Source organism: Parasteatoda tepidariorum, chromosome 3 (assembly GCF_043381705.1).
Source record: "Parasteatoda tepidariorum isolate YZ-2023 chromosome 3, CAS_Ptep_4.0, whole genome shotgun sequence".
Classification (NCBI taxonomy): domain Eukaryota; kingdom Metazoa; phylum Arthropoda; class Arachnida; order Araneae; family Theridiidae; genus Parasteatoda; species Parasteatoda tepidariorum.
This window is the reverse complement of record NC_092206.1, coordinates 98789879-98861967: the sequence shown is the minus strand read 5'-3', so window position 1 is coordinate 98861967 and position 72089 is coordinate 98789879. Positions and strand designations below refer to the sequence as shown.

Genomic DNA, 72089 nt, shown 5'->3' with positions numbered 1-72089 from the left:
TTTGTAAAAAAAAAATATCTAAAGCAGAGTTTCTTAAATTGTGGGTTGTGAGCACGATTGGATTCTCTAGAGCAGGAGCTTTTGCCATTTTGATATTTCTTGAACACTAGAACAGCTGGATTTTGGACATACCTAAAACCGCCATTTAGGGTCAACTTGACCTCTCAATGGGTTTTTTTTCTAAGTAAATTATTTTCTAAGTAAATATTTTCAGAGATATAATTTTTTTTCGTTTTTTTTTAATTAACATAATGACAATTGTATTTCAGAGCATTTTTTGCTGGAGTGCAAAAAATATGAAAATAAACAAGTGACATGAATATAAATAATATGAATTAGAACACAGCATGTTTTAAAAGGCTGAGTTTCATCACTAGTTTGGCATTAGAGTAAGCATATACAGTATACCTGCGTGACGTGAAAGTGACAACAAAACATCGACAATTTATTCCCTAGCATATCTTTTAGCCTTCATTCGTTTCATTCTGTCAATTACGATGTTAAAAGGTCTGTGTCTTATATTTCAGGTACTGAATTTTATCTATTAGATGCAATATGATGCGCAAAGAATTAATTATTAGCTCTTCAACAAACACGAGAATGACTTCTCAATAAGTAATTGGGGTGGCAAAGGATTCAAACATTAAGGACAGAAATATCTCAAACTTTATAAAGAAATGACGCCTGAAGTTTCACCTATTGTAAGTGAAACTTCAGGTGTTAGTATATTGTATTCATTCGAATCTAGCCTGCTAAAAGTCCATGTCACATTTCGTACTATGTAGTTAGTGAGATTGCTTGGCTTCTACTCTGTACTATCGTTTGCAAACACGTTCGCATGGATACTGATTAGAATTATAGTATTATTTTTCTCTTGTCCCTATATAGAAAGTATTTAGTTTTCATTTTGCAATGCAAAAGATGAATGACATGACGAAAAACGGACTTTGAAATTAGGAAGACATTTTCTTTTATTTAAACTTAGTATCTCTGTAATGTAGGATTTATTTGCAAAAGAAAATCGTCCGGAACTTTTAAGGAGGCAAAAGGCACCAGGTGTGGTACCATAATTAGGGCACTATAATTTTCCCAGGTCGCAATTCATTCTAACGTTTTTCAACTTACATAAATAAAAATAAGTCATTCAAAAAAATTCTTTATTGGACATTTTATCAGTTGAAATCATAGTTATGCTACTCGAACGTCATGCAATGAATTTTAATTATTATTTCAATGACAATAACTGTTTCCCATCAAATTTATCGTGTCTAGGATTATAATAAATATTACCGCTTATAATCAGCGTGCACGTGTTTCCTTTTAGACGCAATAACGAAATTATCATTCAATAGGAACGAAGCAGCTTAGTGAACTAATCGAATCTAAGATACAATAAAATTTCAGGAAAACTGTTGCGCGTGGTATTTCTTAACACGGTGGACCCTTATTTCTGTTCTTCACCACAAAATGTTTGCAGCCCTGCAAAATCAAAAACAGGCATAAAACTTCAAAAATGAAAGTTTTTCTTAAAATGAGTCAAAATGACCCCTTTCGGCTGTATCTGGTATTTCCATAATTATTTATTACCAGCACTGGTGGACGAGTGGTTAACCTGCCAAACTGTGAAGCCAATGGCTGTGGTTTCGAATCTCGCTCAGGACATGGATGTTTCTCTGTGTGTTGTCCTCTGTTGTGTGAAGTGTAAAGGTGGCCCACCCTATGAACGGATATCTGTGGCAGTGTGACGTGGGTAATGTTGCTCGCCTCCGTGACTTTGGTTCACAGGTGCCAGCCGGGTAATAATAAATAATCAACACTTCTGCCATCTACTAAGGCGAAGAACGGAAGTTCAGTATCTGACGTTATTAAAAAAATATTTTACTAATCAACAGAAATGCATGAATATTCGCTATAGCATACTTAGAAACAGTTTGGGAAACTTAAAAAAAAAGTAAGCTTTGAAACTCACGTGTGTCTTCAAAAATAATGTAAGAAATGGCAAAAAACGATCAAAATGGTCCCAACTGCGCTGCTAATGTAAACTTATCATAACCAATTTTTTTACAATGTATCTGAAAATAGATTTAAAAAAATATCTGTCGCAAGAAGGGAATAATTAAGTGAAAATAATGAAATATATCATTAAAAAGATGAGTTGTTAAAAGTGATAAATGAAACTTGGGAAATATTTTCCTTCCAAATTTAGTACCTGAGAACAAATATGGATTGTGAAACCATTCAGAATTAATGTGGAAATTATTACTTATTTGCCATTACAATCATAAAAAGCATGGGAGTTGATATCTGAAGATTGATACAAATTCGATTTTACTTCTACATGGCAATCATAAATAAATTTCTACGTGGTTGATTTTTTAGGTTGCTTCGATTAGCTTCTATTTTTTAGGTTACTTCAGATTATCAATCCCATTTTATTTTTTTCCATTTATTTTAAAATAATTATTGTATTTAGTAAAAAAGAAAAGTTCTTAATATAGCTTTCATTTGTACAATAGTTTCAAATGTTAAATTAAGAAGATGTTTTTTTTTTTTTTTTTTTTTTTTTTTTTTTTTTTTTTTTTTTTTTTTTTTTNTTTTTTTTTTTTTTTTTTTTTTTTTTTTTTTATCTAAGCTTTATTTGGTACTTTTCCGTTAACCGGGAACAAGCGAAAAATCGCCAAATAATGTAGTACCCCTTTGGTATCTAATTGTAAGAAATTTTGGTTGTAAGAAATTTGGCGGAATTCTGCATTATTTGGCGAATTTTCGCTTGCACCCGGTTAACGGAAAAGTACCCTTTATTTATATAATTTTTGTAAAACAACTTAGGAATAATTCATTTTAATTTGTTTCCGAATTCTTTTCTCATATACTCTCTAAAGTATTTATATTGTTTTAATATCTGATTATATCATCAATAAATAAAAAAAACGAAACACGCTTTGTTGTTTATATATTAACTTATAGTTCAGAGATAACTAATATATAAATTAGTATTAGATACATTTTTATGAGTCCGTGGGGCATAATATTTTTCTATCTTCAATGAAAAGGTCCTGATAATAAACAACACGTAATTTCTATAAAAGAATATCTGTGATTGTGACTACCGAAAATAATGCTAAGAAACAATGGAATGTTTCACTTTATGATTTTCATCCCCTCTGTGAACTGAAATTAAGATTGATGTCTTTCGAATATTAAAGCTATCTGGTTTTTGTAATCGATGCTCAATTTTATCAGTATCCATAATCAACTGTTTCCAAAGATATGATATTTACCTACAACTACTTTACGTAAATTTTAACGTATAAAAAACACAGAGGATGAATTATTTCCATAATTTGTTTTGTTAAAGACTGATTTATTATGATTACTGACTTATTGCATTATTTCAAAATGTGAGAAGGCAATTTATTTTTCTAGAAAAACGAAGAAAAAAAGTTGGCTTTAAATGGCCAACTACCTAGTTTACTGGTTTAAAGAACCGCAAAAAAATGAAATAATTACATCTCCTTTGAATTATATTTTAAAGCAGCTCTTTAAAGAAACGAAATAATAACGTGTTTATTGCTTAAAACCCTTTAGTGATAAACACCAACTAGAAACGGTTTAGAATGCAAATGTTATAAATTGGAAGGAATGATTATGAAAATTACAAAACTCGAGTAAATTTAACTCAAAATTTTGAAATATAGTGTATGCTGAAATTGAATCTATTGTATCATGAAATATATTGTATTCTCAGGATATTGTATTTTCAAATTTAATTTCATACAAACGGATACGCTGAATAAAATTTAAGACAAAAATGACATAGTAATATATTTAAAGTGCAAAAAAAAACAGTGATACTAGAAATTGTAATATAAATTGGTGGGAATGATCATGAAAATTACAAACACTCGAGTGAGGATTACTCTAGGATCATAACATATATTGCGAAACTGAATAGATTGAATCAAGAAATATATTGTATTCTCAGGATATTGTACTTCTAAATTTAATTTTAAACTAACGGATATGCAGCGTAAAATTTAAGACAAAAAAGATATAGCCACATATATATTTAAAGTTTAAAAAACAAATGATACTAGAATTCGTTTCCAACAAGAATATAAATTGGTGGGAATGATCATGAAAATTACTACACTCGAGTAAAAATTACTCAAAATCATGAAAAATATTGTATTCTAAAATTAAATAGATTAGATTGTCGTATATATTGAAACGAAAAATATATTTTTTGGATATTGTATTCAGTGTTATATTGACGGACATGCTGCGTCAACTTTAATATTAAAAAAATAAATAATGGGAATATGAATTCAAACTTGAAAAAGTCAACAGTTGTAGAAACCGTTAAGAACACTCACTCTGGTAGGATAATCCATAAAATTACAACGCTGGAGTAAAAGTGACTCAGGGTCGTGAAATATATTGTATTCCCTAATTCAATATATGTGTAAGATATGTGTACGATCGGGAAACTGGCCCTGTGTGGCCATGTCGATTTTGTTTGAGTCTTTAGCTCATCTTATAAATGATCAATCATATGCTTTGTATTGTACTACAGACACCACAACTGTCGACAAATTTGGGGATGATCTTGTGTAAGAACTTTTGAGCCACGGTTTGTTTTAAATATAAGAGTCTGTTGACCTTATTTTAAGTTATAAAGTAATAAGGGTCTATTGACATATTTTTAACCATAAAGTCATAAGGGCCTGTTGGCCCATATACCTTTTACTTTTAATTCTATAATGGCTCAGTTTTGGCAGATGTCATTGATGTTATACCTTTTTTGTGTTGTTACTTGTGATGTTGTATTTTTTCAGTCGGGCTGTTGCCACTGACATCTGTGATTTTAAAATAATTGTAGTTGATATAATTTTTGGTGTTTTATGCATGCTTAATACATGTTTTATGTATATCTACTCTCGTATAAATAGGGCAGGTCGTGATACAAATAAACAATACTGGATCGGGAAATGTATTGTATTGCATCCCCACGTTTAATTTCACAATATTGGATACTTTGTAAAATTTATTATAAAACAAAGCTATGGCAATATACATTCAAAGTGCAAAATTCAATGATGCCAGAAACTGTTATTAACTAACGCTAATGCCAATGGGTAATAATTATCCTCATGAATACTCGAGTAAAGTTAACTCAGAATCATGAAACTCGGATTTATCGACGTAAGGTAAATCCCAAAGGAGCAAGGAACAAATCACTTTTTAAAAGCATATGTATTTTCAAAGTTATTACATTAATTTTAATTGTGTATAAATTACATATTATGGGTAACCATTTTAGTTTAAAATACAAAATAACTGATCTGTTCCAAGTATTTTTAAATATTCTACTCATTAAATCTTTTAACGTGATTATTGTATTCCCAAGAAGAGCACTTTTACTCATTACCTGAACGTTGGAAGGGATTAAGGATAATTGTTTCCGCTTTTGTCTTCCTCCAAATTTAGAAACTCCAGAATCTTTTGTGCTTAAAATAACAAAAGTATCTGAAGTGAACATCCCCCCCCCCTCGTCTACAGTAGCGGTCAATATTTTCTTTTAGTCTCTGAACTTCATTTCGCGAAGTTCAATATAACCCAGTCATTTATTGCTACAGTGTTAATTACATGCCGCTGTATCAGTTGAAAGCGAATGAAAAAGTAAATGCCAATGAAAACAGTAAGAGATTATTTAATCATGCTGTTGAAATAAATAAAATATAAAGTCAGCTTTATTTTCTTTATTTTAATGAAGGGAATGTGAAATGAACTCAAATTACTTCTTATTCTCTGTTAGAACATTTAAGTATTTAGATATCGTGTGTTTAAAATTCTTAGTTTTGGTGAGTGACATAAAACCATACAGCTTTGATTATGAATTTTATGGTGTGCTACTTATTGTTCAAAATCATATAAGAAATCTCCTTAAAATAGCAACGTGATGAGATCCATCGTTTCATCCTACTAACAATACGAAACAAGCGATCGCTTAAAACTACTTATTTAAATTTAGTTTCATTGATTTTAAAACGGAACTCTAGATTAGCGAGCTGCTCTTTAAAATAGCAACGTGCTGAAATCAATCGTTTTACCACAAAATAACGTGAACTTGAGGAGAAACAAATGATAACATTCTAAACAATGTAAAACGAACGATTATTTAAAGTTACTGATTTAATTTTATTTGCATTCGTTTTAAAACGGAACTACAGAGTTGCTTGCTGCTTATTGTTCAAAATCACATAAGAAATTAAAATCTCCTTAAAACAGCAACATACTGAAATCAATCGTTTTATTACAAAATAATAACGTGAACTTGTGATGAAAAAGGCGATAACATTATAAACAATGTGAAACAAACAATCGTTTAAAACTACTTATCTAATTTAAATTTCATTCATTTTAAAACGGCACTCCAGAGTTGCGTTCTGCTTGTTGTTCAAAATCACATAAAAAATTAAAAATCTTAAGATAATAACTTGTTGAGATCCATCGCTTCATTTAACGAACAATTCGGAATAAACAATTGTTTAAAATTACTTATTTAATTTTAGTTTCATTGATTTTAAAATGGCACACTCCTGAGCTTAAAATCTTTATTCCAGCCATTTAAAGTCAAAAATGGATCTTTCGAACGAAAGAAAAAACATTTTCTAAAATAGCTATTGATCCAACTTTTTCACTTTTTCTCCAATTCCATCGCCAAATGGCTTGATAAAACACAAATGTGTTTTCTTCTGTTATTTCGAAAAGGCTACTTTCAAAAGGATATAAACCTCTCACTTTTTATGGCTAAGGGACAGTTAAATCTATTTTTCACCGTGAGATTTTCAAAATAGTTTAAGAGTTCCTTTTTTAGGCTATTTTATTTTTTTAATAGGAAGTTTCATTTTTAGAAATATGTAAAAAAAAAATATATAACTTTCCACTTATCGAAAAGGTTTTACAGCGGGAAATCCCAAATTTTGCAATGTGTTCTGCGACACCCTTTATGTATGTATTTAAGTTCCTTGTCAAAAAATCAAAGAAGCCACTGCGTAAAAAATGCCATCAAAATCTGTCGAAACTTTCAGCTGGAAAGTGATACTCTTAACATCGAAGCCTGCTTAATTGACCGAAGAAATAGTAAAGAGTTAAAAATTGATAATCAAGTTTTAACAGGACCTGTCTTTTTTTTTAGACTTGTCTTTGTTGGTATAGTAATTTATTAGATTTTCTTCATGCTCACACAATAATTTGTGACCACTAAGAAGTATATTTTTATCGTAAGAGGGTCAATGCGAAATACCATGCATAAAGGTTTATTTAGTACTGTTATTTTGTTTTGTTCTTAATGCGTGTATAATACTTCAAGATATTTTCCCCAGACTTTTTTTCGAAAGCTCATTCTTCATATTTTTATTTATTTTTTTATTTTTATTTAAACGACTTAAAACTCCTCATGCACCACAAAGTATAGCATGAAGCTTACAGTTGTAAGTAGAAAACGAAAAGAAGAAAAATTTACAAATTTGCATTAAATTTGTAAATTTTTCTTCTTTTTGTAAATTTTTCTTCATATTTAACGACACATTTTTTAATAAATACTATACTTTTTTATACTTGTTGTGAAACCTTAGCAGTCGTTCATAGCTATTAGGCTTTGTTCAACCCTGGTCAATAACTTTCGAATAATGAAAAAAGTTCCAAAAAAGCCACAGTATACTTTTAACAAAAATAAAACTATTGTGATCTAAATTCCTTTAATAATTAAAAGGAACCTTCGACATTCATCATTACCTCTGCAAATAAAAATATGCTAAATTTTAAAATAATTTAATTGAATTTCAATTATTTTTATCTAAAGAAGAAAAATATCCAGAAAAACTTTATTATACTTTATTATATAGTTAAAATATTTATCTGTTTTTAAATCCCGAGGTATTTTTTTCATCAGAAAGATGTATACAAAGTATGTAAAAGATGTGTACAAAGTATACCGTAAATGTTCAAACAAAATTTTAGGGGTAGTTGAGCACATCATAAGAGGTAAAACAATAACATATCAACCTATGACCGGATGTGTCATCGAACACCGCCCGGGACACTTCCCTATTATGAACGTATTGTTCGTATACCTTTGAACCAGTTGGGAAGATTGGATACCTCAACTGTGTGTTTTTTTCTTCTTTTTTTGGATAAACTTTGAACATTTAACTAGTCAAGTAGTAGGACCTACCCTATTGGCAAATTGTTGTTGGTTTTATCACGGCGTCTGTATAAAGATTAGTTTGTTTCGGTAGGACAACTCAACAATGTTCTTTAGTTTCTAAACTAGCCTTGTTTATTTTTCATTATCGTTGCAGAAACTATTTTTTACGTAAAACTTATTATACATTTGCTAAAACTCTATACCCTAACAAACAATAAAGATTTAGTCCAAGTAGCACTGATCTGTTTCGTTTCTATTATCTCTGTTTTCTGTTCAAGAATGGATACGTCTTGCTATCCCCTTCAATGTCCCTATTCTGGACTCACGAAAGCTGCTGTTAACTTTTCAGTTTCCTCAAGCAAATAAGAAGCTAAGTTTAAGGCTTATCTTGCTTCTCCTTCAGGGTTCACTTGGGGTGAACCAATACCTCCTAGAAAAGAGAAGGCCTCAGCACGGGTAGGATTGGAACATTCGCCGTCCAATGAGGTGAACCAGGTTCGAATCCTAGCGATGGCTGGTGGATTCAAATTCCGTCTCTGCCTGGCACCGACCACAGAGCCGACGTAAATTATCCTCAGTGGTAGACAGATATTGAATTAGAGTCTCCTTACAGTGAGGCTAACCAGGACGGGGGTCGGACGTTTCCTCTCCATGTAACACAAATACGGGTTAGTACCATCAGAAAGTTCTCCACGAAGAAAAAATTTTCCCAGTACTTGATACAGGCGTTCCCTAGTCTTCTGAATTGGGTTCAAAATTACCAGGTTACCGAGTTGAGATATTGGTAGTCGCAAACCCAAAATTGGGTCTGCTGTTTAACGACCGTTGTAAAATAAAATAGTTTCCGATTCAATGATGGACTCAGACAAAAAATCAAGATTTCCTCGGAGACGTGTTTGAAGTTTAAAGATCTCTGTGATCCGTATGTTACAAAACTCAGTATTTCCTTAAGAAGAATTCAATTTATTTTTGCACATTTTTTTTTTAAAACGCAGGAAGATTTTTGAAAATGCTGAGAAGAAATAAAAATCAATTTTTAGAGAAACAAACGTCTGGATAGTGGAATCTCCATTTCATAAAAAGAAAAGTCAATTTAATTTTAAGATTTACGGCATACATGATACTGCTAAAAAACCTTTTACTATTCATCGCAAATCATAACTTATTCCATGTGTCTCGAATATAAGAAATGTGCGTCTTGTGAATTTTATGACGATGCACTTTATGACAACATTGGCTTTCACTAAAACAATTTATGAAAATGGACTCAGCATTCTAAAGGAAAATATATAGTATAGGATAAATATATAGTACAATGTAAACATTTTCGTCTGTGAAATATTTACTACTAAGGCATTGCCAAAATAAAGTCTGGAAAATTAGGGTGCTTATTTAAATAATGCATGCTTAATTAGGTACTTTTGGTACACTTAATAATATACTTTAAGCGTTATGCTAAAAAAAGTGCTTAACGAAACGGTAATTTGATTAAAAGTTTATAATATGATAAAATTTTATCTGGCCAAGTGAATGATTAATAATTAAGCAACGCTTTTCAAGTAATCTTGTAGAATTAGCTAATTATACATATGTGAGTCAAATTATAAAATGCAAATAATTTTTTCTAATTTCAACTTAATATTTTCAGAAAATTTTGTATTACGATATATATACGTCTCCACATATAAGTAAAAAATTAAGGTAACTTATTTCTCACCCCTTTTTTTTTAAAAATTTTTTTTTTAAATTTAAATATGGTAGAACAAATGCTTAATATTTAGGATTTGTTTTTCAGAAACAAAATAGTTCTGTCTATTATAATATACTATTGATAGAAATGTATATCGGGGGAACTGAAGTATATGAAGTAATAAGCATAATGCCATTCCAATTCTAGAATAGTGGTAGATGAGAGAAGTAAATATTCCCTTGGTTTCAACTTATATGTATCACACTGGTTCTAAGCCTATTTTGTTCCATTCTCCTTACTGTTAACAGCATATTTTCCTTTTCAAAACATAAGACATTTAGTGGTTTATACGAATCCAAAGACGTTGGCTGTCCATTGTAAATTGGCTACAAAGTAATGTTAATCTCTGTAAAATTTTTAATTCATAAATATATACTTATTTACAAATAGCTTATACGATAGTAAATTCTAATTAACTATCTCGCAGCCAAGAGTAGGATAATTAATTTTCAACTGACTAATTACAACATTTTTCAGGAGAGGGCGCTGTTGTAGTAACAGAACTGTCTAAAGCAATCACTAATTAAACTTCTCGATTAACGTAAAAAAATAACGCATGCCTTTAAATACAACTTTTACATTAGGTTTTAGTTTAACATTAACCTTAAAGCTGTTTCTCAAAAGCCGCGCATTTTAATGTGTGTGTTGATTTGATGGCGATCTGTACCATTCGTTTGTATTTCCAAAACCTTTTTTTTTCCTTCATTGTTTTCATTTATTTTATTTTTCTTTATTTTCATTAATCTTTATTTTCATTATTTCTTACTTTAATTTTTTTTATTTTCATTATTATTATTTTTTCCTTCTATAACTATACAGGATGGTCCCGAATTCATGGTACGAACTTTAAGGGAGTTTTACAGTTGTGAATTCACCAAATTTATTCCAACAATGTACATACTTTTAATTACAAATGTTATATACATAGTTAATTGTATCCTAAGGGAAATATTTGAACCTGGGATGTGGTGGCACAAGAGTTTTTTTTAGTACATATAGTTGAATAATTTCTACTGTTTTGTGCCGGAATAACAAAAATTATTGCAAGGCAATCATCGGGGTAGCTGAGCGTCAACGAACAGGTTTAGCTTCCAGTATTGTTGAGAATCGGAATAATTTGTTGGAATTGGCAATATACGATAGTATTATATAGGGGTAAATAGAGAAGGCGCTTTTGCGGAAATTGTTTCAGCTGCGGTAAGAAACGGACTTGAGATCTACGAAATAGGTCAGAGTGGACTTTCTTTGATGGTGTAGATTATTTTTTTAAAATTATATAATTTAACTGGTTTATTTTTACCTTATTTTAATTGATAATTATTTATGATTTGTGAATTGCATTAGAATGAGAAGTCAGAAATGTATCAGATTACTTTTTAACATGCAGTGTGTTAAGCATTAGTAGACTTTATATTAATCACTAACATTAGTTGCTAAGCTATTCTTTTATTCACTATCTCATTCTGTAACTTTTCAAGCTAAAGTAAATAGATGCTATAATTTATTAGTATTTTAATAGAACTTGAAAATAAGTTCTAATTTAAAATTTAAAAAAAATATTCTAAAACTTAAAAAAGAACAAAACAAAATCAACAAAAAAGTTGAGATCGCATTATTGCAGTCACTGGTTACTCATTGGTCAAATGCTTTTTCTTTCTTAATTGACTCCGTTAAACGTTTCAAATCATGAACTGTCTCAATTGATGTTTGTCGTCTAATTGATTTTCATAACCTGCCTATGTACGTGTTTCAAGACGTCACGGAATACTTTTCCTTCTTCAGTCAATTCATATTTATATTGAAATCACAGTCAAGACAGTCACTATACGTTAGTAATAAAAAGAATATAAAAATACTTTAAATTATTATTATGGAAATACATTAAGAATGACTGCTGGTGAAAATAAAAAGAAAAACAGCAGCGGTTGCCATACCGCAACACCTGTAGTGACGACGCATGCGCACTGTTTACTATTATTCTCGAACACAGTTGAAAAGTGTACGGACGTCATCCAATCAAAACCAAGACCCATTTTGCCAATGGGCAATAAAACAATATGCTTAGAAGCAAAACTAATGGAGAGATGGTAGTAGTTCGATTAAGAGAAACATAACAAATTGCCATACTATGGTTGATGCGAATAATACTTAATTCATTTTAGCAATAGGTTTTAGTTGAAACAAAAACAATGAGCCATGTACTAGAAAGCAAATTAAATGGTTAAACGGTACTATATAAGAAAAACGCAAAAAATCTTTGTGTTATTATTGAACTACTTCTAAAGCATTTAGCCTAGAACGTGAATCTGAAAAAATAAATGCTTAACTCCTTATATTTTAATTTTATTGAAAATCTAAATGTAAATATAAATGTAAATATAAATCTTAACTGAATCTTATTCTTATTGCGATATATACTGTGTTCCTCTATTCATTAGATCGATTGTTTTGTACAATAATTTTAAAAGATGAGAGCAACAGTGTGAAAATATTAATTTTATAATAAAAATGCTGTTTCTTTCCCCGTTTCATCGAGAAATAATAGCAAAAATACATAAAGCCATCTGATCCTAGTTTCAGCTGATTAACACCAAAGTTATGATAAACAGTGTTAAACTGTCTAANGAACTTGTCGCCAAGCTTTCGGCCGCTGCAGGGAAAGTTCGTGGTATGCCTGGCGTGTTTCAGAATGTTCGCCTATCTTTTCGTCGCCTTTGAACTGCTTGCATAGCCGCTGCCGGCCACTGTTTTGTACCCTTATTGTAATCACATGCCATTAAATTTGCTTTTATAACTTAACTTCATCGTTCTTTGTGTGTTTTTGCCTCATATAAGAACATAAACTTAAACGCCCTCTAGCGGTTTTGCGTTTCGTTTTCGACTATGCATTCTTTGATGAAAATTGCTTGCTTGGGTGTGTACTATCACTTCCTAAAATTTTGCCCATCTTTTTAGAATCACCCTGTATAGATAGTTAGAATTCAAAAACTGATTTATGTCCACTAATAGATCTTAATAGTATCATAATAAGGGAAATATTTGGACCTGGGATGTGGTGGCACAAGAGTTTTATATTAGTACATATATTTTTAGTTGAATGATTTCAATTGCTGTGTGCCGGAAGAACAAGAATTATTGCAAGTCAATCATCGGGGTAGCTGAGCGTCAACGAACAGGCGTAGCTTCTAGTATTGTTAAGAATCGGAATAATTTGTTGGAATTGGCAATATACGATAGTATTAAATAGAGGTAAATAGAGAAAGCACTTTTGCGGAAATTGTCGCAGCTTCGGTAAGAAACGGACTTGAGATCTACGAAATAGGTCAGAGCGAACTTACCTTGATAGGGTAGAATATTTTTAAAATTACATAATTTAACTAGTTTATTTTTACCTTAGTTGAATTGATAATCATTTATGATTTGTGAATTACATTAGAATGAGAATTCAGAAATGTATCAGATTGCTTTTTAACATGTAGGGTGTTAAGCATAGGTAGACTTTATATTAATCATTAACATTAGTTGCTAAGATATTCTTTTATTCACTATCTCATTCTGTAACTGTTCAAACTAAAGTAAATAGATGCTATAATTCATTAGTCTTTAGTAGAACTTGAAAATAAGTTCTAATTGAAAATAAAAAAAAATGTTCTAAAACTTAAAAAAGAACAAATCAAAATCAACAGAAAAGTTGAGATCGCATTATTGCAGTCACTGGTTACCCATTGGTCAAATGCTTTTTCTTTTCTGGATTGACTCCTATAAACATTTCAAATCATGAACTGTCTCAATTGATGTTTGTCGTCTAATTGATTTTCATATCCTGCCTATGTACGTGTTTCAAGACGTCACAAAATACTTTTCCTTCTTCACTATTCATATTTACATTGAAATCACCGTCAAGACAGTAATTATTCGTTAATAATAAAAAGAATATAAAAATACTTTAAATTATTATTATGGAAATGCATTAAAATGTCTGCTAGTGTAAATAAAAAGAAAAACAGCAGCGGTTGCCATACCGCAACGCATGTTATGACGACGCATGCGCACTGTTTACTATTATTCTCGAACACAGTTGAAAAGTGTACGGACGTCATCCAATCAAAACCAAGACCCATTTTGCAAATGGGCAATAAAACAATAAGCAATATGCTTAGAAGCAAAACTAATGGAGAGATGGTAGTAGTTCGATTAAGAGAAACATATCAAATTGCCATACTATGGTTGATGCGAATAATACTTAATTCATTTTAGCAATAGGTTTTAATTGAAACAAAAACAAATGAGCCATGTACTAGAAAGCAAATTAAATGATTAAACGGTACTATATAAGAAAAACGCAAAAAATCTTTGTGTTATTATTGAACTACTTCTAAAGCATTTAGCCTAGAACGTGAATCTGAAAAAATAAATGCTTAACTCCTTATATTTTAATTTTATTGAAAATCTAAATGTAAATATAAATGTAAATATAAATCTTAACTGAATCTTATTCTTATTGCGATATATACTGTGTTCCTCTATTCATTAGATCGATTGTTTTGTACAATAATTTTAAAAGATGAGAGCAACAGTGTGAAAATATTAATTTTATAATAAAAATGCTGTTTCTTTCCCCGTTTCATCGAGAAATAATAGCAAAAATACATAAAGCCATCTGATCCTAGTTTCAGCTGATTAACACCAAAGTTATGATAAACAGTGTTAAACTGTCTAACAGTTAGTAGAGAATGGATTACCGACTCTGTTGGGAATCGACAGAGGTACTGTTGACGATTAACTGCAAACTTTTATGCTCAATCCTGTTATCGCTAAACTAAGGTTTCGCTGTAGTACTTTTATTATGAAATTAAAATTTACTCACACTTGCACCTTTTAAAATTATTGCACTCTGTAATCTTTCACAATAAACTTAAGAGTATACATGCAACCGGCGATAGTAAGCAAAGGTAATCTAAGATAACATTGTATCCATGTTACCGTAAATGACCAAAATAATCAAGAGAATGTCGACTTTCAGAGGTGAATGTTGACAATCACATAGTAAACTTAAGTTAAAATATTAGAATTGTATGTGGAATGAAAGAGTTAAATAGCTTGATTAAAATTAGCGTGACAAAAAAAAAATCTTCTTTTGAAATGTGATAAGATGTCTCTTCTTCTTATAGTTTATTTTAAAATATTGCACACAATTGGAGAACTATCAGTAGTTTCACAATTATAGTACGCTTGAAACACGTATACACATATGCCCACTTATTATTATTATTATTTTTTTAACATTTGGAGTAAAAATAAATTTTATACATCACCAATAACCTTTGGTTAAATAAATTCGATTTGCAACGATTTTGACTCCATAAAAATTTAAAAAGTGCGTGCAAAACATAATTCAAGCACTGGCAAATTTTAAAAAAAAGTGATTGCTTTGATTAGTAATCAGCTATTTAAAAATTGTGGGAAGTTAGTATTCCAGGTTCTGAATCAGTGCAAATAGTATCAATTTACACCGGCAGCTTCTCTATGCATTTTAATGAATTTTGAGGAATGTACTTTATTTGCGTCGCACTAGAGCTGCACAATGGACTATCGGCGACGGTCTGGGAAACATTCTTGAGGATGATCCGATGACATGCCATCGCAATTTTAATCCCCTTTGGTAGCCCGAAGATCTGCAAGATAAGTCGAGCACTTCACAGTAGAACAGTTTAACGTGGACCTATATGGCGCACCCTCTGTCCTTACGCAGGCTGATTAAAGTGGTCACCCATCCTCTTACTGACCACAGCCAGTGGTGCTTGACTTCGGTATTCTACTGGGAACCCTTTATGATCAGTCCACTGTGGGATGAGAATTTGTTGAAAGGTCATATACTATCTATGTGAATGTGAATGGTTTTTTTAATCATGCTTAACTTTTTTATTATTTTTGTAATAAAATAAATTCGTTTTCTTTGTAAATAAGGTAGGGGGGGGGATGATAGAAAACATGAAGAAGGGGGAATATCTGAAGATGAAGAAGGGGGAAAGTTAAGTCTGAAATAAAGAAGAAGAGGGATGATGTCATTCGTTTAAGAACTGCTCTAAAAATGTTCCTGGAAAGAGGATTGTTGCATCCTTTATATTCAAAAGAAATATCACATATCTTTACGCTGTTTATGTAGATACTAGTATGAAAATTTATGTATTTTTTAGGAAAAATTGACCTAAAATATGTGAATAGTTTATAAATCCAAAATGTGTACTTTCCCTCACAGCCTTACAATACATTAAGTAGTTGAGGGATTCAAAAGAAAACTTAAGAGCTGTTACTGAAATTGTAGTTTAGAAACTATGTGAAATCCTTCAGGAAATTGAATAGTAAATATTCATAAAGTTATCATATGAAACGCTTTTACTTCTATTGCACTTTTAAATTTTCCAAGAAATATTCAAAATTCACAGAATGTTTGTATATTATTTTAAAAAATACCCCTTTGAAATGTTGCCGAATTACAAATAATATTTAGGATACCACAAAGTTCTCTGCTATTTTTTTTATTTTTTTAACTTTCAGCATGTCATTTAAAGCATGTCATTTCAGCATGTAGAAAAAAGATAATTTGTTCTACCGAAATCTATGTTTTGTTTTGTTGTTCCAGTTAATTTGCATTAATTTTCAGATGATTAAAATGGATTAACAGGTTAAGAAAAATACGAATTTTCTCCGCCCTCATGTTTTTGCTTTTATTTGAGGTACAAAGACCACAAAAGCTGCTCATGACGTTTGTGTTGAGTGAGGAACCATAGCTGAAAGAACCGCTCGTGATAGGTATTAGAATTTAAATAAGTTTTTTATTTGCCAAATTTAAAAATGATGGAAATTTTGATGTCAAAGATGCACCTTGTTCTGGCCTTATAATATAAATCGATGTCTGAAATTATCATCAAACGATAACGAAACTGGAATGGCCACACTTTAAAAAATTTTTTAAAAGTGTTGGGAACTTAGTTGCCTACTCAATACAAAGTGGCACAATAATTGCCCTTATTATTCATTTTTAGTTAAAACGAAACCTCTTGTTAAAATTAAAACATAAAATATTTGTATTTGGGAGTTACACATTAGTGTAATATAACAACACAAATTTGTGTGGTTTGATTACACTTACCATAAATGTTACTCAAAATATTATTGCATGTAAATACTAAATCATGGTCATAAGTAAATAAATAAACTTTATTTGGCTTGAAGCCAAAGACAAAAATGTTATCCAAACCTGACGAAAAAATTAAAAAGTGATCTGATTAAATATGTGACTACAAGTTGGATTACTGGATGAAACTTAGATAGAATGGTAGATTATAGCAGATAGGGTTCGACAATACAATTCGGTGATTCGACCTGTTTTGGAGATTTCTGGTAGAGTCCAGACCTGGATTCAGGGTTTGCCAGTCCATTCGGCTTGCCTAATTGTCCCCACATTAATTTATAGAGAAATTCGCAAATTAATAGTTAGAGTTATTATCCTGGAACTAACATGGATGTCGAATTGTTATTCTGAAATTAACATAGGTTTCGCGCTGTTATCCTGAAATTAACATAGATTTCGCGTTGTCTTCCTGAAAGTAACATAGGTTTCGCATTTTTTGTCCTGGAAGTAACAAGTACGCTGTCACCTAAAAAATTATTGTAGTTGTTAGTATTTATATTACCATGAATCTGGATCAATGATCCCATACCAAGGGTTACCAAAAGAATAATTCCCTTACCATAATTCTACTTCAACCACCATATATGGATGCCCAAATATTTATCAGTAGATAATGTACTATTTTATATAAATTTTGAAATTTCTTGAAAACTTTTGCAACCACTGTATAATAAAAAATATAAAGGTTGTAAAAGAGAAATGAACCATTTACACCATCTTAGAAACCTGAAAAATATCTAACTTCTCAGATCAAACTGATTTTCTACAGTAGGAGTCCAAATATTTAATTGTAGATGTTGGCTGACCATTCGATTACTGCGCCTTTTGATTCTGTGATCCAACTCGTCTCAGAGCTGCTAGATAGGTTTCAGGAGTGAGACTATTTTTTTCAATTAGCCTAATTGTCACTTGGCGTGTTTACAACTGCATTTGATGGGAATTGATAGCTGTCAAGATTTCATTTTATCAGTTGACCTGCCACTTAGATAAGTTCTCAAAAGCTGTCATACCTAGTGAATTCCGGGCAGAATTGTAATGTCCTTATGTCAACCTTCAATTCTTTTTCTTTGTGACCCTTCAATGTCGGAGAGTGTTGCAAAGTTTAACGGTTAGCGAAGAAAAGATTGTTTTACAGTGGATACCTGGGCATTGTAGAATCCATGGCAATGACATTTCCAATTCACAGGCCAAAAAGAGTGTCTTGACTCTGCAAAAGAGTGCCCTGACTCTTCCAGTATATCTTCTGAAACATTGAAGTGATTAATCTGAAATACTAAGATCGAAAAGTTAAAAAAAACTTGATCTCAGAACGATTCGAAAGTCTAGGAAAGGGAAATAACCTCTAGTCTCAAAATGGCCCTGACATAAAATTTGACAGAATTGAGACTCACCGCTGGTCATGACTGTCTCTCAAAACACTTGCTCCATTTTTGCATAATTTCAATCATATCTGCGATTACTGATGCAAAAATCGGTCCACGGATGGTGACCATCGTTTCCAGTACCGAGCTTTAACCAAACTTTCGCTTGTGGACTGCTACCAGAAAACCAGGAGCCTTTTGGATTCATAAACTATTACTAAAGCTGCTTCACTTGTTTTCTATTTTTTTTCTCTGTCTATGTTTGTTCCCTATATGGTTCTTTGTATTTATTAATGTAGTTGTCCTTTTATTTTGGCATTAGAAATAGAAAAAAAAAACTTCATTATCACTAGAAATTAATCCTTTGATGCAGAATTTTTATTTAACATATTTTTTATACTTTTTTTTAATATTTTGCACTAATTTAGGTAAAAATAAATGAAAAATATTGCATGTAGCATTTTAATAATATATTGCTGTGAAACACCGGTGTCTTTTTATGCGTAGAAGGTAAACTTTTCCAAACACGGATCACTTCCAAACAATTTTTTTTCCTTCAAATTTACACTGATTTTGAGTTATTTAAATCTAAGAAACAGTTATTCATCAACGAAATTTCTTTAATTTACTATTATTTATAACGTTAATTAATTAATTACATTAATTATTGATCAATTTTGAATATAAATGAAAAACAAATTTTGTATCAATTTTTTTAGACTTTACATTTTAGAATAAATAAAATTCTGATAATCTAACGGATTTTATAAAAACTATAAGATTGTTTTGGTAATTAAAAAAAATAGTGCGTGGAGTCCCTCCGCGAGGAAGAAGTTAAATTCCGCAACCTGCGACGTTAATTGTAGAAGAATCAGCAGTCGTAGAAGGATCACTAGTTCTTCCTGCTTCCTGCTCCGTTCGCTTCCGTGCTCTGTAATAGCAGTAGTATTGTGCATTTTTCCCTCGTGGACCTCTTGAACCAGTGCTTGTGGTTGCCTCACCGTCTCGCCCAGGCAAATGTATTTGTATTACTAATGTATGTGAATGTGTCATAATGTAATTTCAGAAGAGAAAACCTAACAATCAATTGATATTCACAAGAGACGTACCTTGACATAGCCTTAAATCCGTCGCATTGTTCGTGGGATTGTTTTCACACATTTTTTTACAATTGTTATCCACTAAATTTGAAAATAAAAAATACTACCCTATTAAATTATATGTGTATCAAAACAAACTAAAAAAATATTTATAGAAAAACAATACTTTTATTATTTTTATGCTAGTGATAACTAAAACAATATGGAAATGAATGAGGGAAAACAGGTGATTACCATCCTACCACGTGATTTCCCGGCCAATAAAAATGTAGCATTAAACGTTTAACGCAGCCTTGTTGGAAGTCGCATAAGAAGTATAACTTCAAAAATACCAAAATATAATTTTTACTCTTAATTTGACAGTCAGAAAAAAATGTATAAAGTCCCATCTCAATCAAAGGGTTAATAGGTAACTTCATCACATAATAAGTAGTGTTATTGTTTTGGAAATAATTAGCACACTGTTCACATTTGGCTGTTGTTATCGGTATTAAATTTGCCATGAATTTGGAACAAAGATCCCCAGTCAGCTGAAAGTCCCAAAAGCTGTCATTTCAAAGGTTCTGAGAGAAACATGCACGACAATAACTCTGCTTCTAATATGAATGAGTGTTTAAATACTTATGGGTGTAGTACAATGTAATAGAAGTTTTGAAACATTGCGAGAATACTACAACCACTAACCACTATATAATAACCTTTATAATAAAAAATACGATAAAAAATACAATAATTGTAAAACGCAAGTACGCTGAATTTTTTTGTTAGCTTAGAAAATAAAACAAAGATATATTTTTCAAATACTATTTTTTTTAAAAAAAAAATTCAGTATTTTAAAATTTATGTATTCGAGTGAACTAATATTTCTTTATTTTAAGTTTCTTCTGTTATACTATACGAACGACCTTAATAAGAAAAGTGATTGGATTTTTCCAGCACAAAATGGATTTCGAATTCCTTATTTAAACAGATGGGACAGTTTTCTCAGAATAGGAATCTGAATGAATTTCGTTTTTCCGATTTTCAAGACGCTTCCAGAATTGACTGAATGTGTGTTTGCTGTCACCCAGTAACAAGACTGAATGTGTTTGCAGTACCTTTATTCCTCTCTTACAGTAGGCTGAAACTTCATTTTATGAAGAAATAGTTTCTTTGATTTTTTTTTTCCTCCGTCGCCTGAGTTTAATATTCAAATCATTCAAACTCGTCGTTAAGACGCATATTTCTATTTCGCAGTTTTCTTCTATCGTTCGTAAAATCAGGGGAGATTTAAACACGTAATATATAGCTTAAAAGCTCTCATTTCAAGAGATGCTAACGGAAGAGCTGAAAATTTTGAAACAGTTGCGAAATTGAAAATTATATTCTACAAATTTGAAAATGTACTTTTGAACTTAAGACGAAAGCTACGAAATGCTCAACAAATTTATCGTCAGTGAGTTTTTCTTTTTGGACACAACTCAAAGTGCGTGTTTAAGAAAATAGACATAGCTATTCAAGAAAATAAACATAGCTATGTAAAAAAATGGACATAACTACTTGAGAAAATAGACGTAGCAATTTGAGAAACTTTTTTTTATATTTCCAATGCCCACCTGCGTTAACATCTTTCAATTTAGTTATTTACATGGCAGATTTGTTGGCCACTCTTTCAGTGGCACTATATTAGATGGGCCAACGTTGCTCCCAATGTCAGGACAGATCGTACAGACAATGAAATAATATCCATGATTTGCCCAGGATTCGAACCCAGATCCTTTCAATTGCAAGGCCAGTTCCCTGATCCCCACAAAGTCCGATCTGCCTGTTTCAGACAATAAACATAGCTATTTAAAAAATTCGACATAGTTGTTTAAAAAAATGGACATAGCTATTTTGGAAAATAGACACAGCTATTTAAGAAAATGGATATAGCTTTCAATTAAGTTTTTTTAAACTCATCTTATGCAAATTGTTATTATTATTTTTTGAAGAATAAACTATTATATATCCAAATGCATTTGCAATGTGATATCGCATTTTCATAAATCACATAGTATATTTTAAAAATTAGTCTTTATTGAAAAGATATTAAAGATAATCAGTTATTTTAACCTTTTGACAAAAACGGGACAGCAAGGTCTCTTTTATGATTTTTTTCCTGGCACTTCAATTGCAAGTAAAAAAAATATTTTGGTACTTTTTTAATTATAAAAAAACAGTCTAACTCACTGACAACAAATTTGTTGAGCATTTCGTAGCTTTCGTCTTAATTTGTAGAATATAGCTATTAAAAAATTATATTTGTGCTAAAATATAAAATTCAAATAAGTAGTTTGATATTTTTATTTATATTCAAAAATTTATCTGTAATTGATTTTGAGAAGCAAACAAATTTCAATGACGAATAACTGTTACTCTTAGACCTAAATACCTGCAAATAAGCTAAAATTAAAAAAAAAAAAAACAATATTGATTTGAGCTGAGTTGTTGTTGGAAGATTTTACCTTTAATTCAGAAAAGACACTGGTGTTTCCTGCAGTATTTCATATGCATACATTTTTAAAAGGCTAAATATAATATTTCCCCCTCATTTTGGCCAAAATGAATGCAAAATAATTTGGAAAAAAAAAACAAGTATGAAAAATATGTTTAATAAAAATTCTGAGTCAAAGGATTAATAGAGTTGTCAAAGGATCTATAAATTTTCCATAGTGGAGTTAAATTGCGTTGTACGAATTGAATCATTTTATTTCATTTTGCATTTTTATAACCGGCATTGAGCAGCCGATCCAATTCTGAGTTTACAACTATCAATGCCCAACTCCGTAACCTTATAATTTTGAACCTAACTCTAATGAAACTCCTCGATCAAGCATTGGGAGATATAAGCTTTCATGGAGGACTTTTTCAAGGAAGTAACCAGCATTTGCGTTACCTGGAGAGGGAAACCCCGAAAACTCCAAACGATTATCCCGACGGCACGATGACGCTAACCCATGATCCGTCTACCATAGAGGACATTTTACGTCAACACTGTGTTCGGTGAGAGGCTGGGGCCGAATTCGTATCAACCAGCCACCGCTGGGATTCGAGCCAGGGTCACCTCATTAGGAGGCAAACCCTATATTTTCTGAGCTACCGCCACTCAATCCTTCGAATTTAGATTTTTTTTAATACCACTTGTTTAGTGTTCAAAACACGAAGAAATGCCTGAACATATATAATATATATTACATATGTGATTTACCCAACAACGTTTAAAGATCTTTTTTGCCGTAATGATTATGCTTACTGTTAAAAAAAAGTAAATCTGAAATTCCTCGATTAGTTGCTAAAATGAGTTGCACATTGAAAATGCGCAATAATGCTGTGTCCATTATCTTGAACACACATTCCAAACTGTGTTCGTTTTCATATACACGCCTTCTGAGCTGTGTCCAGGAATAAAATGCTCCTCGACGTTATTCTTTTATATTAAATGAAGAGCTTAGAGACAAAAATTCTCCAGGAAGAATCTTATTTTAGTCCTGTTTATACATCTTTTATTTATTTTCTAAGCCATCAAATTTCTGAGGTCTCTGTGGATGAAAGTACCAAGTGCACTTTGCTGGGTATGTAAGCCAGTTATGACTGAACACTGAAATACGCTGATAAATTCATGCTGCCTTAAAGCTCTGAAAAAGAATTTAATGTATTGTACTTGGGAGTTACACTACCTGCTTGCTGCGGCAGCCACCCTCTCAAGTAGTTCCTTTCGAATTGCTTCGGAAAGCAAGTTTATAAAATTAAAATTCTGTTATATAAATAAATTTTTCTACTTTTCTTTGCAACAAATGATACATAGTCATTTCTTAAAGCAAAAACTGAGAAAAATGAGTCGAAATAGCACTAGTTAGTGCAATAACGCTCGAACAAATTCAAGCTTAAAAATTTTTTTTGTTAAGAATACCAAAAAAAGAGAGCGTTTTTTGATCATTTCAACTATATAACTGGGTTTTTTTCATCTGCAGAATGGCACGTGTTGTATTTTTTTATGACAAGGATTTTCGAACTGATTATTAAATTTTTTTTCTCATCGAACTTTCTCTGTACATGTTTCTGCACACGGACACAATTTAACGTTTTCAATTATCATAATTTCCAATACAAACTGTACAGCAATACAAATACAAACTGAGTAAAAATGAATAAAGCAATACAATGAATAAAGCAATAATAAATCAAAAATGCCCAAAATCTCTTTAAAAAAATTCTATAAAAATGGAATTTCCTGCTTCGTCTACACAAATATAGATAGAAAATTTTATTTCTATTCGTGTTAGCCATTTAAATGTATTGCTGGTTTCAAATAATTTTTAAAAAAAATAAACTGACATCCATTTTCAGTAGATCAAAAAAGCAATAGGTATTTATTGAACGCGTACACAATCGAGTTTCTGAACTTGTCAGTTATAGCCCTCAGCTATAGATATAGCATGGGACCCATGATATGGACAATACGAGTTGTATTAATAATTTCCCAGGGAAGCACTCTCTTTTTTTTTCTCAGTAGCTTTTCTCGGGAGATTCAGATATGTTTCTTCGAGAAACTGTCACAATCAGAAACATTAATAGGTTATTTATGAGTCTTCAATTTTTTTGCGACGCAAACTGGCAAAGACGTTTAGTTTTTGAAAAAGCAGATTTCTATAATCTTATACAATTATTCCAATATATTTTATTCATAATTATGAACAATGCTAATCAAATGCTTTTAATGTTTCGTGTTCACGTTCGTATGCAATTATAATTATATAGTATATCGATATGCATTATACGCATACTAGCAATAAGTGTCATAACTAAGGCCCGGATTTTGATGACATTTGCATTTTTTTGCATTTTTTGCATTTTTGGGCATTTTTTGTCTTTTAGAGCATTTTTTGAGATTTATAGGGCATTTTCTTTAAAATTTTGGGGCGTATTTTGCATTTTAAAGCATTTTTTAAATTTTTTGTTAAATTTTTCTAATTTTTATTATTTTTTATAATTTTTTATTATTACACTGGCTTCCAAACAATGAAGAAAATTTCTAGGATATTAACAGGTGAAGCAACATCTTTTCAAATTGAAGAAGAATTGTCAGTAAGTGTGACCGTCCTTTTCAAGTACGCACCAATAACATCAGTAGACGTTGAAAGAAGCTTCTCCTGGTATAAAAATTTGCTTTCAGACAAGAGACGCTCGTTTACATTTCAAAATATTAAAAAAAAAATTTAATAATCCACTGTAATTCTGATATTTAGTAATATTATGAGATGGAAGTTGTTATATTCATTTAAGTTTCTATACAAAATGAAAATGTTTTGGAGTCAATATATTTTCCTTTTTTTTTTTATTTTTGGATATAAAACATATTTGTCAAACTTTAATGAACGTAGAACAAGTATTGCATTGCTTTATATTTTTTGAAACGACTCATAATAATTTTAAAGAGTAAAACATTGTTTTAGTTCAATATTTTTACTTCTATTTAAGTCATGTCATAAGGCATTTTTAGCGCAATTTTCGCATTTTAAGGGCATTTTTTGCACTTTTAAGGGCATTTTTTGCAGTTCATAAGGGCATTTTTTGCACTTTTTAAGGGCATTAATTGAGATTTTTTAGGTCATCAAAATCCGGGCTCTAGTCATAACAAAGCTATAACTTATCATTTAACATTTTTAAGGCACAAGTCATAACAAGGTTACATCGCTTAATCATTTTGAATTCTTTCTTTTGGATTTTAAATGACTCCCAGATAGGATTTCATTGCTCTTACCAATCTAGGCGTTGTTTCAATAAAATAGTTTCTTTTTAATTGTTGTTGTTGTCGTAGGCAATGGAGGCAAAGAAAGCGATTGTTCTTGCTTTCCAGTGGCGCCATCTATTGAAAAAAATTCAACTTCTGCCACACCCATGCATAATACGGACCCATTCATACATCCATTCATTTTTCCACAAATCATACTTTTGACCTCAACGATCCATCTCAAATTCAGTACTCCCAGAGGTGTAATTTGCTGTGAGAACGTGGAGGACTTTGAAATCTGACAGATTTAACGTGCAACAGTCACCATTTACTGCACTGTGTGTCTTCGGCCTGTTGGATTCGAACTCCCGTTCTCGCGAGCGTAACGTAAGTTCAGCGCCCTGCCAACCAGGCTACCCCGGGCCATGTCTTTCTAATTCAAATAGTTATTGACACTCCCTCCACTGATTAGCCAATACGTTAATTCATGATTCGCTCATCTACTGGTTTGCTGATTCACTATTTTATTTTATTTTTTGTCATTTATTCACTCATATACATGAATTTTATTTTTTATTCTTAAAATAAGACAAGCATGGTCTTTTCACTTCCTTTTAGAAACAGTTGATCAAGCGTTTGAATGTAATATTAACCCTTTAACGCAGATGGAAACCGGTGTTCTTGTTATATATTTTTTCTGACACTCTAATTCAATCAAAAATCTATTTTGGCAATTTTTAATAATAAAAAATAGCTCATTAGTTACTTAAAAAATCTGTTAGAGAATTGAAAATCATATTCGTACTGAATCATAAAACCCCCAAAAAAGTAGTCTGTAAAAAATATTTTTAAAAAAAATTTTCATTCATAATCAAAATTTTTCCATAATTGATTTTGTAAATTAATGAAATTTCAATGATGAATTACTGTTTTTCTTAGATCCAAATAACTACAAATAAGTGCAAATTTGAAAATTTTTTGTTCGGAAGTGAATCGTATTCGGAATATTTTACCTTAAAAATAGAAAAAGGCGCCAGTGTGTCATGCTGTATTTCAAAACTAATAGATTATTGAAATGCTAAATTTAATATTTTTCTCTTATGTTTACCTAAATTAATGCGAAAAATGAAGAAAAAAAGTATGCAACTTACTTATGTTTGATAAAATTTGTGCGTCAAAGGGTTAAAGGCACGATTCAGAATAGGCTATAGAGTGCAAAGCAGCAACTAAAAGCTATGTTGTGCAAACATTCACCAAGTCAAGAAAATATGGTAAACTAAACCTGCAAAATGAATTGTAAATTTGAAATTATTGCCTCGAGATCGAGAAAATAAGTAACAATACATTTGAAATTCTGTTAATTTTAATATTATTATTAGGTGCTACAAAATTTTCTTAGAATAACTAATAACTTAATACCTAACTTATAACTTAAAAAAGATTAAAATTCAATTGCTTACAACACGAAGCAATATCTATTTTTATTTGTTGCGCTATACTTTGTTTGCATAAAAATGAAATTTTCATGCATATTTAAATTTCTCTATTTCTGTCTAAAATAGAATCATATCTTTCAAAACCCATGTTTAATAATATTTTTTTTTTCATTTTGGATGTTTCACTATAGGCATAACTGGAAATATTTCTCAAGGGTATAACACTATTTTACGATAAAAATTATTGTATATAAAATGTGGATACAATGAGTCGAAATCTTAGAACATTTTAGAAGCATATAATTTCGTTTATAAACTTCGTGAAGCAAAATTATATTTCTTTTGCGTTCTTATAAGTATGCATAATTGTTTCCCCCTCAAGAATTTTCGTCACTAATTTATTATGTAAATTGTATTTTGCTTAGTAGCAATCTTTTTTTTGAATTGCAATAGGAAATATATCTAGATACATCAAATATAACGCACTAAAAGTATTTCGAAAGGAAAAATTCTTGTTATTTGTAGTTGTAGAGAACAATAACTTTTCTATCTAATATCTGTTTATAAACGAATAAAACAGTTTCAATTAAAATGTTTCAATTTTTTTGTTGATTCGTGACATTTTATAGTTACAATTTGAAACAATGCTAAAACATTAATTTAAATTTCAGAGATGTGTGTTTTACTAAGGCATACTTTAAAATAAATTAATAATGTAAAAACAAAACGGAAAAAAGAGCTATAAGCAGACGTAAAAAAATATGCTACGTACTAAATGTCAATTAAGCGGAATGATTTGCTAGCAATGCACACAAATATATCTAATTCTTGTAAAATCATTAATGCAAAGTCATCAATAATTAATAAAAAAAGTTATATGGGACAATTTATTGATATAATTAGTCGCTAAGACAAAAATTAAAATTTTTAGTGATCATTGTCTGTATAAACCAGAGTTATTTTTGTATTAAACTATGAATTTTTATAAACATAGTTCTCAATAACAAGAAAGACAATGTACTAAGCAGTTTATGGACAAAGAACTTTGTGTACTACATGCCAATTCAAGAGAAAATTTTTAACTGAACAGAATACCGTATAGTTCAGTTTAACAAAAAGGAATAGAAAATGGTGATATCACATCCGAGAATTAAGTAAAGGAAAAGTGCCTATCAGGTGATACTCGTATTGTAGCAGAATGAGAAGGTGAACTCAACCGAAAACTACCTAAAGCACGCGTGAATGTCATGTGATTGTTAATTTTGAAAAATTTGACAGATAGCTAATGATTTATACTGGTTTCATCACTTTAGATATATAAAAAACAGTACCATTTTGAATTTATTTTAAAATGCATATCTCACATTAGGAACCCACTTTTTCATACTTAATAAATCTTTCTTTCTTAAAGAAGTAATGGTGGATTCTTGTAACATATATAAAGTAGATATGCATCTTGTCAAAAGTACGAGAAAATGGTAAAATTTATTACTTTTCGGGCTCTATGGGAGCACCAAAAACCTCGAAAGTTTCACTGAAGCGATTGGGTAACGACTTTAGCAAAATTAACAACATAATATGGTTTTTTTCAGTGGCGTACGCAGAATTTTTTCAAGGGGGGTGTTCATAATTTTCTGAAACTACTAAAAGAAATTCGAGTCTGTAATAAAGCACTATTATTTCCCTAATTTAGACAGCTAGACAATTTTGACTTTTTATTTAGACAACATTGTTTAGTTAAATTTTGATTTGATTTTTTAAGTTTAAGAACATAATGTAATATTTTCTGAAAAAAGTTTAATGTCATATGGGTGGAAAGTAACACTTTGAGGGCCACTTTCACATTCATCAGATTTTGTTATGCTAGAAACGTTTTCTTCAACGGAAGTATCACATTTCTGTACAACAGAAAAACTTACATTGGTACTAGATGCTGTCACCTCACTAATTTCAGATCGTGATTTTTTCTCAAAGTAATTAAAAATTGCTAAATTCTTGCATTAAAAAATGTTAAATCCAAAGGATCCAAGAACAGCAAATATATGTATATATTGCTACAGAAATATCCGCTATGCTACGATCTCAAAGTTTAGAGCTGGAATGAATAACTTCAACGAGCACAGTATCTCCAATGGTATTGTTACTGATTTCTTCACTAGTCGAAATACTGGCGACGACGGGTTCGGCGATTTAATGAACTTTTTGTTACGACAAAACAAAACAGATTTAGCGACAAGCTCAGAAAGACAAGCGGCGGAGATAACTCTTAGTCTGACTAACTCCACTGTACTCCGTTCCCCCCTTTATATAATTTTTCACTGCTTCTCTAAAATTCTCGAATTGTCTCAAAGACGACAGAACGTCTAGGATTCCAGAATCATCGCGTAAAGATCTCGCGAATGACAGCCAGTCTCGAACACTATGCTGGCAGGACAGAAAGGAACCAGTCCATAACTGTATCAAGTGAATTTGGTTTCAAAAGTACAACCCTATTATAGTAAATGTTTTTTCAGTATTTTGAGAAATGCCGTGAGAAAAAAAAGTAGGCATAAGGTTAATAAAAATATATAGTCTTAAAAAATAATAGCTCGCATAATTTCTACTAAAATTTTTATTTCTGCCATTTTGTCTGAGCTCAAGGGGGGGGGGTGTTTAAAGCGCTAATCCCCTCCCTTGCGTACGCCACTGGTTTTTTTAATAGTTAATTTTAAATTCATAAGGTTGATAAAATTTTTTAATTTTATCATGCCTTAGCGTATGGCATAAAAACCGTTTATTTGGCAAAATTTACTTTTCAGTTTGGTATTTTTTGCTAAATGTGTGTTAACAAGAACTATAATTTCGGAAACCAGAATTTCCGGCAAAGTTTACCATATGAACTGAAAAATTACCAAAGTTATAGTTTAAATACCGTACATTTTGGTGATAGTACCAAAATTATGGCTTTTTTTTTTAACCAGATATGTCATTGCATACAGTACGATGATTTTACCAGAATTTTTTCTCCGTATGCAATTTACTAAATCCAAACGATGATTTTTTTATTTTAATTTAAACCCAATTTTTTTTTTGTATTGTTAACACATTGTGTCACAAAATTAAAATAAAGTACTTATTATTTCCGCCGTGTTCGAAATTAGTATTCGGAAAAAAATTTAAAGCCTCCTAAAGGAAAAGTTTCAATTACTAAACCATCACACGGTTTTCTCAGTTACTAAACTAATATCTACAGAATCAATTCAAATAACTGAAAGGCCGAAGAGGCTAAAAATTGATCCCCAGGAAGGAATTGCCGCTTCAGCGAAAAACACACCTCTCAAGTTTGCCTTTTTCTTTGGATAAAATCAATATTTCCTGACTTTACATAACTAAATTAGCCAAGTCACTTAACATTTCTGAATCTTTAAAAAGTACTTCAAACTAAGTTAGTTAAAACATAGATAACTGACATTTAGCGAATCAATTTTGTAAATAGGGAGTTATTATGGTAATTATGTTGTTTTGAAATTAATTTCCTTTGACTAATTTTGCGATGGAATAGGAGAAATTTTCTGCATTTATTTATTTTACGAGGCACAAAGATATTTTGTTACAGAAAGTAATAGAGCTTTTAGATGAACTTACGTCCACAAACTATGCTAGGAAAATAATTACTACTCGCGAGATTTCTTAGAGTAAAAATGGTGTAATTCAGCAGAAGCATTTATCGCAACACACGCGCAAAATTTTATAATTAGGGAAAAGAAAAACAAAGCTGTCAGGAGTGGAAAAATTGTTGCCACTTCAGTTTTCGTCCTCTTTATAATGTTGTCAGCATGTTGAAGCTTGCCACCAAGCATTTGCACTTCCATGCTGTCGATCATTTAAAAGCATGATACTACTATATTTAACTGTTTTTTTTATTTTCTGTATAAATGTTCATTTATAATTAAATAAAAATCAGTATTGTAATTAGTTTTTGGTTGCTTAGCTGCTATTTTGTAAACGAAACTTATCCTTTCAACTTATGTAAGTGTTAAAACTCTAACGTACCCGGGATAGCCGGGTTGGTAGGGCGTTGGGTCAATGTTCAAGATGTTGTGAGTTCGATTTCCGCCGGCCGAAGATTCTTTGTAATTCGTAATTCGGCTTGTCGTAAATGGTGACTGGTGCATGATAAATTGGTCGGGTCACAGTATCAAGTCCTCCATATTCCCATGACAAATCATACCTCTTTGGGTACTGAATTGAAGATTTGTCGTTCTCTGGTTCGGGTCAAAATTAAGATCAGTGGATGAATGAATGGGTCAACCTTATAAAGGAACTGTGACGTGTGTCTGACAGAAGAAGTATTCTTGGCCGTAGATGGCAAAACTGGAAACAAAAAACTCACCTTCTGCCTTAAATTCGTATGGTTTCAACAAAAAGGCTTGCTGATATTGGCAAGTAGCATTAGAAACAAAAATAAAACTCTAGCAAAAGATGAAACTACGGTTTTTAAGCGAAATTTTGTTAAATAACTCATCATTAGAAAAAAAAGTTTTATTAAAATTCTCTTCATTTCTAGGCAATCTGAAAAAGTTTGATAAAGTGCATAGCAAGATAAAGTTTATTGTAAAGTTCATTGTATATGATAAAAAAGAATCAAAGAAAAAAAACATAAGAATTTTTTTAATTTATAAAAAGCTCTTTTAAAAAACTCATCTTACTCTTTGAGGAAAGAAACTACATTTTAATTATACCCATTTAATCGCACCATTTATTGACAGGGCTAAAAATTCCTCGTAACATTAAAACTAAACTTATTTTTATGGAAAAAAATTTTTAATCCTAAAACGAAGTTTCAATTCAAATGGAAATAATGACTAGAATAAAAACTAATTATATCCTAAAATTACAAATTTCGAGAGGCAAATATTTTAAAATAATATAAATGTTATAATTTATAAAGCATCCTTTCCACTGTTAAGATGTGAAAAGAGACTAATTTTTACAATCCCTTTAAAAAAAAATTATAAAGTAATAATATATTGTTGATAGCACTATATTTTGAAACTACACGAGTAAAAAAAGATAGGTTTCGTGGTAAAATTTCTGAAAATATTTTTTTAACTGTTTCGTGTACTATTAAATCTTAAGACAGTTTCCTCAAAGAATAACATCTTCAGTTGCAATACAAAATAGCATGGACACCTAAAAGCATAAATTTCGCTAAGCAAAATTTCGATTCTAATTATTAAATGTCCGTTCTTAAATGTCCTTTCTATCTCTAGATATTGAGTCACTTTTTCATCACTTTTTTTATCACTAAGTCACTTTTTGATTTTCTAACCTTTCTTTTGACTTCTTTTGACTTTCTTTGATTCACTAAATTAAGTCACTTTTTGACTTTCGATTGAAACTTTAGCTAAATGTAAAGCGTGTGGCCTACTTTTATAGAATCACACAAGTTGAAACTCATCGTGTGCAATTGTCTTTCTACTCAAAGTCAAGCTTTAAATCATGGTATAAAATGCGATTTTTTAGCTAGAAATGTGAAGTTAAAACTAAAGTAAACTTATAAATGTAATGAAGTATTTTTTTAAAAAAAATAGATCCGAACTTAATTATTTAAACTTAAAATGATTTTAACAAAACTTAAACATGATTGATTTTTCAGTTATTTTCAATAATGAAATAAAAACTACAAAAATTTAATTTTGAGTAATTTTCACATATTTTTTGGTTATTTTTAAAATGCATTTTTGTACATTTAGGTCATTAAACAAAATCCGCTAAACTCGAAAGATAAGGTATTTATATCACTCCTAAATGTCTTTAAAAAGATATTGGAATCGAATTTCTTACCTTTCTTTATAATTTTTCATTGTAGTTAAGAACTCCGACAAAGGGGGGGGGGGNGGGGGGGGGGGGGTAAATTCTATTATTTTTTTCATATGGAAATCGTTTCGTAAAGCATACAAATGGAAAGAAAAACATTATAATATTTTTTTTACTTGATAAAATTAAATTTAATACTGTCCATTATATTGGACGTTAGATTTCAAGGGGACATTTGCGTTATACAATTACAGGTTTAAATCTCACGAATTTCTGAAATAATTTCTGAAGATTTCATTACATTTGGAGAATTTTTTATCCATTTTTTCACCAAAAAAAAAACTGCATCATAATGTTTTTGAACAAAAAAAATGCTAATCATAAAATGTATAGCACTATTTAAAAGAATGGATTATACACTTAGCATATTCCTGTTCAAAAAATATAACTTTCTCAGTGCTCATTAGCAATATTAATTTGTGTGAAATATCCCATGTATCATAATAATATTTTCATAAAAAACTCTCATTTTCTTTTTTACTTTTTTCAGACTAAAGAACAACTCAAATGTTAAGTATTTGGCTCTATTTAAAAAAAAAATGGCACGTGCAAAACTTGTACTGCAGTAGCCACCTTAATATTGTACCGCATGTAGCCACATGCAAAAAAATATTACCACGTACTGCAGTAGAAGCATTAAAAATATAAATTTTGCAGTGTGAATGTTTGAAATGAAATTCTTAAGAATTCCTTAAAACCCAAATCATGCATAGTTTCACTACGAAAGTCATTTATTTTAAAGAATTTCACGAACAAGAACTGATGTTCTATTAAATATAAGTTTCACGTTATAAATTTCTTAAATTAATTTTTAAATTCTTTATGATTTCATTAAAATGTAAAAAACTTCTTATTTACCTAAGTAAATAAAACCCCATTTTTGATTTACATTTTCAGGCATAACTACAACTTGAATGCCTAGTCATGGGCATCATTTCAAAGAATAGCTCATTCAAGAACTATTTATATCCTAAAACAAATACCTCCATTCCATTGGTTTCCTCGGTTTCCATTGTAATATTTACAATTTATACAATGTTTACAATATTGTGCTAAATAGATTATTATTTTATTATTGAACATATGATTTTATTTATTTGTTTATTTATTTATTTTTATTTTTTGGTCATGAAGAGTCACAAAAATAGTTAAGATAATTTGACTCAGAACGTCTAGTCCTGAGAAGGAAAACTAAGCTGCAGGGGAAAATTAAAGCATTTTATTTAAAATTTATTTTACCTTTTCACAGTCGCCATATAGCTCAAAATACAAAGACTGTTTTTTCATTTTTTTCCAAAAAAAAATAAGTGAGTAAAATTATTTTTAAAAATGAAAACGGTGCACGTATTGAAGTTAGATAAGTGATAGAAAGTAATTTTCTCTTACGTTTTGACCCTGTAATCAAATATGCTAGACGAAATTATATGGTAGATGATAAATGTGACCCATTAACAACTTGTCGCATTTTGAAATAGTCCTTTAATTAAAATTTAAAAATAAATCTTTCTTATCGTCTGCTAGAAAATTTAAAAAATAAGACACTAATAAAAATCTATAAAATATATATCTCATTTTAAAGCATAAATAAATGTAACTGGTGAACTCATTTTACAATTTGTTGAATTTCTAACATTATTAAACTCTCCAAAATTGTAACTATGTTTCAAATTGGTATCAGTTTGGGCAGAACATTTTGCTAATTGCTTCAATTCATTTATTCCTTAAGCGAAGTTTTTTATTTGCCTACTTATGGTATGGAATGGTATTTATAATTTGTAATTAACTATCTAATATAAATTCTGCTTAAGATTCACAAATTGAAAACAGTGTACTCAAAATGAGCTTACTAGATGGCAGCACCACACTTGAAGTTTTATTTGTGAGTTAAAATTTAAGTTTTAAAAGTTTAAATGAGAGATTTAACTTAAAATTTTATACATGGGATTATATATATATATTATCCCATGAAAATGAATTGATCTGGAAAGGTATCAATTTAACATCTTCTTTATTAAAATCATGCTTGTAATTTTTTACGGATGAAAAGAATAATTATTAATAGTATATTTTTTTTGAGTAACGTGCCAAAATTTATACCGTATTTTTAATAATTTTTTTTCCACATTTCTTTATTTATTTATATTAATAAAATTCAACTTTATATCTTTTGTAGATATCTTTAAATGTATTGTTATCTCTGTGAGTTAAATGCATATTTCATGCATAAATTATATAACAAAATCATAAATATTGGTTTAATATTTTAATTAAGCATATATAGATGACTAAAACTTTTGGAACGTAGGGGTGAATAATTTCGATTACAGTACTTGAAATTTCTATGTAAATCTTTTTGGATTATATATTTCTTTAGGAGAAAAATATTTTTTTGCAACATCAAAATTTTTTGTCGGGTGATTAGAAAAAAAATTAATAAAAAATCTTCATAACTGTTTGCAATGCATAGTATATATATATAAAAATGAAGTCATGCAATTTTTTTTAAATTTTGATTTAAAAAAAACTTACTTATATCCATGCTTTTCCTTTTAGAATATTCTTTTGTGGGAAAATTTCTATTTTTCCATTAAAACTATCTTTTGGAAAAAAAATTAAAAAGCTGTAAAAAACATGAAAATTTCATGCTGCAAAATAACAGCATCTCAGCTTATAATTCAATTTTTTTAATGAAAAAAGAACATAAACACATCAAAGTGTTATTGCAATCTGCAATCATGATTATGTTTATGAATCTTGTCATATCTAATCCTATCCTAATTATACTTTCGTGATCCTGTCGATAGCTATTATTTTCTTTTAAAGTGTATTAAATAATGTTCGAATGTTTCAAAATGTGAAACTTTGCTGATTTTCCTTCTTTAATCACATGATTTTTGAACAATTTTTTTAAAAGTAAAATAGTAATTAATAAATTTGTTAATAACCAATTTCAAAAAATGTAAATCAGTTCGTGCATAAATTAATCTTTATTTTAAGATTTTCATAGAAACACAATTTTTACTGTTTTCCAATTTCAATGTCTGTTATAGAAATTAGTTTCAAGTATTGTTACAATCATACCCAATCATTAAGCAGACAAAAAATCATATTTTGTGTGTTTACCTCGTTCAGACGTAAGACAATTAAATTAAGTTGGCGTTTGCGATTTTTAAATAGTTTAGAGTTGTATGAAGATGGACGTCAGTGATTTCTCTTGTTTTTGTAGAATCAAAAATTTGGCATTCCCGAAACAAATCAGCTTCTTCGAATGGCCGGAATTTACTACCGGTAAATTAGAAGCACGAGTTTATATAAAAAATTACAAATGAGGCTGCTGCATTCGTGACTATTTTTCACTCTAAAGTCGAGATTCCAACACCAGCATATCGTCGCTTTAAAAACTAGATGGAATTATCGTTTTCAATGTTTTTATTGATAAGTACAGGTTAGAATACAGTATTACAGTATAAACAGCATAAGTTTAGAAATGGTGTACCTAAATTGGTTGCGAGCCAATTACTGAGTTGGAAAGACATAGAAAAGGAAAAGGAAATTACCTTCCAAGTAGATATTTAACTGTTAAATTTCATTTTCGAAACGAAAAGTTTGATTCCCCATTCTCAGAACAATGCTTCACGAATCATCAATGAAGAGGATCTCGAACACAAACCGGCTGGGTACTTCTCAAATTTGAGACCAAGAGATTTGCTGTATTTTCCATTATCGTATGTATTTCCAAATGACAAAACAATAACAAAAGACACGCAAGCAAGTGCTTTAAATGACTATAAAGGATTACACAACCATGAAGATTTGTTAAGGTTTTTTCTGACTCGGCTTCTTCCCTCTGCGAAATGGAGAAAAGGAATTCGTAGTACACAAAGCTGTACTTAGCGCTAGATCACATAGTCAAATCTATGTTTGAGCAAGATATAGGCGAAATGATGATGATGGATATGGCTGCTGACCGGACTGTGTAAGGGTCATGGATCTCACCTTGCGTCAGAAAGATTCTGGATTTGAATCCCGGAGAAGGCAGGAATGTTCTTTCATACTCTGTACTATTTGTCCTCATTGTGGGAGCAACGTTGGCCCACGTAATAGGGTGCTCCTGAACGGGTGGCCAACAAATCTGCTCTAATACGTCTGAATTGACGAACGTCGTCAACCCAGGTCGGCATTGGGAAAAAAAGGAAGATGGATATCGACGGTGGTGCTGAGTAAACAATGATACCACTTCAACGGTTTTTACACATAGGAACATTGAAGGACTTAAAATGGGAGACTGCATGGAAGCTATTCTATATAGCTGACAAATATGAGATAAATTCATTAAAATAATCTTCCAACAGTGCCTTAGTAAATGGAGTGTCGCATCAAAATAAATCTTTCGTTTTTGCAGGTCTGCATCAAATTGCAGATCTTAAAATAAAATGTGCACTGGAGAATATTTGTCAAAATTCGAAGAACATTCTTAAATCGATGGAATAAAAACATCTATTGCTGAATGGACCACAACTAGTTGTTGAAATATTATACGAATCCTCAGACAAGCTATAAATTTGATCATTCTGTTTGAATGCTTTAGGAAAAATGCTTTTTTATTTTACTTTATGAAACTTTTTTTGGTGTGAAAAAGTAACTTGAAATTTTTTTAAAAAATAATTTATCGTTTTATAATATATTTAAATAGTTGATATGAGATAACAACGTTACATTTACTTATAAACAACTAAAATAATATCACTTGTTTGCATTACGCTGTTATAAAGTTTCAATGATTTAAATTTTAATCATATCCTACACGCATAATTTTGAAGGAAAAACAAAATGGCTACCGTGGGTCGACCTGTCTGATCCAAAGAATAAGGTTAAAACATTTGAGTTGGATCGAAATGCCCAGATTGTAATTAATGTGACAAAAACTATGCGGAAGCATATTGTGAGACGAGGTAGCGAAAATTATTTAAATAAAAAATAGGCTGAGAGGTAGCGGATGTCTCAAAAAAGCAATTGAAATAGAAGGAGAAACTCATTTTGAAAAACAGTTTTGACTTTTTTCTTTGTTTTTAATTTTCATTTATTAGAATAAAGACCTTAACCATATTTAACATCATACCGATTGTTTAAAATAAAGTGAATTAGTTAAGGCGCTGAACTTTTCTTCCAGCTTTGTTTTAGTTTTATAAGAGTATACAATGCAGTATACAAGCAGTATCCGAAAGAATCAGAACTCAAATGCCAAAAAAAGTTGCAACCGTCGGAACAAACTGCAGCAAAGTCTCCGGAATGAAAGCCTAAAGTAATCACAAAATTGAAAAATAAGGTGAAATTTTTCAGAAAAAACTATAATTATAATTTTATCTGGTATAAAATGTTTGTCTTTTTGCACTAAAATAAAAGGTGTACAAATGTTTAGCGATTATGCGAACAACTGATAATTATGCTGTTTCTTGGCATTCTTGCACAATTTCTCTTTCTCTAGATATAAAATAGTAACAAAATTCTTAAGAAACAATGCAAATGATAAGAAATTAATTAAAACTAAATAGAACCGATACTTTGTCGACTTTTTGACAACACTTTTCACTTTTAAATCTCACTGCTTCGATTTAATTGAATTCTTTCCTGGAAATTTAAAATGCCCCATAAAAAGGAAAAGACCAATTTTAATTAATATCCTAATTGATTTACTACTTGTACAAGATAGGTTCTTCATTATAAGTAACGAAATGATAAGCAAAAATTGCGTACTTTTACTTGCATTTCGTTATTTTTAAAAATTGACTTTTTAATTGTACTTCAATAGTAGGTTAGAGGGTTAAGCCTTTAACCTATGTACCAATACTTTTTCTAAAAAAAGAGTGTCAGAAATCTTTACTTTTATTTCGAGATGTCCTTTAAATATCTTTTAATAAAATAATCTCGTGAATCTTGACAAAGTATCATTAATCAATAAGATTTTTATCACTCGTGCATAACAATGAATTTAAGATAATATATTAGACATAAACCAGGTAAAGAAACATAATGAAAAGTCAAAATTCGTTTAAGAATCACATATTGAAAGGTTACGAAAAGTAAAAATTTGAAAATACTCGCAAGATTTTGACTTGAGCAGGAATTAAAAATTAACCAAAACTATGTGATCATAAAAAGAACTTAGGGATGAAAAGTATTTCTCTAGAGAATTTTTTCTATATAATTTAAATTGCTGATTAAAAATAAAGCATTCCCACAACAGACCATTGTGGGCCAGAACGGGTCGTGGAAAAATAGAGGCTTCGCAATTTCATGACCAACGTCGTGATATTATAACGACAATATTATCTGTTTACTCTCTAGACAGGCTGGTCGGGTTTCAAGTTAGTGGGCTACAGCTCACGATTCTTAGCTTGAATCATTATGGTTCATATTGTTGACATGGACAAATAAAAACGTTTTTATTATTTCGTATTTTTTTCTAGCGTAATTAGTTGTTAAAGTAAACGGGATTTCTATCTAATTTAGGCCAAATTAAGGTTTAAGATCAATGCTATTACAAATACAAATTAAGGCTCTCAATGGATATTATTTGCAAGTTATTGCTTTGTAATAAGTTAAAGACAATTCCCCCATAAGTCCAGAAAATGACTCCAGTAAACTAATAAAAAATTAAAAAATATTTTTTATGAATGCACTAAAATATCGTTGTTCCGAATTGTGGCGCAAAAAGATGGTTTTATTCATGCTTAAACAATTCAGAATAACAACTGTCTAATTGTCGAGACGGGAAATTACCCTAAACATTTTGTGAGATAAGATAAATTGAAACATTATCTTACGCATAAAATGATAACAAGGCGGCACCCAATAATTTCGACATCAAAGACTTTATTTATTACCTTTTCTTTTTTTTTAACAAGAGCGTTTTCATCAGTGATTGTTTTGACTCACTTCTGTTCACAATTATGGTTTCTATCGAAAGCAAAACCCGTGGTTTTGACATCTTTTGGCGAATTGAAAACGTCCATTCTAAAATAGATCTCTCGCTTTCAAGTCCTAGTTTCAAATTGAAGAGAATGGAAGGTAAGTGGCAATTAGAAATTAAACAGAAAAATGAATTTTTGGCCGCCTATCTTTATAAGGAGGCCTCTCATATGAATACCAGAGTCATTATTTCCGTATCATTGCTTGCAGACTCTGGGTGGATTGATATTATGAAAAATACTGAGGTGACGTATGAAGCATTTCGTACTGGTTGGGGAGTACATGAGCTGATCAGTTTAGAAAACTTGGCGAAACAAGAGTCATTTTATCTGCCCAATAATTCTCTAACAATAAGTTTTCATGTATGGTCCGCTAGATTTCCATCCGAGAATTCTCAATGGCTGATAACATCCCAGATGGATAACAAAGGCAAGTTGTGCCATCAACCAACAGAAGCTTTTTCATGTTTGACACACGAAGTCATGCTTTATTTTTTACCATCTTTTAAATTCCAATCTGACAAAACATTGAAATCTCTAAAATCAAAGGAATGTTCAAAACCAAGATTTTCTGAAATGGATGAATGTAGTGAAGAAGACGTGTTAAAATTATTGAGAAGGAAAAAACTGGGTTTTGTCACTATCCGAACTGAGAACAAAGAGTTTTTTGTGCTTAAAGCTGTTCTCAGTACCGACTCTCCAGTGTTAAAGAATATGCTTGAAATCCCTAACAATGGCGATTGCAATTTAATTGATATCAGTGATATAGATGGTGATACTATGGCGTTAGTTCTGAAATTTTTGCATTACAAGACTTTGGAAGATATTAATTGGAACACTCTAGCTAAGTTGTTTTATGTCGCTGATAAATATCAGATCGGAAGATTGAGAAGATTTTGTGTTTCTCTTCTCAAAAAAGAAATAAGTGTTGAAAATATTTGTGATGCTATAAGTCTTGCTGACACACATAAAAATCTACAACTGATGACGTATATTCAAACCTTTTTTTGCAAAAACTCTACTTCAATTTTGCAGTCAGAGAAATGGAAAAATTTTTCGCTCGCTTATTCTGAATTAGCAACGAATGTTCTAGAATGGTTTGCAGAAGGGATGCCTTAAATAGATTTAAAAGTAAGTAAATCCAAAATTTTAAATAGAAAATTTTACCAAGGTATATTTCTAAATATTAGAGGAGCAATTCTGTCTATTTTTGTTTGGTTTCTTTTCAGTTTCCTATGTCTTTTTAGGGATATGCCATCGAAAGAAAATAACGATAGTCAGCATCGGAAAATTTTCTAAAATTCTTTTAATACCTCAGATACTATTGAAACAACGTATTGATACTAGAAAATTTGCCCAGCGTTTGTCATACGCTAACTGTAAGGATAATATTATTTTTAGTGCGTAAAAAGATTTATAAAGGAATTTTCGAGTATGCGCTTTAAAACTTAAATGGCGTTTGAAAACCCGTCACGTTGTGCAAAATCTATTTACTATCGAAACAAAGTATCCACACTGAACGATATCTAATAGAATCGTTACTAAACTGCACGATGTATTTTAGCTCTATATATCAATAGTCAATCGTATGACCACTGGACAATTAGAACCCTGCATCTCCAATATTTTTCCACTCGTTCATAGAAAGCAGAGTTTGCACTCGTCCAAATGCGAAACAGTCATATATTGGCAAACAAAGAGAACTCCTATCAGAGTCAATAATGTTTAAAGATAAAAGATGTGCGCGAAGAGAATAGTTCGATAATTATAATAGATGTTTTATTTTATAACCGTTGTTGAACAGATGACCTAATTTTCTGAGTTTACGTCAACCAATGTTCAACTCCTTAACCTTGTAATTTTGAACCCAATGCAGATGACGAGGGAACTCATGGATCAAATATTGGAAGAAATTTGCCTTCGTGTAGGACTTTTTTATGGAACTAACCCATATTTGCGATACATGGAGAGGAATACCTTCCACGGTTAGACTGACGGCAAGTGGACTCCAACCCATGATCCGTCTACCACTGAGGATATATTTTTCGTTAGCACTGTGGCTGGTGCAAGCCGAGTGTGGAATTCGTATCAACCCACCATCGTTGGTATTTGAACCCATTTCCCCTCATTGGTAGACAAACGCTCTATCCCCTGAGCCACCACGACTCCTTATAATAGATATTGATATTAAGAATATGATAATATCGTTATTAATGTGCATTTATAGTAATTTACATTTGCCAGTCTTTGCGAGTATAATAAATTGAAGTTCGCAATAGTAGATAACCGTTCAAACAAAGTACAAATTATAGAAATTAAATTTGACTTATTACGGTTTTATAAGCTGGAATACAAATATTGAATTGTAAAAAGAATTCAAATACATATTCTAAACAACTTAAAGAAGCAATGCATAATGTACTCACAAGCATAAAAATTAGAGCATCTAGAAAGACTTGTCAGAAGGAAACAAAATTCTACTTACGTAAGTAGACGCTTATGTACTTAAGTGATTAAAATATCAAAGCTTAATTATCACTTATGGTAGAAAAAATACACATAAATGGGTATTTTAGTACCCTCTAGGGCCACCTCTAGTGCGAATGCAGGCTGCAATACTGACGGGCATTGAGACATACGATTGCCTCATACTGTTCAACGTAATAAGATGGCAACCCTTAGAGGGCAACACCATAAAGCTGCTGAACACAAAAAGTCTAGTATTTCTCATATCTTACGATGGGTGTCACTTGATAAAACGCAACCTAACTCCCATGCCCATTACCTAACGAAAAGCCTTAAATTTCTTTTTTACGGTTTTAAAAACATGCAAGTGGCAAATTGTTAAAAAGCCTCATAGTTTTGTATTCAAGTTTATATAGTTCCAAAACCGTAAAGGTAAAAAGGGTTCTTTGCCGTTAATTAGATAAACAGACTACTGCCAATTATTTTACCTAAATTTTAGAATGAAAATTAAATTAATATCTGAAGATGAAAAAAAAAAAGATTTTTTAAATTATCTCTCTATATCCAAATCAGTATTCTCTATCTTTTTATTTGGCTCTCTCAAAGATGGATCACCATCAATAAAATCATGAGACTCATCTTAAAATCATGCTGTTCAGGATAGGGTTTTTTCATAATTTTTTTTCCTGTAAGTCGAATGCAAAATATTCTAATGATAAATTCATGGTTATACGTTAAGTGAGCTGAAAATCGTACTTTTATGAGAAATAAAGCCAATCCTTCATGCTAAAAATTGCTTTTTTACTCTATACTGGTTAAAGGATTTAAAGCTTATAAATTACAGTACAATTTTTATTTTTAATGATATTTTCTAAATATCATGCTAAATTGAGTATTTTTTAGGAACATAAGGATATTAAAAAAGAAAGGCATAGATGATGGCGACAATGATTTTAAATACGAAAAAAAAAATAGTTTTTATATAGAAATATATCTTATTAGTTTGATTCTTGGTATTCATTTTATATTTATCCGCTTTGAAACTTTTGAACTCGGAGACCAGAAATGAAATTTTAAAATTTACTTTTGTATATATAGTTTTGATAATTTTTTTCAAAAAATCCTTTTTTATAAGAAGTAAAATCATTTATAATAATTGTGTTTATCTAAGCTTTATCATCGTATTAATTTTCCTCCCCTTACACCATTTAAAAATAAGTAGATATAATCTAAAGTTATTTCGTACGCTATAAAATTGCATTTAAATAAGCAATCTGTATAACACCATACACTTCTTCAAATCTGGATATGAGGAAGATTAAAAAAAAACTTGAAATTACCTCTCTATCAGCAGTCTCTTTTACTTCACTTGACTCTCTCAAAGGTGTCTCGGCATTGATTAAATCATGAGATTCATCTCTGAAACTAATAAGAAAAATTTCAATTTGTTTACATCTGTTCAAGATAGAGATTCGATGATCGTCTTATTCTCGTAACTAGGTTGAAAATAATTATAAAGATAGGTTTGCGTTTAATATAAGGTTAATTTTGTTTGGCACAATATTAATAAAGGGATTTGTAAGGGATTTAGACACCATATGGCGATATGCTCCCTCAATTTTTTTTTCTGTCACTAAAGCAACAAACACGTGCTTCAAAAAGCACTTTCAAGATCAGAAATTAATAATTATTAATAATTAATGCAATAATAATGACCTGAGAATCTGCAATCTCAATACATTTAAGATTGCTGATTAAAGATCAGCAGGGAAATAATTTGCTTTACCGTTTAAGGTTTTAAATAAATAAATAAAATTTCGCTAAGTCAATATTGATGTTATAAAAAGTTGTATCGCAAAAGGAAAGTTTATATCATTTATATTACTATTATCGTAAAAATTTTTTTAGTTTTTTATTATTATCTTTCAGAATTTTATGTCCGAAAATAATTTCGAAGAGTTTATTTACTTGAGAGTGAATTACAGCTTTGAATAAATCTTGAATATTACTGAAAAATGTTTGTTCATCTGTTTAAATTTATTTGTACTACGAAACTGATTTTAACAGTTAAATCACAATTTAAGAAATTGACAATGAGCCAAGATACACTACCAAATTATTGCATAGCGAAATATAAATCTGCACAAGTTCCAAAGCTGTCGCAATGTAATATACCGCTCTATGAACTGTCACAATTTTCATTCTGAAATTACGGTAAAATCACCGGTAGCAATCTGTACATCCGGTTAATCATAAAGTTTATGGTTAGGAACACTTTTATAACTTAACGGTTTTGAAATCGTTTGTAACTGGTACGGTTAAAAAAACGTGAATACATATCTATGCGGCAGGGCTCGAAATAACTCAGAAATTTTACCCGTCCCCGAGGACGGCTTGTCCAACAATGTACCCGTCCTCCTTTGAGACTAACCCGTCGCTTCTAAATAAATAAAAATATAATTTTCTCATATTTATTACAAACATTTATATAAAGTGCACAATGAATTAGTAGTTACTAGGATTACATTATACAGTAATAAAAGAAATACTAGATTACTAATAGTAGCCTAGTATTTCTTTTATGAAATAATTTAAATGACAAAGGTCAAGTTATCTGGAATGTCAATTTATCTGAGGGTACTGCGTTTTTTTAAGTGAATCTAATATGACGTTTGCCAGTTCCACAATCAAGCCAATGATTTACAGAGGTTTCTGCACAGAAATCTGAAAGGAGTTTTCCATTTAGGTAGATGTTCATAATTGCGTTTAACGCTTCTCGTTTAAGACCAGTAAGTAATGTGTTTTTTTGTAAGTTCATTGCTGAAAAGCCCCTTTAAACCGCTGCTGTACTCCCAGACAGAGAAAACATCAATTCCACCATACGCAGTATGTTGCTGTATTTCAAGATTAAAGGGTCATTTTAGAAGTGAGGCTCTAGACTCTTGTAAGATAACAAAAATTGAAAATGTATCACGAACATAAACGGGAAAATGGCCGTCCGCGCGGACGTCGGATTCGAAAAATTCGTAGTCCGTGGGGAATTTTTGACCGCTGAGGACGGGCGGACGGGCAGTTTTTCGAGCCCTGTTATGCGGTATTGTAAACATTTATGACTAGCATAGTATAGAATAAAAATCAATATTTTTAATAATATATATACTTTTTATTTCACTTCTTAATTAAAGGTAAAATTGCCTTACCTGTATTTCAGGTAAGGTAATATTTAAAGTTGCTATATATCCAGGGGTAGACAGAATTCTCTTCTTTCGATTTAAAAAGTCGTTACTCTTGAAATGAAAGATGTCATTAGTAAAAACAAAGGTCTGTCATTGAAGGAATTAACTCCTGTCCATTTTTTGAAAACATTTAATATTCATACAAGAAACGTTAAAAAAAACAAGAAAGAAAAAAAAGCAAGATTAAACGACCCATTAATATTTTGAAAAAGAACAGCAGATTTCAACTCGGATCTCAACTTAATAACTCGGAGGCGATCATTCTACATCTGCTTTACTTATGAAACTCTGGGTACACCGCAGTTACGGTTAAATTTTAAAGTCAAACTAGTAAAGTCAAAAAGCTCAGAGTTTCTCAACACATAGTTTCTTAACCATAAAAATAAAGCGGAAATCGGAGCTCTGCAGATGCTGAACCATTTATGCATGAATAATAGTTTACCGCGAATGACCGAAATCAAAAGAATGTCGTCTTTTACCGGTGAATGTCAGCAATCGCTTTGGTGAATGTCTGAAATATTTGTTATATCCGATTTGATATTAATTAATTCGTTGATATTATTGTATTTATTCGACATTTTAGTATCTGCTGAGGATAGATAAGGAGAAACATCAGTGTTCGGAGTACCGGTTAAAAGCATACTGGGCAGTGGTACTCGACCTTATAAAAACATTGTTGTAGGGTATTCCTGGCAAATGTATACCGGGCAGTGGCACTTAATTACTAATCAAAGTATTTTTTATTTTAAGGTATGTAATTTATCAAAACTATTGCAAATTTTTTCTAAAATTTAATTTAAAAAAAAGCTTTATTTTGATAAAAAATTTAAAACGAAATTGTTATGGTATAAGATACACATTTGATATTCTTATCAGAATTTTTGAACAATGGAACCAATATTTATGTGAACTAATTAGATTTTTTTTTGTGCGAATCTTTAAAATGGTGCCAAGCACTTTGAACCTAGATTGTTGTTCCTTTTGAAAATGTTAAAATAAAACAGTTTTTGTTTTTGGTGAAAATTGATCAAAATTATAATAAAGCAAAGGAAACTTTATGGAATCATTTCATTGATATGAACCATGGAAACTATATTTCTATTAGCTAAATAGTTTGTTTTGTAGTCACTTTTCAGATTTGTGATAGGCACTTCACAAATTGCAATATTTTCTTAAAATTGAACTTAGAGACGTTATTTATTTTGATGAAAAATTGATAGAAATTTGAATAGCATTTGATCATATCCTTGTACAATTGAGCCAAGTTTCTGGTATATTTCCAAAAGGTGAATGAAATGTCACAGAAAAGCACAAGTTGTTATTATTGCATGAAAGTATGGTGAATAAAAATATAATAATGAATTGAATAAAATTTTTTTTATTTGAAATAACTACAGAAATTAGATTTATTAGCTCGCCGTCACATAAAAACATCTTTAGAAAAAATAAAAGCTAAACGTTAATGCAAGTTTTAAATATTTATGACACTCATTTTTGCTATTGGCAAATGCGATAGGTCTGCTTAATGCTGACCTATCGAATTTTGCTGACACGCAATATGTGTGATTACAAATTTCTTATCATTTTTTTATGACTGATAAAAATGATAGGAAAATGTTTGGATAACTTTAACGGTGTGTTTTTCCCCTACATTTATTTTCTTTTATTTAGACATACGTTCAATTCCATTTGATAAATATGAATTTCATTCCGAAACAAGATGAGGAATTATTGTGTGGATTTTCAATTTTTTGGCGAATCGAGAATTTTAACCCATTGCCAAATGATAGTCTTTGTTTGATAAGTCCAGAATGTAATATTAAACCACTGAAAACGAATTGGAAAATTATAGTTAAAAAACGTGGTGATTTTCTAGTGGCATTCATATCCAAAGAAGAACACGAAAAATACTTGAGTTTGTTTTATTCAGTTGCAATACTTACAGGAAGTGGTTGGTTTTCGGTTCTAGATAGTGCAAAAGTTAAATTTGGCGGTAATTCAGATGTTTGGGGAGTAGATAAATTGATTAATGTGAAAAACTTAAAAGAAGATGAATGGTTTTATCTGCCAAATGGGACTTTAACCGTAAGTTTCCGTTTATGGAACAACAATACAAACAAGAAGGCATACCAGTACTTAATTACAACACGTTTAAGAAGTGAATGCGAATTAGAACAAAGAATAGACAGACCAATCGAAATGTTTACAGCACTAAAACCAAGTGATTTCTTAACTTTTCCTCTTTCCTACAAATTTCACATCGGAGAAACTACAAAGTCACCAACTCAGCTACCACCATCGACTTCTAATCAAGAATTAAATACCGAGGAAAATCTTCTAAGAATGTTCAAGGAGAAAAAGTTTTCCTTTGTTACTCTTAGAACATCGACAAAAGAATTTTCTGTGCATAAAGCAGTATTGTGTGCCAGATCTCCAGTTTTCAAAGCCATGTTTGAGCGGAAAATGAAAGAAAACGATTTGAATGTAGTTGATATCGATGACGTTGAAAGTCAAACAATGACGTCACTTATAAATTTTTTGCATTTTGAGCCGCTTGGTGATTTGAGTTGGGAAGCGGCTGTGAAGTTGTACTATGCTGCTGATAAATATGACATAAAACCATTGAGAAAAGCTTGTGTTTTACGCATGAAAAATGAATTAACAAATGAAAATATTTGTGACTCTTTTGTTCTCGCTAATATGCATCAAGATAAGGATCTCATGAGCTGCGCTGGAGATTATTTTTGCAAACATTCTAAACAAATTCTACCCTCCAAAAAATGGAAAGATTTTCTTTTGAGTTACACAGAGTTAGCTGCAGAAGTTTTATGCAAATTAGCTCATAACATATAGAAATAATTCATTAAACTTCATTTAAGTAAGTTTTTTAATGATTCTTTTAATAATATTTTTATCAAGGTATTTTTCATTTAAACTTTCATTTGCATTTGAACTAACAGTTTTACAATTTTAAATAATTTTTATTTAATGTAACGTTATTGATGTATCCCTTTATAGTTTATTATTTATCTAATCTGTGGGAGCATATAACACTTAGAACGCACTCCTTAACTAAATAAGAGTTGATCGAAATCGGTATTATTGAGAAATTTTCCCGCAAATCAAAACTTATTCATTTTGAATTTACTCCAGTAATGTTAACGAAAGATATATTCTGTTCATCTATCAAAGCATCACATTCAAACTTTTATAGTTTTGGATTTCATTTTGACAAAAACATAAATTTTTATCCAAAGTATCCATAAAATTCATACTATAGAACTTTCATTGTGTGTAAAATTTATGACACAATTTTCGTTAAGTCTCAACGTTTTTCCCAAACGTTTGATCAAATGAGGATAAGGTATATACTTTTGTGTTACTTACGCTAAGAAAAGAAATTCTAGTAAAATTACTTATAGTAATGACACTTGTGGCAAAAAGCAAAAAATCAAATCAGAATGATAAAACTGAAATTATTAACGATTATTAATAATATTTATTAATTAGTATTATATATATAATAATTATATGATAATTATTTATAAAATAGATAATAATTAATACTAACCAAAATAATTTAAACCATTCATGTGGTAATTATTTTGTTCATATGGCAACGTTTCCCGGCAAAAATTATAATTCTTTGGTTTTCAAAATTATAATTCTTATCACCACACTTTAGTAAAAAATACAAAACTGAAAAGTAAAATCAACCGTTTAAATGGGGCTTTTTTTCATGCTCTTAAGTATCATGATAAAACTACCGTATTTTACGAGATACACAAAGTTGTATCGCATATTATAAAACTATACTTCATCGTTCGTATACCAAAGCGCTTCGGTATAAATTACAGAGCTTTTTGGAGATTCCATAGAGCCAAAAACACGATGAATTCTCTCATATTCTGGTAGTTTTGACTATACTTTTATCAGTTTATGAATAAAGCAAAACAACGTGAATGTAGCTCATATAAAGGCACCGAATTAAGCATAATATAGTTTCGGTTCTATAAACGAGGACAATCCTCTGTGTCTAACACACTTTTATTTATTTATTTATAGTATGTGAGTAGTTGTTTTAACGCAAAAGAAGGTTGAATCGGAACAATAGTAAGTTAATTTCTGTGCCTTTATTTGTTCTTTATTCACGTTATTTTACTTTTTTCATGAACATTCTTTGTATCCTCATTATTAGGAATTGTAATACAGAGCCCATTTCGTCTCTTTTTTTTTAAATATAATTTTAAAGTTAGGTCATCAATGCTTTTGAAACTATTCGCATAATTTCTCGCATAACTTTTACAATTTTCATGAAATTATGAACAATCGTATTCTGTAACATAGTAGTTGTAATATAGCATAGGAATTAGATTATACTAGAAGCTAACCAGCTATGGATTCACTTTTTTTAAAAATATGATTCAGGATTGATTGAACCGGATCTTCTTGCAATCACGGAAGTTGAATGTAACTTTGGAATGTAAAACATAAGAATTTCAAAAGCAGCTACTACTAATTAAATGAAACAAATCGTTTCAAAATTTTTTATCTAAGTTCAACGTTGTACTTTGTTTTTTGTTGATAAATATACCGATTATAATCATGAATTGTTGTCACTTACTTGAATTTAGATAAACTTCTCTTATTTTATTGAATTAAATAATATATAATACCATAGTAGAAAGTAAAGTAAAATTTAGTTTATAGTAAATTAATTTACGTCGCAATTTTGTGTTGCTCTAAATTTCTTGTTGAGATTCCAACACTTTCTGAAAGAGTGGACTATTCAAACCCTGTTAAAGTATTCGCAGTCAATAGGAAAATCGAAATATTTAATTATGAACCTGATAATGATTTCTTACCTATTTTGAAATTAAATAACTAAATACGAAATTGCAAATAGAAGTTACACGGAGGAAATACAACATTTATGGCTGTTTGTCCAAAATGTCTAACTCCTAAGATTTAACTATTAGCTATTCAGTGTCCATACTAACTGGCTCAGGAAAGACTGTCGCCTTTAAAGATTCTGAAATAAGATTTAAAGTCGCAGAGTATGTGAAAAATTATTCAATCTAGAAAGAATGTTTACCCAATGGATCATTATCAATAAGTTCAATAAACACAGAAGGGTGGACAGCAAAAACTCTGATGAATTCAAAATGGATTAATAAAAAAGTCTGATACCTTGGCACGGAAACTATTTTATTTTATAACATTTGTTAAACTGCAGACCCAATTTTGGATTTACAACTGTCAATGCTCAACTCCGTAGTCTTAACCCAGTTCAGAAGACAAAGGAACTTTAGTATCAAATATAGGGAGAAATTTGATTTCGTGAAGGACTTTTTGATGGAACTGCCTCGCATTTGCGTTACATGGAGAGCAATGCCACGTTAACCACCCACGGTTAGGCTGATGGTAAGGGGACTCTAACCAATGATTCGTCTACCACTGAAGATATTTTACGAAAGCACTGTGGTTGGTGCAAGCCGGAGGCGGAAGAATTCGTATTAACCAGCCATCACTGGGATTCGACTCACCTCATTGGTAGGCGAATGATCTATTAGCTGATCCATCTCAGTTCTGGATGTTGCAGTTATCGCCAAAGTTGATTTAGGGGCCAGGATAGCATGATTGGTAGGAAGTTGGACTCATGTTCGTGAGATCGTGACTTCAAATCCCTCCTGCCAAAGACTCCCCGGTTAGTAAGCGTGCACGGTTGGTGTAAACTAGATCTGTCGGGGTCGCAAGGTCCTCTATGTTTCCATAACAAATTGTAACCATGGGTCCGTTGCATAAATGTTTTGTGACGTGTGTGCTGCTGAAGTCGTATTCTTTTCCTTAGATGGCGCCACTGAAAAACAAGAAATGCCTCTCCGGTCTTAAATACCAGGCTTGCTGGAATGGTAAATGGTATTAGAAATAACAACAATAACAAAGACGCGACAGATCTGCTGAAACGGAATTCAGTTTTGCACTACTCCGAACAGAGACTATTTAGTGCACAAAGCTGTTTGGTGCGCAAAATCTCCTGTATTCAGTGCAGTGTTCGATACAGGATTTATGGAAAACAAAGAGCAACTGAGATGATATCGTCAGCCAGATCATGACCACATTTCTTAATTTCTTACACTTCGAGCCTCTGGATGATCTGCTTTGGGAAAATACTATCAAGTTATATTATGCTTCGGATAAATATTAGGCAGATTCTCTTAAAAAGGATATCAAGTATCTCTTGAAGAAAGAGTTAACGGTTGAAAATATCTGCGTTATTCTTTCCGATTTACATCAAGACAAAGAACGCATAAATTGCAATCAGAAGTTGTTTTTTTTTGTAGACGTTATAAGACTATTTTCCGGTAAAGAAAAATGAAAGATTTAACTGTGCAAGTTGTCGGAAAAAATTTAACAGTAGATGAAGTAATAATTGGTGAGATTCAGCTAGTTTTATAGCAACGTTTCCATTGAAATAATTTAAATTTTAATTTTGTATTACGTTTTGTTCAAAATAGGCCCCACTTTTTGCTTTTTTGCGGAACATTAAAATTGACATGAAAAATAATTTAAATTGAATAAGAGATGTTATAATTTTTAAATGTGCTTTTTTACTATAGCGATTAAAATCCTTTTTATCTTGTTTCGAAATTCTGACTGGAACTAACGAAGAAAATCCTGAAAATCCCGAATTCTAACTTAATTATTTAATTCTATTTAGTTTCCTAAAAAGCAAATTAAATATGCTATAGTAATTATAGTAACAAACAATATTTTTATTTTTTACTTATTTTGAAAAATACTCGTCCGGATCAAAATAGGCTTGAACGAAATGTCAAGTTCCTTGGAAGGAAGATACTAATTAAAAAACAAGTTATGGTTCAAATTATTCTTTTAAGGTGCACTGTATGATATTCTCGGTAAAAATGGTAAAATGGTAATTTTTTAATTGTTACTTTACCATATTCAACCGAAACAATCGCTTAACTATAAAAAAGATGATATTCAAACTGTTAAGTGTGAGAAAACACATTTATTGATTGTTTTTCTTCCTAAAACGATTGAAAAGCCTGAATTCTATCCGCTTTACTAGGCCCACCTTTAGAAAAATATTTTATGCAGCTGGGTACGTACTGAAGCTAAGAAGGTCAATCTCATAACCGGCTGAACAGTGGTTCGAATCCCAGCTTTGATATTACAAGATTTCTTTCATTCCTTCAATACGTGAAGAGATTCCAGGGTCCTTCACTCTTCAATCGGTGACCCTGGACTATTAGAGTGGGTAATTTTCAAGCATTTCAATTAATTCATAGAACACTTATAAAAACTGACAGCTGTGACTCGATCCTGTAAACTGAGCTTGTGAAAGTGACAATGTAATTTTTAGGCTTATAAGAAGGCGTTTGTGTGTATTGTTTAATAGGAAGAAAAAGAAACATACAAAAAAAAAAGATAAACGGTATCTTACAGCTGTCAAAGATAATAAAATGTTATTCTTCTGTCTTATCTTAAACGGAATGCTTTTATCAAACAATTCATTTAAAGTTGATTGTTTCTCAGCATCATTTATTGTTTTCATTTAAAGACGATGGCAACTACATCAGAAAAATACGAAAACATGAATGGAATAGTTATATATTGGCGAATCGAGAATTTTAACTGCAAGCCTGGTAAGAATTTATTGCTTCGTAGTCCATCTTTCAAAACTAAATCACTAAAATCAACGTATCGTATAGAAATTAAGCAAAAATATGGATTCTTATCTGTTCATTTGGTCAAAGAAATATATTCGGTTACAAATTCTGTAACAGTTTCTACTACTTTACTCAGTAGTTTGGGATGGATAACAATTTTGGAGAAAGTTCCAGTCCATTTTGGAATAGGCCAAGTTCACGCCGGAGTAGACCAATTAATCAGTTTTAAAGAATTGAATGACCAAGAATGGACTTATTTACCCAACGGATCATTGACAGTTGGTTTTCATCTCTGGAAAGAAGAACAATTCAAAGACACTTCGCAGACTTTGATTATTTCTCGTTTGCTCACAGTGATGGAAACGACTTACAACACAGACCAATACAGACTTTTTCGCATTTAAAACCGAACGACCTGCTACACTTTCCTCCCTCTTATGAGTTTAAAGAAACGAAACAGTTTTTAACTCAAAAAACTCAGACGTTCACAAGTGCTGGTTTCCATGATTCTGAAGAACTTATAAACTTTTTTAAACAAAAAGAATTCAGCTTCGTGACGCTTCGAACGCCAAATAAAGAATTTGTGGTGCACAAAGCTGTGCTGTGCTCCAAATCACCTGTCTTTAACGCCATGTTTGAAAGAAATATGATTGAAAATGATACGAACTCAGTTCATATAGATGATATTGAAAGTGAGACTGTCTCTTTACTTATAAAATTTTTGCATTTTGAGCCCTTGGGAACTCTGCATTGGGAAGATGTAACAAAATTGTATTATGCCGCTGATAAGTATCAAATAGAAGGTTTGAAGAAATTTTGCAGATCTTTCCTAGAAACTGTTTTATCATTAGAAAATGTGCTTGATCTATTTATACTGGCTGATAAGCATCAAGATAAGAACATAATGTCCTGTGCTGAAAAATACTTCCGCTTAAATTTCGAAAAAATTCTGATTTCAGCGGAATGGCAAAGATTTTTGCGAAGCAATTATCAGCTAGCTACTAGAATCGGTAATGAAATTCAATCTCCCAATTAACTTAAGATTGTGATTTCCATAGGTAAGCTGAAATTCGTTTTACATTTTAAAGAAATATGATCTCTTTAAGGCGATCCATTTAATAAAAATTTTCCCCAAAAAACCTTTGAAGCGGATTATGTGACGATTAAAAACATTTCATTTTTCAGAAAAATAATGTAGCAACTCAAAAATTACACACATTTGAAAATACTGAAAGAAAAAAACTAAATTCACTTAATTTGTGAAATCATCGTCCAAATAGTTAAGATAGAGCAACTAGTGTAACAGGAATTTCTACGTAAGATATGAACTATATTTATATACTTTAAATACCTACTTAAAGGATAAAAAAAATTCTTTCATTTTTTAATTATGACGCTATCTTTGGAGGAAAATAATTAATCTTTAACAAAAAAAAACTAACAACGCTTAATTTTTTTAAAAAAATACTAAATGAATAATAAATTAAATACACTTTAAATATCATTTCACTATTTACCACTATGATGATTTAACAGTTAATAAAAGAATCAGAATATATATATCATGAATAAAATATATCCGATTCCAATATTTATATCCGATTCTAATTTGTATATAGATTAAAATTATTTTAATATGTTATAAGTATTGCCATTGCTTATTCTTTTTCTTATGCTATTTCGTATGCAAATTTTTCAAGAGTTTAATAAATCTTTACTTGTACTTGTTTTAGAATGTATTAAATATATTTGAACACATTTGTATAAATAATTAATATGAGAATTCAAAATGCTGTGCATCCAAAATTCTTTTCAATAGTTATTGGATGAATCATTGACAATATTATACTGAAGTATAAATCATGGTACTAGTGGCACTAGGGAAAAAATCACACACTAACGTATTAAATATTGCTAAAAGCATTTTATACACTAAAATGTGCATCAGAAATGCCAATATACTAAAGTTTCAATTACCAGATTACTAAAACCATTAGTGTTAAAATAATATATAAATATCTGCTACAGAATTTCCGTCTCTCAGCAAATGGTGTTTACATACATATTGTAGCTTATACTCAATGGAAATATATAGAGTATGGAGTTAAGAGTATACTGAATTAAAATAGCTGCTACCTCTACTAGATTTTGATTTTTTCTCCTCGTTTACTGGTCGAATAAAAATTCACCTACATTTTGTACATTTACTTTTTTTACATTTTACTTTTTGTACATTTTATGAAATTCCCAAAAATTGGTAAGTTTCCTAAAACATTCCTTTTGAAATGGAATTTTTGTACAAATTATTACTTGCTTGAATATTTAAATAAGTATTACTAATACATAATGAAGTGAGCCTTATTTATGAAAATCAGTATTTAAAAGGCATGTTAACTCGATTCTATGTTGAAGTAGTTGTTTCATAGATGAAGGTTGACATTGTCGATATTTACGTTCCCCATATTCAGTTTAGTTTTATTCAGAACTCAGTTTTTAAATTAATTAAAAAACTATTTTTACTATTTTTGCTGAATTAAATGTATATTACTATTCAAATTTATGAATAAACATAATACTTAACATTTCAAGTATAATTGATGTTAATAATAGCCTGAAAAATTCCCTATGTGTGAAATATTTAGTACTATATGACAATATTATCAGGAAATCGTATCATTATAGTAAAATCTACTGGATTGTTTCCTATCCATATTGACAGCTATGAATTTTATTAAAAGCAATTTTATGAATAGAAATGAACATAAGCTGTTGTCTCAGTGCATTGGTGATATTGCACTGAAATATAGATAGCATCATACTACGCAGCATGTAAGATTCCTGAGATATATGTTTACCTCAGAAAAACTACGTTAGTCCCTATGTGAACATGCCTAGCTAAAATTACAACAAGTAACTGTGCGTGATATCAATTATAACTATGGATAGTTGACTGAGTAACGGCTAAGCACTTAATGGCGCTAGGGGCAAAAATTCGTCATAAGAATTCCGAGTTACTACTTCCGATTGATTTTTACGATCAAACTTGAAAAATCTTCGCCATTAAATATTGTTATACTATTAGTGTTTAAAATACGAGTTATTTTAATTCAAAGTTCAACGACACAAGCAACAAATGAATTCGAAAGACGTCACATGCATGCTATGATGCAACCAAAAAAATATCAAACGGGGATACAAATATAGCCAAATTAAGGGATAACACTCAAAACATGTGGCCGGGATAGCCTGGTCGGTAGAGCGCTGGGCCCATGTCCGAGAGTTCGTGGATTCGAACCCCGCCGTCCGAAGACTCCCCCTGTAGTGTAGTGACTGATGCACGTTAAATCTGTCTATGTTTCCATAACAAATCAATAACTCTGAGGGTACTGGATTGGAGATCGATCGTTCTCTGATTCAGGTCAAAATTACGATCTGTGGATGAATGACTGGATGTATGAATGGGTCCGCTCTATAAATGAGTGTGACGTATGGTGTAGCAGAAGTAGAATTCTTGGCCATAGATGGTGCCACTGGAAAACAAGAACAATAGCACCCCCTCTGCCTAAACAGGCATGCGTCATCAACAGCAACAACCGAAAACATAGCCAACCTTTCACTTTATTTATGCTTTGATATTAATTTTCCTAAATCTGTTTTTGACTCACAACCAGTTAGAATTTGTAAGTTACAAAAAACTATTATGAATGGTAAAATCACGCGTAAATTTAAGCACAAATCACAATAATAAAACTTCCAAGAATATTAAGCCTGTTCACACATCGCCTCCGAAGCATAACATAAGCGGAGGAATACACCGAAAGTTTTAGGAAGCTTGTTATTGTTTACATTCTGTCAACCATTCATATAAACACATTTGAAGTTGACCTTGTGATTGATTTTTTTTTGGTTCCTGACGATAGGATTATTAGAACAATGTTATTTAGAATAATATTTAGTTCTAGCTCATTGATACTGCTTTATAATGTACCTTTCTTAATTTACTTTTCAGATTTTGGTTTCTGCCCATGTACATCCAAAAGGGGGAGGAAATAGCCATGAAGAACTGATTTAATGTATGATACATTGAAAAATAATGAAATCAAGAGCAAAAGCTTTTCAACATTTTTGGCAGCATATAAATATAGATTTTTATCTTTTTAATTTATAAATTATTAAAGCTGTTATTCGATACTTAGACTATTTTTTTTTATTAACTTAAAAATTATTTTCTTGAAATTTATGTACGTGTGTTCTTTTTCATTTACCAAAAGAGCTTATACATTGTGCATGTTTGAGAATGGATAATTGCTTCACATTTTTAGAATAGTTTTTTTTATCTTTAACTTTCTTTCCGTTATTATAAATTAAAATTTATTGTATTTTTACTATTGTTTTTATTAATGAATATTGTTTGTGTCTTAATAATCTTACATAAATAAATAAAGTATGCATAACTTCAGTTGGTTTATGAAAAATTATTTCAAAATAAAAACACAACTTAAATACTGCAATCCAATTCAATGCTTATTAACGTAGATATTAGTGTTATTATCACATGTAAGGATAGACTGTTAATTATGTAAGGATATACAGTATAATAGACGTAAGTAAATACTGTATAATAGATATAATGTTTAATAGATGCAACCACTTACATCTAATAAGCGTTTTTATTGAAGATTATTTCGCTCATGGGCTGCAATAGCGGCACAACTCAAAAAATCAAATTTGAGATAAGTGAGTTTAAAGTTTTCATTGCTAAAGAAAATGCATAAGAAATGTTTCAGTTTGCTTAAACGAAGATTACCTTCAAGTTGAATTATGAGTTGTGCTAGTATTGCTGCTGAAAAGAATGTATATTTTCATATTTACACCTGTTCCAGAACGTGTATTTTTTTAGTTGTGCCACTATTGCAGCCCATGACCGATTTAATTCTTTTCGAAAATAAGTTTTAAAAAAGTATTTATTAAAGTAATATTTTTACTTATTTGATTTGCTTTTTATTCATTAATTTATTTCAACAAATTTAAAAGCTTATAGGACTACAAAGTTAAAAATGTTTCTGGAAACTGTATTTTTGCACAATTTTGCTTCTTTTATTAAATGTTAGCCAGTCTTATGATTGCATCTTAATCCTTTTTATCATTTCTGGAGAAAAAATATCGTCCAAATGAATATTGTCTTCAATTTTATTTATAACCATTGAACAGGTAAGAATATACACTTGCAACTTTGATTATAACTCAGATGACAAGTATTAAAACGAATTCCTTTCCAAGAAATTACAGAGAAAAACTGAACAACATCTCTGTTACAAAGGGAAGAAAATCTTCTAAACTTGCTCAACTGCAATTTGTTTCTACTATTCAAGATAATTCAATCGATTAGTGATTTTTGGGTACAAAAAAAAACAGAAGCGTGCTTTGAGTTTTAAGATTTGTTGAATTGACAAACTATGTAACTCACCACCTTAGTTGTATTTATCTGGACTGCTGTGCTGATCATCCCACGTGGTTCAAGTTTACAATTCTGAAAATAATTACTGATTATCAAACATTATTTCCATTTTCTGTAAATTTAGACATTACGCAGTTTGAAATATTGTATGTTAATAAAATACGTTTCTAATTCTGAATTATCAAAAATTATTTCCTTTCTTTATACTTTTAAACAATATACAACTTAAATCATTACAATTTATAATAAAAGCTTATAATTCTGAGAGGAGTAATTAATTAACAGAAATTATTTTCTATGCATCTAAATTATACACAACTAATAATATTGCATTCCGAAAACTGAATGTGCAGTGCTCCAAAAAAATGGACCACCAAGAATAACTTTTGATCTAATGATCGAATCTTCACGTTTTAGAACAGATTCTTAATGGTTAGAAGGGGTGAATTGATTAGTGCTGACGATGTTTTAACAAGAACAAGACACGAAAACGTTTTTTATCCGAATAAACATATATTTTTTTTCAACTTCACGCTCTAAGAGGCTTGACGAAATACGCAAAAAGTAAAATTAATATCAAGGGATCCAATTTTTGGATCACTTTCCTGACCAAACTATGGGGACCTTATTTCCTAAATTGTGGCAATCCCCCTCCCCTATTTTGTGGGTCAGATATCTGAATGCGTTCAAAATGAATTGAAATGTTGAAATGAAATTGAAGAATGAGCATGAAGATCTGATCATTACATCAAAAGTTATTCAGGTTTGTCTATTTTTTGGCATATTGTGCAAGCTGCAAGGAAACTAATGGTCACAAATCAATTTCACTCTAAAATGTAAAGTTGGATAGCAAGAATTGAGCCGGTAGTTGGTTTTCAAATCATTAAACTGCAAGAAAACAGCTAATTCTGAGCCCAAAAGTTGCTACAATAAATAGTACTGAAAATATAAATTAAGGTAATTTAGAAATTAAGATTCGGGACGAGTGTTAGACTTTAGATGATTTTGTTTATTTTATTTTCTAATGCAAAAAGTGATAACCAAAATAATTTTGAAATCTTGTCTCAAATGTGGTATACTTTTTTAAATTATTAGGAGTTTTTTTTTAACGAAGTGCGTCATACACGTCGGATAGTAAAATTTTTCAAGTAAGAAACTTCGATCGAAGATTCAACTCCATATTGTATCTTCGACCATTTTATATACTCAGTTTACTTGTTTTAAACTTGTTAGTTGATTGAGTTCTGGGTCTTATTCAATACTGATTTCTTCAAGTTGATCGAATTAATATAAATCAAGTTATTCATATAAGAAATATCAAAAAATAGTTTAGTAAAATATTTCAAAACGTTAAAGATTTTTTTAAGAACATAATACTTTCTACATATTGTGAGTGGCAGAGTTTACAGGAAACGTATTTTTGCCAACTGGACCTGCTGTACAATGAGAAAAAAAATGAACTATCCTGAATAACTTTTGATCTAATGATCGGATCTTTACGTTCTACGACTCAAGTTCGAGGGGGTGCCCTTAAGTAGGCTAATTAATTAGTGCTGATGATATTTTAAGTTACTAAATCAGGCACAAAAATCTACTTTCTTAGTGTAAACATAACCTCTTTTTTCAACGGATTCAGATTTCTGGCCCCTAAAATATAGAGGATAGCTGCAATCTGCGAGATAGGAGCCTCATAGTTTGGCTAGGAGAGCGCTTCAAAGTTTAGACTCCGTTAATTTTACTTTTTGAGTATTTCACTATAACTCGAGAATTTTATATGTGAATTGAAAACGTTTTGTACTTAATTATGAAATTCACTTATTCAAAGATTATTCCAGGAAAAAATAGCTTTTAGCCACAGAATAAAAGAGTTACTTATTTTTTAATCTTGTATTTAATAATGGTTGAAAAAAATTGAAATTGTAAGGTATAAATATTCTTCATCACTTTTAAGGAATGTAATTTTATATGGCAAAATACAAAATTTGAACAAAATAGGTTAAATAGACCTTGAGAAATTGAATTTTAAGTAAATGACTTCTATGAAATTCTATTTCTCAAGAACTATTCGATCGATTTTGTTCAAATTAAATTTACATTTTTTAAAATGATGTAAAAATTTTTATACCTTACATTTCAAGCTTTTTTCGACTGTTATTAAATAAAATAATAAAAAAAGATAATAAATACTTTCTGAAATTAAAATTGTTTTTTTTTTCATGAAATTATCTTTGCATAAACGAATTTTATAATATTGTGCAAAAATTTTCTAATTTGCGTAAAAAGTTCTCGCGTTATAGCGGAATACGTGAAAAACAAAATTAATATTAAGGGGTCCAAACTTTGGAACGCTTTCTTGACCATACCATGGGGACTATATGTACTTGATTGCAACTACCCCCTACAAATCTGGCGGTCAGAAATGCAAATCCGTTGAAAAAAAGATATGTTTATTCAGAGAAAGTTCATTTTTGTGTCTGATTTCGTAACTTAAAATATCGTCTGTTCTAATTAATTAGCATATTTGAAGTCATACCCACGAACCCCAGACTGATTCTAGATTGATTCCTAAAATGATTGAGTCCTAAAACGTAAAGATTCAATTATTAGACCAAAAGTTACTACTACTGTACTAATACTGTACTGTAGACTGTACTAATTGGTTCGGTAAAGAGATTAGTCTTAAATAATATACCTTCAATAAATTTGGTAGGCCTTACAAAAATGAATTGTTTTTAACAAAAAAGACTGGTATCTTATCTTAAAGAGCAACAGTTTGTAATTTTTTTTTACCTTAAACCTGCTTTCAAATGTAAATACTATAAAGCTTTTATTTTTTATCCGGAGAAAAAAGTAGGGTCAAAACTACTAGAATATGGTTAAAACGTAACGTCTTAACTCTAAAGAGCTAAAGTAATTCTTTTAGATAATGATTTCAGTGAAATTAATAATAATATTTGTTGAAATTATTAAAATAATATAGGTTAATAAAAATGTAAAGAAAAAAACTTGTAAGTTACTTTTGCATCTTAAAAACCTTCTTTTACGAATTTCTACTAAAATATTCACAGTGTAATTATACAACTGCATATGGAGGTGATAGCAGTGATCCTAATCTTCAATATTTCACAGAGGAAAGGTATCCAAGTAATAAAATAAAATATTCATTCTAGCCCCCATATTCACAATAGTCCCCTATCGTCTACCTTCCCTTTGAGTTTGTAATCACTACACTTTTACAATTTCAGGAAGTTGTGATAGTGAAATTTTGAAAGATTCGTACGACTTTGAAATATCAGATTTTACAATGAAATTCCAGATAATGAAGATTCGGTTCTCAGAGAAATATAATGTAGGTCCCTATTAAATTTTTCAACTCGCTGTAGACATGGATACAATTAATTTGGTGTAATCGTGCAATTATATAGCAATGTCTAGTAATAAAAATCGAGTTATTATTGAAAAAAAAATAGATTACACGATTTCCCTAAAGGGAAGCAATAGTTTATTTAGTTGTGCTCTTGAACCTTTTTCTTTAACCGATAACAATCCCATTACCTGAATACTGATAAGCTTTTATCTTTATAATATGAGTGATGCAAATCAACACCCTTGTAAAAGAGAGGCAAGTGTTTCATTTAGTTTTAATTTTTTTCGTGCGTTTTTTAGGAAAAAATGGATTCCTCAAACACTGATGACGATGGATTTACGATCTATTGGAGAATCGAACATTTTCCTTGCAGACCAGGACATAGTTTCACAATAGAAAGTCCTGTGTTTGAGATTAAATCATTGAATTCGAAGTGGCAACTCGAAATGACTCCTAGAAACGATTGTTTAAGAATGTATTTTTTTAAAAGATCAAATCCCGTAAGTGCGTCTCTAAGTTGTACCGTTTCTATCTTAACTGGCTTGGGATGGTACATGGTGGAAGACTATGAATTCACATTTGAATTAAATAATTGTAAATCAACACAGATACTGAGTTTAGAAGACCTAGTGGAAGAAAAATGGTACTATTTACCGAATGGATCGTTGACAGTGAGTTTTCACTTCGCCAGTAGCAATTTGAAAAATCGGAGCTATCAACGCCTGATAATTTCCAAATTGGAAAGTGGAATCACTTTGCACAGACCCATCAAGTCTTTTACGGACCTGAAGCCTAAAGACTTCTTACATTTTTCTGGCTCCTGTAACTCACATCCTAATGAAGTGCGCACTGTTGAACCTAAGAAAATAAAACAGTTCAAAACACAGTATGTTCAAACGGATGCTTATTTTGATTACAATGAAATGGAAGATTTATTAAAATTGTGCAAGAAAGAATTCAGTTTTGTTACTCTCCGAACGCCAAATGAAAAGTTTACAGTACACAAAGCACTTCTCTGCGCCAAATCACCTGTTTTTAATGCCATGTTTGAGTTGGAAATGAAAGAGAATGACAGTAACTTAATTGACATCACTGATATCGAAGATGAGACAATGGTGTCGCTTATAAATTTCTTACATTGCCAACCTTTTGGCGATTTGAGTTGGGATTCTGCTGTCAAGCTATACTATGCAGCTGATAAATACCAAATCGATGGATTGAAGAAAGAATGTGTCTCTATTTTAAAGGAGGAATTGTCCGCTGATAATGTTTGTGAGGGCCTACTTCTTGCTTACTTACATCAAGACAAAGATCTTATGACTTGTGCGCAAGAACATTTTTGCAAAAACTCAAAAGTCATTTTGTCTTCAAGTCAATGGAAAGAATTGTTGGGCCATACTGATTTGGTTGCAGAAACTTTGAGTAAATTGTCTGAGGAGATGTGAAATAATGCAACAATAGTTCATTCATAAATGTAAGTTTTAGATAATTTAATTAATTGTGTAATACTAATTTAAAATGAATATTTTCCATATACATTCAAATTAATATCACGACGATCAAGATGTGTCTATATACAGCCTCTGGTATCTTTTAAATATGAATTTAGCTTTTTTGCGCATATTTTATATGAAGATATTTTAAGCATGATTGCGCCTTTAACAAAAGCAAAATCTTTGACTAAAATAATAAGTAATTTTCATGTGTCAATTGTGTGTCGAAAAGTGTATTTACCCATCACCATTATTTCATTTACTTCACCATTAGAAACCATCAACTTTGCACTATTGCAACTTAAAACATTCTAAGGCATGTTAAGCTCTAATACAACCAACAATGCAAAGAATACAAGATGGAACTAATACGCCTAAAAATATACGTCAACTTTGAGGCATGCAAAGAATAAACATCGTCATCATTTTTATGACCTATTTTCATGTATTTTTGTAAAATGTATCGCCGTGCGTTTGAAATGCGTTATAATAACTTCTACAGTGTTAAAATATGTTTGGTTACTTATGGAATCAGATTTTATTCGTTACGAAATTATTGACGCATTATTTCAGGACTTGAACAAAAATGCAATTTTAGGTTGTGTCAATATTTTGTAATCAGTTTGAATCATTGAGGAATGCATATTACATCATAGACGAATCATTTTCCCAATGACCACGTATTCATGGCAATTTACTGCTATACCTGCTTATAAGTACTATACACTGAATATGCCAGAACGAACAACTCTATAAATAAAAGGTAAAAATTAAAATAGTCTTTACATTTTAATTTCCCTTCACCAAATGAAAATGGGAATTCCGAAATCAAAAATTATTTAATTCAAAATTATAAAGATGCAACAAGTTCAAGATTAAAAAAATTTCAACTAAAAATGTGAATTTTTTTTATTGAACCTCATATAGTAAAAAAAAAAAAGTTTTTAATGTATTCATTCAGATTTCTTGGTTCATTCTTAATTTCATTATGCTTATTTCAAAAACTATTATTTGTATTTAATTTTTATTAGCTATAAAAATTCGTTTAACGTTTTTCTTCAAAGAGCTTCATCAGCAATTGTGCGACAGGTTTATTCCTAATATTGCTTTGCAAATTTTTGTTCTGTATTTTCAATGCATTTGTTAAACTCGACATAAAATTTGTTATATACGAAAATATACCACTTAATAATATTTGTAAATCAGTAAAAAAATATGTTTATCATAAAACGTTGTGTATATAATCGAATAATTTTATAATGCAGTGAAGAAATTGTGCTTTTAAGCATAAGCATTTGCTTTATAATGATAATTAAAACCAAAGCTGCAATAATAGCAAAGAATTAGAACGAAGAGATGATAAGTAAACAAGGAAAAATGCAGTTAAAAATAAGTAAATAAATAAGTTATAAGTCAATATTTTCATTTCTTACATTAATTTACAACCAAAGATATCTGGATATTTTTGCTTATTAATAAATGTACTCATGTGATTTTTCTGCCCAATAAGAACGCACGAAACGGAGGAATGACAATAATCTTTTTATAATATATGGATGGTTTATTTGATTGATTATTTTATTTGATTGGAATAATGAATAAATCATTCAAATGAATTAATTGTTCAATCAGGAATTAAATAAAAATAAATATGCGTGAGGAAGAATAAATGAAAAATCGAATTTCAAAAAAGTCGTACATTTAAGATTTGATTTCTCAGGACCCATTCGACTGATTTGACTCAAATCTTATATTTCGCCATGTTACATTCTTTAAAATAATGAAAAAATTAAATACCTTACAGTTCAAAATCTTTCAACTATTATTAAACAAAATAACAAAAAGTAAATATTTACTAAAAGTTAATTTTTTGCAGGGAATAATCTTTGGACAAATGATTTTTATAATTGAGTGCAAAAAATTTTCAATTCTCTTAAAAAGTTCTTAAAATATGGTGAAATACGCAAAAAGTAAAATGAAGGATTAAGAGGTCCAAATTTGTAAAGCTCTCCTGTTGAAACTATTGGGATCCTATTTCTCAGATTGCGACTACCTCTAATATTTTGTTTGGGGGAAAGAAATCTGAACTCGTCATAAAAAGATACATTTATTCAGAGAAAGTACGTTTTTGTGTCTGATTCGGTTACTTAAAATATCGTCTGCACTAATTAATTAACATATTTGAGCTCACCCTCTCGAGCCATTAAAGATTGAGTCTTTAGAACGTTAAGATCAGATCTTTTATGTTCAAAGGTTAATCGGGGTGGCTTATTTTTTCTTTTGCGCACTGTAGTATATCAGATGCAATAGTATTAAACGTAACTGTTTTGTTATAAAAGTAAAATTATCTTATATATTAGGAAACTTTCTCCTTCTGGGGTTTTTGCAGACAGATAGACAGACTTTTCACATTTTATCACAAGGCATTATCATTATTTCAAACTTTTTTGCCGATAAACTGCTATGAAATTAAGACAAATATTTTATCTCGCTTTAAAGATAAAAATAAGCTTTGGATCTTTTTTTAATATTAATGCATTGATACGAGAAATTTGTACCTGCGAAATCGCTGCTTGTTTCCCATCTCTAGATAAATTAAAATCTTCCCTTGTCTGGTTGATATACGTATCTCTAAGTTTCATAACTATGGCTGCTTCAACGAGACTTAAAAATGAGTATAAAGGAATCACGTGTTATTGGAGGATCGAAAATTTCACTTGGACACCTGGTAACAAAATTAGTATTTACTGTTCACCTTTTAGAATTGAGAGTTTGAGATCACAATGGCAAATAGAAATCCGTGATGAAGAAGAATGCTTGAAAACCTACCTTCACAAAATAACTAATGATTCAAGTACCAAACTTGATGTTACCCTGTCTTTATATACACGTTCAGGTTGGATAGTTATTTTCGATAAGATGGAAATGGAATTTAAATCTGGATTAAGAGGACGGGGTTTTGAGTTTTTGAGTTTTGAAGAAATAGAAATACAAAGAAAATTATATATATACCAAGGAGCATTGACATTAGTTTTTCGTATTTTTAACAACCAAATGGCCAATGAGACTTCCCTGTGCTTGTTGTTTTCCCAAATGAGTGGAAAATATTGCCAACATGGACCTCCTCAAATTTTTTCAACTTTGAAATCGAATTGCTTGCTTCCTTTCCCGCCTTCATTTGAGTTTCAGATTAACTCACTGACAAATCAAACTCAGAAACCTAAGGAGGTGAAAACGCAATTGACTCAAACCGATGAAATAGTTGATTTTAAGGACAAAGACGAATTACTTCAAATGTTCACTGAAAAGCAATTCAACTTCGTCACACTTTGCACCCCAAACAAGAAATTCTTCCTGCATAAAGCCGTATTGTGTGCAAAATCTCCAGTCTTTAAAGCCATGTTCGATAAAAACATGATTGAAAATGAATATAATTCAGTTGATATTGATGATATCGACACTGAAACTATGACCTCGTTTATAAAGTTTTTGCATTTCGAACCTATTGGTGATCTAAGCCAAGAATCTGCTGTGTTGCTATACTACGCGGCCGATAAATATCAGATTGATTCATTGAAGAAAAAATGTGTCTCCATTTTAGCGGAAGGATTATCTGTTGAGAACGTTTGTGACATTTTTGTTCTTGCAGATTCGCATCAAGACAAAGAACTAATGTCTTATGCTCAAGAATATTTTTGCAAAAATTCGAAATTTATTTTTCTTTCACAACATTGGAAAGACTTAATTATGAGTCACCCTGAATTGATAGCTGAAATATTATACAAATCGGCGCAAAACATGTAAATTAATAATGCAGTGCCAGAAATTGGTAAGTTGTATTTTTACTAATACTTAGTCATTTATATTTTTAATTGAGTGATAAACTATCGAATTTAACTAAAATCTTTAATTAAATACCTGACATAAAACTGTAAAGAATCACACATCAAATTTGGGTTTTTTCCAAAGCTCTGTAATACCTTATTAAATGACTATAACAGTGTTATTTCTGAAAAACAAAAACTTTCCAGATTAACAATCTTTTCTGTGCCTGATAAACTTTGGATTTTTACAATTCCACATCAAAATGTTATACATTTTTAAACAAAAGCGTATTCAAATCATTTTCAAAAAGATTTAAATAATGCTCAACAATGTTCAACTTAATTCATTTTTAACACTTGAGACTTATAAGCTAATGCATCCATTTATTAATATATCAATTCACTGATTATCCGACTCACTTTTTTCTAATTCACTGATCCGACTCCAATATGTTGATTTACTAACATTCTAATTTCCAATTACTGATTGCTCATAATATATAATATTCCGATTCTAACATCTGCTATTTTGCCGCTGTATTGATTCGTCAGTTCGTTAATGCATCAATTCGCTGATTAACTGATTCACTGATCCGACACTATTACACCTATTCTCCAACATACAAGTTTCCTATCACTAACATCTCACATTATCTAATATGCCAATTGGAACATTCATTCAAATTTCATTCAAATACTTTGAAACATAAGTATTTTTAACATATTTTAAAAGAGTAACAATTGTGTCAAACTTTAGGTGCAAGTTACACCATTTACTTACACTTAATTTGATGATTATTTGTTTCGGGTTGTCTAAAGCGCTAAAAAGGTAGACAAAAATTTAGTAATATAAAAATCAGCAGACACGAATAAATTGCTCAAAATTGGGATGTAAGTAACTCCTTTGGCAAACTCTTTATAGTTTGTTTCCTATTAGTCCAGTAATTATAGCAAGCAAAGTGGTGCTTCTTCGGATAAAGTACCCTGGGTAATTTTCGACATTAGGATTTGTTTGGTTATTATAAATAATACCTGAAAACTCTCTACTCACCCCTGTATACTTTCCCCCTTCTTTTAGAAAATTGGGGGCGATACATTGATAGTCAAGTTTCCAATGTGTATTGTCACTCAGAATTGAATGAGACTAATACCGAGATGATCAGACTAATAGCTTAAAAGTTAAAAGCGTTTTAGGTATAAAAAGTACAACATTGCCACTGTACTAATTTACACATCTATTTAAACTAACGATACATTATTTCCCGTAATTTTTTTCTTCTTCTTTTTACATTGAATCGAATGAGAACATTCATTAGATTGAAAAGTTCAAAAGTTGCACATCTTTTTATGTATAAGGTTTTATGTGCACTTTTTAATTTGCTATTTAGGCGCTATCTAAGAATGTAAGGTGCATTTTGTAATAATTTTTATACCGAATTCAATGATATAAAATTAGATCCAGTAGGACTAATAATTTGGAAGTTATAATGGTTTTCTTCATTATGAGTGCACAATTCAAAAATAGTTTAAAAAAAAAAAGGAAACATTCAAACTTTAAATTATAGTTCTTTTGATTCGTGTTGGTTTCATTTAATTAGACGAGAAAAATATGCACAGGAAATAATTTATATGTATAGCAATGCAGGGTGCGTAAATAAGTGCGAGTACAAAAATGCACTTTTCATATCGAAAACTTTTAGAACTGCTTAACTAATTAACTTATCTATTTCTGTTTTCTATCATTCACTACAGAATAAAAAATTATGTTTGCAAACATGTTCAGAAAAATTACTAAACAGCAATGTAAAGTGTGTACATATGTGCGTTTCAAAAGAAATACTTTTTCATAGACACTTGTTTTCGTACTTATGTTTTTTAACTATTTGTTTCCTTGACTTGTGTATAGTTTAATTTGATTCAGCGGGTGAAAAACAATGACTCACTCGTTTAAATAGCAATTTCAGATGCGTAAGCAAGTACTAGTACAAAATTGTACTGAAAACGCTCATAAATTCTATTTATTTTGCATGCGACTGTCAAGGTGTTGGTCACGAGATTATGGTCTGACTTTTTAATATAGATTTTTTTGAGATGCCCGCTACTGCTTATCTATCGATTAATTTACTTTAGTTTCTCACGATATCTGCCATTAATAATCTGCCATTAACAATCTAACGTTTAAATCACTTCCTTTTATTGTTTGCATTACCAGTAAACTAATTCCTATAGGGAGATAATGTATAAAAGATGTGATAATAGTTCGATTTTCAACGAATTTTTAACAATACATTACGCCTGTTTTAGTAATATTCAAAAAATTTCTGTCTACCTTTTTAGATTTAGCCATTGTGACATATGCCGAAACAAAATAATGATCCAATCAAATCTAGACAAATAGTGCTACTTTCACCTGATTATTTACTCATTTACATGTAATTTAATTTAAAAAATTTTTTATCAAGGAAATGGAAAGGAGAACTTCTGACTCAAGTTCTGTGAGGTTTCATGTTTGACAGTCGTGTGCAAATAGCGCTATATTTTTGGTTGCTTCATTTCAGTCTATTGCATGATACATGATCACTAATTGTTGTGACTATTTATAAACAAAACATGTTTATAAGAAGAATAACTTGTATTCAAATTTAAAATGGTATATGGAACACGAATTAAGTAGAATAAACGTATCGATGGTAAATTTACACAGAGATTTTATTAAGCACGAATGCACATATTTTAGAACATTGATTTTGGTTTTCGGATTTATTTATAAAAATCTGTTCTATTCTTTCAGTTTATTTGAGTACTTCAAAAATATTTAAAATAGATATCGAAGAAAATGTTCTAACTTACTGCAAACTGTTAAGAACTCTTCTCATGATCACTTGTAAAAAGTTTGCAACTTTTTGCAAACTAATTTTGCGAAGGTACTATTTTTGAATTGTACTCGACTTGTACCTGCTATTGCTATGCAGACGCTATCTGCTTAAATAAGATAAACGTACTCGAGCATTTTTTTTTCAAGATAAATTGAATGGTTTATCATTAGTATAGTATTGTATATAAGGATTTTTTTTCATAATCTGCACAATTTAAGAATAGAATTTTTTAAACAAAGCAAAAAATAAGAACATTGTGACTTCTGTAATATTAGGGGAACCGGAAAGTAATGTTGTTTCGGCTCATTAAATATTCGTTAGTCTTAAAAACCAACTCATTTTTTTCGATCCATTGCATTGAAAGGTTGTTGCTAGCGAGGGTTAATACATTATTGATTAAAAATAAAGCTTGATAACGAATATCAAATGCACAGCAACAACGACATTACTTTCTGGTCCCCCAAATATAAATTTTACTGTCCTATTTTATGACGTTTTAAAAATACATGAGATATAATTTTTCTTAATTTGTCTTGATAGCAATTTCAGATGCGTGAATGGCTGCAATATAAATTGGTAAATATTAGTTCAATTATCTCGGGATTAGTTTCCTTAATTTCAGAGTAAAAAAACTAATTTGTAAAAACTATCTTCCCTGCTTCTTATGCCCAAACTCGACGAAATTCCCCCTCCCCTGCAAAAAAGTTCAAGGAGAAGTCGTGTAAATCAAGTTTAAATTAAATTACTCAACTAAATGAATTAAGTTAAATAATGATGCACATACAACTTTTTTGGCACGAGGGGAATTTCTTTCACTTTTTGCCTGGGGGAAAAGAGGGTAAATTTGATGGAAATTTAAATGCAGCGCAATCTTGAAATATGAGGTTTTTACCAATAACTATGAGGAAAGTATTTAATAATTACTTAATGGTACTTAAGTATTACTAAATGCTTATTGGCAAAAGTATTAGTAATAGTACTTAAGAAAGTACTTAAATAGTACTTAACACATACAATGGTATCTTGAATTATGAGATTTTTACCTATAACTATGATGAAAGCAATTAATAATTACTTAATAGTAGTTAAGTAATATTAATTAATTATTAGTAATAGTAACCATTAGTATTAATACTTAAAGTACTTAATACATACAGCGGTATCTCTAAATATGAGATTTTTACCGATAACTATGAGGAAAGTACTTAATAATTACTTAATAGTGCTTAAGTACTAATATGTAATTATAGTAATTGTATTGGTAATAGTAACTATTAGTACTAGTATTTAATAAAGTACATAATACATACAGAGATAACTAGAAATGTGAGATTTTTACCGATAACTATGAGGAATGTACTTAATAATTTACTTACCATTAATATAATGTTCTTAAAATTGTATATATTGTAATTATTTGTAAAATTGAATTCGTTTATAAATATGTAATCATGTTTTATTAATTATTAATTAATTAATATTATTTTGTTTTTTAGTTCCTTTCTCAGCCTTACTCCCAAGGAACCAAGAAAAAAAATGCTCCTGCAGCCTGCAGTACATCTGAATTTGTAAAGAGGAGTTTTACTCGGAACGATAATGAAAACAGAAAAAATTTAATGAATAATAATGAAATATATTTTTTGCAATGCCATTAGTTTAATAGCAATTTGAGAAGTTGTTNGTTCCTTTCTCAGCCTTACTCCCAAGGAACCAAGAAAAAAAATGCTCCTGCAGCCTGCAGTACATCTGAATTTGTAAAGAGGAGTTTTACTCGGAACGATAATGAAAACAGAAAAAATGTAATGAATAATAATGAAATATATTTTTTGCAATGTCATTAGTTTAATAGCAATTTGAGAAGTTGTTTCAAGCAAAGATAGTGTTCTGTAATCAAAACTCTTAATATAAATTTTTAAAGTAGTGTTAAAAATATAATTCTAAAAAATATACACATTATGAGTTATAAATTAATATTTAAACAAGAGAGAAGCAAAGAATCTATCGATATCTGTTGAATCACTAGTGATGAAACTGGACAGAAA

The 72089-nt window shown here is 30.4% G+C and overlaps 2 protein-coding genes across 8 annotated transcripts; both read left to right on the top strand.

The window, feature by feature from the left end:
* Window positions 1–39570: 39570 nt before the first annotated feature.
* LOC107438406 (TD and POZ domain-containing protein 1-like) lies at window positions 39571–57540 on the top strand. 3 transcript variants are annotated; one of them, XM_016050693.4, is made up of 2 exons: window positions 39571–40764; window positions 57039–57540. In XM_016050693.4, the coding sequence occupies exon 1, from the start codon at window positions 39616–39618 to the stop codon at window positions 40750–40752; it is 1137 nt and encodes a 378-aa protein (XP_015906179.1). In that variant the 5' UTR covers window positions 39571–39615; the 3' UTR covers window positions 40753–40764; window positions 57039–57540. The 3 variants fall into 3 exon arrangements, 2 of the variants coding, with proteins under 2 accessions (XP_015906179.1, XP_015906178.2); XM_016050692.4 differs by lacking the exon at window positions 39571–40764 and adding an exon at window positions 46968–48213 and having other exon boundaries at window positions 57039–57488; XR_011636476.1 differs by lacking the exon at window positions 39571–40764 and adding an exon at window positions 52251–54087.
* A 4547-nt stretch (window positions 57541–62087) lies between these two features.
* LOC107438407 (TD and POZ domain-containing protein 5) lies at window positions 62088–71683 on the top strand. Of its 5 annotated transcripts, XR_001583363.4 has the most exons (3): window positions 65956–67176; window positions 70588–70623; window positions 71544–71683. XR_001583363.4 is itself a non-coding variant. In XM_016050698.3 (2 exons), exon 1 carries the CDS (start codon window positions 62160–62162, stop codon window positions 63297–63299), a length of 1140 nt encoding a protein of 379 aa, XP_015906184.2. In that variant the 5' UTR covers window positions 62088–62159; the 3' UTR covers window positions 63300–63328; window positions 71556–71683. The 5 variants fall into 5 exon arrangements, 4 of the variants coding, with proteins under 4 accessions (XP_015906184.2, XP_015906183.2, XP_015906182.2 ...); XM_016050698.3 differs by lacking the exons at window positions 65956–67176; window positions 70588–70623 and adding an exon at window positions 62088–63328 and having other exon boundaries at window positions 71556–71683; XM_016050697.3 differs by lacking the exons at window positions 65956–67176; window positions 70588–70623 and adding an exon at window positions 62088–63328.
* The last annotated feature ends 406 nt before the right edge of the window (window positions 71684–72089 follow it).

Coding starts and splice junctions, on each gene's coding strand:
- LOC107438407 (XM_016050696.3), top strand. CDS start 65,994: ATGGCTGCTTCAACGAGACTTAAAAATGAGTATAAAGGAATCACGTGT.
- LOC107438406 (XM_016050692.4), top strand. CDS start 47,034: ATGAATTTCATTCCGAAACAAGATGAGGAATTATTGTGTGGATTTTCA.